This window comes from Ranitomeya variabilis, chromosome 4 (genome assembly GCF_051348905.1).
Source record: "Ranitomeya variabilis isolate aRanVar5 chromosome 4, aRanVar5.hap1, whole genome shotgun sequence".
Classification (NCBI taxonomy): domain Eukaryota; kingdom Metazoa; phylum Chordata; class Amphibia; order Anura; family Dendrobatidae; genus Ranitomeya; species Ranitomeya variabilis.
The window spans coordinates 640,051,219-640,109,485 of record NC_135235.1 but is presented as its reverse complement, the minus strand read 5'-3'; the positions used below and the strand labels follow the sequence as shown (position 1 = coordinate 640,109,485).

The following is a 58,267-nucleotide window of genomic DNA, read 5'->3' as shown; positions in this document are numbered from 1 at the left end:
CATACCCCAGATGTCTACTTTACATCAGCACAATTTTGGAACAATTTTTTTTTTTTTCGTTAGGAAGTTATAAGGGTTAAAATTTGACCAGCGATTTCTCATTTATACAAATCCATTTTTTTCTAGGGACCATATCATATTTGAAGACACTTTGATGGGTCTATATGATAGCAGATACCCAAATCTGCACCCGTTAAGGTGCTCAAAACCACATTTAAGAAGTTTATTAACCCTTCAAGTACTTCACAGTAATTGTTAGAATTTGGGGAAAAACATTTACATTTTTTTCCAAAAAAATGTATTCAGATACAAAATTTCTTATTTTTTCAAGGGTAACAGGAATAAATGGACCCCAAAATTTGCTGTGAAATTTTTTATGATTACACTGATACCCCATATGAGGGAGAAAACCACTGTTTGGGCGCCTGGCAGAGCAAAGCCATTTGACTTTTTGAATGGAAAGTTTGCTGCAACAATTGGCGAACTCCATGTGGCATTTGGAGAGCCCCTGATGTGCCTAAACAGTGAAAATCCCCCACAAGTGACACCATTTTGGAAACTAGACCTGTTGGGGAACTGATCTAGATGTGTGGTGAGCACATTGATCCCTCAGTTGCTTCACAGAAGTTTACAAAGTTGAGCCGTAAAAATTAAAAAATCAAATTGTCCCCACAAACATGTTTTAGCACTAAAAATATTTCATTTTCATAAGAGTAACAGTAGAAATTACACCATGCAGTTTGTTGTGCAATTTCTCCTGAGGACACCGATACCCCATATGTGGGGGAATACTACTTTTGAGGCATAGTGCAAAGCTCAGAAGGGAGGAGATGCCATATTGGAGTTCAGATTTTGTTGGAATGGTTTGAGGGTGCCATGTCACATTGGCAGAGCCCCTGAGGTGCCAGAACAACAGAAGCCCCTATATGTGAACTCATTTTACAAACTATACTCCCCAATGAATTCATCTAGGGGTGCAGTGATCATATTAACCCCACATGTGCCTCACAGAGTTTTATACCACTGAGCGGTGAAGAAAGAATAAATTACGTTTTTACCACTAAAATGTTGTTTAAGTCCAAAGTTTTAAATTTTTCTAAGGGTTAATCGGAAACTTTTTTACAACAGCCTGTGATCTATTTTTCCTGAGTGCACCGTTATCCTACATGTAATCAGGAACTATTTTTCAGGCACAGTGCAAAGCTCAAAAGGCAAGGAGCGCCAAATTTTACTGTTATGGTTTGCAGGTGCCATGACCCACTGGGAGAGCTTATGAGGTGCCATAATGGCAGAACCCCCCATAAGTGACCCCATTTTACAAATGACATCTCTCAATGAATTCATCTAGGGTGTCTCACAGTATTTTGTACCATTAGGCAGTGAAGACAAGATAGCTAAATTTTTAATACCAACATTTTATTTTAGCCCCAGATTTTACATTTCACAAAAGAAGTGGGTAAAAATTACACCAAAATTTGTCTCACAATTACTACTGAACGTGGCAATACCCCATATGTGGTGGACAGTACTACTTAGCCATGCGGAGAGACTCAGGAGGAACTGAGCACTATTTGCCTCCTGAATTTCAGGTTTTCCTAGAACAGTTTGCGGAGTCCATGTACAGAGCCCCTAAATTGCTAGAAGAGCAGAATCCCCATTCAAGTAACCAATTTTGGAAACTATACTCCTTGGGGAATTTATCTACAGGTGTAGTGACGATTTTGACTCCATGGGTATTTTCCAGAAACAAGCAGCAATAAATGTTGCCAAGTGAAAATTCCAAACTGCCATTGTAGTGACCAGTACGATGCAGTCACCACTACATTATACCCAGTCCATGCTCAGGGGCTCTGGAGACACGTACCTGTAAATTAGGCGAGCTCTCATCACTTCAGAAATGGCAAACGTGGATGCAACATGTGGTTTAGGTACACTGTGGGGCTTGGAAGAGAGGGGGGCATTTGGATTTAGGAGCAGATTATTTGCTGTATTTCTTTTGGCGGGTGAGGAGCCATTTCACTTTTCCAGAGCCTTTGTGCTAGCAGTAATTTGGAAGCAAGCTATGTTTCCGTTAACAGATGACTGACCTGAGCCAGGGCTTTTTTTTTTTTTGTGGATTGAGTTGCAGGTTTATTGGAAACATTTTACATAACATTTGGGATCACATTTATCCGGCGTTCTACGTTGAGCACTTATTTTGGGGTTTCCATCTAAATCTACAAGTGTTGTGATTCAGATGAAACCCCTGAGGGATCCATTCACTATAACGAGGCAGCAGATTTACTCTGGATTCTGTCTCGCCTCTGTTCTTTTCAGAAGTGCACAAAACTGTGGCCGACTGCACTTTTATGCAATCCTAAAAGGACGGACACCGCCAGATCACAGGTCAGACAGCATCCACAGTGCCTCCATCTGCCTCATTATTGGGAATCTTCTGCCAGGAGTTCCGTCTGTATCGCGTATTTCAGAGATTTAAATGGAAACCTCAATGTAAGAGCTTAGGATAAATGTATGCCGAGCTTTACTGCGATCTTTGGGAGGCAGAATGAAAAAATCAACAGCAGGTGAAGAATTGTTTTTATTTATTTTTTCACTATTCTTCGTGCGTTATAAGTGATTACGCGGCTTTATTCTTTGGGTCGGTGAGATTACAGCTATACCACATTTATATCGGTTTTATGTTTGGCTGCTGTCACACACTAAAAGACGCTTTTTATTAACCCCTTCGTGCCACCCGCCGTACTAGTACGGCGCTGCCGGCACTGCATTTGTGCCAGCCGCAGTACTAGTACGGCGGGCCGATCACCGCGGTCTCGCGCTGAGCGCCGCGGTGATCGGGTGCGGGTGTCAGCTGTATATGACAGCTGACACCCCGCAGCAATGCCCACGATCGGCGCTGTCGCCGATCGCGGGCATTTAACCCCTCTGATGCCGCTGTCAATAGTGACAGCGGCATAGAGGGGGATCGCACAGGGACGGGGGCTCCCTGCGCTCTCCCACCGGAGCAACGCGATGAGATCGCGCTGCTCCAGTGACCTGGAAGGAGTCCCCGGATCCAAGATGGCCGCGGGACTCCTTCCGGGTCATGAGATGACCCTGCTTGCCGGCGTCTGCTGAGAATTCCTCATAGCAGGCGCCGGCAAGCCTCTGGAACGTGCCTCTCAGATCGGTGATCTGACAGAGTGCTGTGCACACTGTCAGATCACCGATCTGTGATGTCCCCCCCTGGGACAAAGTAAAAAAAAAAAAATTTCCACATGTGTAAAAAAAAAAATAAAAAAAAATTAGATAAAATAAAGAAGAAAAAAAATATTCCCATAAATACATTTCTTTATCTAAATAAAAAAAAAATCACACAATAAAAGTACACATATTTAGTATCGCCGCGTCCGTAACGACCCCACCTATAAAACTATATCACTAGTTAACCCCTTCAGTGAACACCGTAAAAAAAAAAAAAAAAACGAGGCAAAAAACAACGCTTTATTCTCATACCGCCAAACAAAAAGTGGAATAACACGCGATTAAAAAGACGGATATAAATAACCATGGTACCGCTGAAAACGTCATCTTGTCCTGCAAAAAAAAAACCGCCATACAGCATCATCAGCAGAAAAATAAAAAAGTTATAGCTCTCAGAATAAAGCGATGCAAAAACAATTATTTTTTTATATAAAATAGTTTTTATTGTGTAAAAGCGCCAAAACCTAAAAAAAATACATAAATGAGGTATCGAAGAATAAAACTGCTTTATCCTTTTTACCAAACGCAGAACGGTATAAACGCCCCCCCTAAAAGAATTTCAGGAATTGCTGGTTTTTGTTCATTCCGCCTCCCAAAAATCGGAATAAAAAGCGATCAAAAAATGTCATGTCCGCGAAAATGGTACCAATAAAAACGTCAACTCGTCCCGCAAAAAACAAGATCTCACATGACTCTGTGGACCAAAATATGGAAAAATTATAGCTCTCAAAATGTGGTGATGCAAAAACTATTTTTTGCAATAAAAAGCGTCTTTTAGTGTGTGATGGCTGCCAACCATAAAAATCCGCCCAAAAAACGCTATAAAAGTAAATCAAATCCCCCTTCATCACCCCCTTAGTTAGGGAAAAATAATAAAATTTTAAAAAATATATTTATTTCCATTTTCCCGTTAGGCTACTTTCACACTAGCGTCGGTACGGGGCCGTCGCGCTGCGTCGGCCCGATGTACCGACGCATACTGTGCAAGCGCCGCACAACGGGGGCAGCGGATGATGTTTTTCCACGCATCCGCTGCCCCATTGTGAGGTGCGGGGAGGTGGGGGCGGAGTTCCAGCCGCGCATGCGCGGTCGGAAATGGTGGACCGTCGGCACAAAAAAAGTTACATGTAACGTTTTTTGCTGCCGGCGGTCCACCACAACACGACGCAACCGTTGCATGACGCTTGCGACGTGTGTCAATACGTCGCTAATGTTAGTCTATGGGGAAAAAACGCATCCTGCAGATGACTTTGCAGGATGCGTTTTTTCGCCAAAACGACGCATTGCGACGTATGCAAAAAAACGCTAGTGTGAAAGTAGCGCTAGGGTTAGGACTAGGGTTAGGGCTAGGGTTAGGGCTGGGGTTAGGGCTAGGGTTAGAGCTGGGGTTAGGGTTGGGGTTAGGGTTTCAGTTAGAATTGGGGAGTTTTCACTGTTTAGGCACATCAGGGGCTCTCCAAACGCGACATGGCGTCCGATCTCAATTCCAGCCAATTCTGCTTTGAAAAACTAAAACAGTGCTCCTTCCCTTCCGAGTTCTCCTGTGCGCCCAAACAGTGGTTCCCCTCAACATATGGGGTATCAGCGTTCTCAGGACAAGTTGGACAACAACTTTTGGGGTCCAATTTGTCCTGTTACCCTTGGGAAAATAAAAACGTGGGGGCTAAAATATAATTTTCGTGGAAAAAAATATATTTTTTATTTTCGCGGCTCTGCGTTATAAACTGTAGTGAAACACTTGGGGGTTCAAAGTTCTCACAACACATCTAGATAAGTTCCCTGGGGGGTCTAGTTTCCAATATGGGGTCACTTGTGGGGGGTTTCTACTGTTTAGGTACATCAGGGGCTCTGCAAATGCAACATGACACCTGCAGACCAATCCATCTAAGTCTGCAATTCAAACGGCACTCCTTCCCTTCCGAGCTCTGCCGTGCACCCAAACAGTGGTTCCCCCCCATATATGGGGTATCAGCGTACTCAGGACAAATTGGACAACAACTTTTGTTGTCCAATTTTTCCTGTTACCCTTGGGAAAATAAAAACGTGGGGGCTAAAATATAATTTTCGTGGAAAAAAATATTTTTTATTTTCACGGCTCTGCGTGATAAACTGTAGTGAAACACTTGTTGGTTCAAAGTTCTCACAACACATCTAGATAAGTTCCGTGGGGGGTCTAGTTTCCAATATGGGGTCACTTGTGGGGGGTTTCTACTGTTTAGGTACATCAGGGGCTCTGCAAATGCAACATGACACCTGCAGACCAATCCATCTAAGTCTGCATTTCAAACGGCGCTCCTTCCCTTCCGAGCTCTGCCGTACGCCCAAACAGTGGTCCCCCCCAATGTATCGTGTATCAGCGTACTCAGGACAAATTGGACAATAACTTTTGTGGTCCAATTTCTCCTGTTACCCTTGGGGAAAAAAAATTGCGGGCTAAAACATCATTTTGTGGAAAGAAAAAATGATTTTTTAATTTTCACAGCGCTACATTCTAAACTTTAGTGAAACAATTGGGGGTTAAAAGTGCTCACCACACATCTAGATAAGTTCCTTAGGGGGTCTTCTTTCCAAAATGGTGTCACTTGTCGGGGTTTCCACTGTTTAGGCACGTCAGGTGCTCTCCAAACACGACATGGGTTCCGATCTCAATTCCAGCCAATTTTGCATTGAAAAGTCAAATGGCGCTCCTTCCCTTCCGAGCTCTGCCATGCGCCCAAACAGTGGTTTATCCCCATATATGAAGTATCAGCGTACTCAGGACAAATTGCACAACAACTTTTGGGGTCCAATTTATCCTGTTACCCTTGGGAAAATAAAAAATTTGGGGCAAAAAGATCATTTTTTGTGAAAATTAATATGAATTTTTTTTACGGCTCTACATTATAAACTTCTGTGAAGCACTTGGAGGTTCAAAGTGCTCACCACACATCTAGATTAGTTCCTTAGAGGGTCTACTTTCCAAAATGGTGTCACTTGTGGGGGTTTCCACTGTTTAGGCATGTCAGGGGCTCTCCAAACACGACATGGGCTCCGATCTCAATTCCAGCCAATTTTGCATTGAAAAGTCAAATGGCGCTCCTTCCCTTCCAAGCTCTGCCATGTGCCCTATCAATGGTTTACCCCAACATGTGGGGTATCGGCGTACTCAGGACAAATTGTACAACGACTTTTTTGGTCCAATTTCTCCTGTTACCCTTGGTAAAATAAAACAAATTGGATCTGAAGTAAAAATTTTGTGAAAAAAAAGTTAAATGTTCAATTTTTTTTAAACATTCCAAAAATTCCTGTGAAGCACCTGAAGGGTTAATAAACTTTTTGAATGTGGTTTTGAGTACCTTGAGGGGTGCAGTTTTTAGAATGGTGTCACTTTTGGGCATTTTCTGTCATATAGACCCCTCAAAGTCACTTCAAGTGTGAGGTGGTCCGTAAAAAAAAATGGTTTTGCAAATTTTGTTGCAAAAATGAGAAATCGCTGGTCAACTTTTAACCCTTATAACTCCCTAACAAAAAAAAAATTATGTTTCCAAAATTGTGCTGATGTAAAGCAGACATGTGGGAAATGTTGTTTATTAACTATATTATGAGATATACCTCTCTAATTTAAGGGCATACAAACTAAAAGTTTGAAAATTGCTAAATTTTCATAATTTTCGACAATTTTTTGTTTTTTTCACAAATAAATGCAAGTCATATCGAAGAAGTTTTACCACTATCATGAAGTACAATATGTCACGAGAAAACAATCTCAGAATCAGCAGGATCCGTTGAAGCGTTTTAGAGTTATGACCTCATAAAGTGACAGTGGTCAGAATTGTAAAAATTGGCCCTCTCACTTAGGTGAAAACAGGCTTTGGGGTGAAGGGGTTAAAGAAAAAAATAGTTTTTGCATCAGCACATTTTTACATATTTTGGCCCACAGAGTCGGGAGGTTTTTTTGCGGGATGAGTTGACGTTTTTATTGATACCATTTTCGGTCACATGACATTCTTTGATCGCTTCCTATTCCGATTTTTGTGAGGCAGAATGAACAAAAAACAGCTATTCAGGATTTTTTTTTTTTATGATTACAGTGATACCTCATTTATATAGTTTTTTTTTAAGTCTTGCGCTTTTATACAATAAAAACTATTTTATAGAAAAAATAATTATTTTTGCATCACTGTATTCTGAGAGCTATAACTTTTTTATTTTTCTGCTGATGGAGCTGTATGGTGGCTTATTTTTTGCAGGACAAAATGGCGTTTTCAGCAGTACAATGTTTATTTATATCCATCTTTTTGATTGTGTTTTATTCCACTTTTTGTTCGACAGTGTGGTGATAACGCATTATTTTTTGCCTTATTATTTTTTTATGGTTTTCACTAAAGATGTTAATTAGTGTGACTGTTTTATAGGTCGGGTCATTGCAGATGCGGTGATACCAAATATGTGTACTTCTACTGTTTTGGTTTTCTCTAGTCACCTTCCACGACGGCATATGGAGGTTGCCTCTTTGCCCTAATGGGGAACAGGAAATGGAGAGGTTAAAAGGCCCTCCCACCTCCCTCTCACCAGTGTCTTTTCCTGTTCCCCATGGGACAGGAGAGGTTTACTTCATATGCAGTGGTGGCCGGTGACTGCTGCATCTTACAAGCGTCGGCTTGTGTGTAACCGGGCAGCATGGGGTCGTATCTTACCTCCCCTCCTATGCTGCTCCCGTCGCGCCGCGCTGCGGTGTCCTCGGGACCTGTGCCTAGCCTTCCCGCGCCCCCGTGAGGGCAAAGCAGGCTAGTGTTTCTGACCGGAGTCCTCCTGGAGCTCTCCGGTCTCCTTCCCCTCCACACACGCTGCTGGCAACCCGGAAGTGATCGCGCGCGTCACTTCCGGTCCTTTCTGCGCTCCCTGGAGGCACTTCCGCCGGCGGTGTCTCGTGCAGGACGGCGTCCTCCACGCTGGACTATGGAGGGGAAGAGGTGATCGCTGGGGGCAGGTGCATTCCACCGTGTATAAAACCTGCCAGAAAACGTCGCAGGTAAGACTGTTCCTGTCATGGAGAGCGGTACCTGCCCTGCGCTTGCAGAGCCCAGCGCTGCCCCTGCCACAGTAAGTGCCGCAGGGACAGGGGTCCTTAGGTAGTAACTTTGGGGTATCCTTGGTCACTCTCTCTCTCCCCTCTCATTGCAGGGAGAAAGGTCTACCCCCAAAACTACTGTTAAAAAGAAGTGTGCCATCTGTACCATTAAGCTGCCACCTTCATGGGAGAAAAAACTCTGCAGGACCTTTACTGACAAAGTTGTCAGGGCAGAGCAACCTTCTTTACTAGAGGAAATCCGATCCCTGGTCAAGCAAGAGGTGCAATCCTCCCTAGCAGCCTTTACCCCTCCACCCCCTCCGCCACCCCCTCCGCACTCTCCAGCCAAAAAAAGGAAGATCCAGGAAGAGGATTCTGAATCTGAGTCAGACCTCTCTTATGCCTCATCCTCAGGTCGTCAGGAGGAATCTGCATCCTCTATTACATCTGAGGCCAGAAAATATCTCTTTTCTTCTGACTGGATTGAGGACTTAGTAGCCGCAGTACGCAGTACTATGGGGCTGGAGGAGGAACCAGAACCCCAGTCCATACAGGACCAGATGTTTGGTGGCATAACTAAGGGTAAACGGGTGGGGTTTCCAATCCACCAGAATATTTCCGATATGATTGACCAAGAGTGGGAATTACCTGAAAAGCGCCTCAGTACTCCATCCGAGATGAAGCGTAGATTCCCCTTAGAAGGCGAAATGACCAAATGGGATGTCCCTAAAGTGGACTCTCAGGTGGCAAGAGTGGCTAAAAGAACGGCTCTTCCATTTGAGGACTCGTCACAATTAAAGGATCCGATGGACAGGAAGATAGAGAGTCTATTAAAAAAATCATGGGAGACCTCCTCGGTAGCCCTCAAAGCTAATATCGCATCAACATGCGTGGCTAGAGCTCTATTCCGCTGGATAGGTGAACTGGAGTCTCACATATCCCAGGGCACTTCAAGAGCTGAGTTGTTAGACTCCCTTCCTAGTCTCCTTAGAGCCACAGGTTTCCTAGCAGATTCTTCCATGGAAACGATCAGAATTGCTGCAAGGTCGTTAGTACAGACTAACTCGGCCAGAAGGGCGCTGTGGTTAAAAATGTGGTCTGGTGATATCACCTCCAAAGCCAAGTTATGCGCCATACCATTTAAAGGTAACTACGTCTTCGGGCCTTCTCTTGATGACATCTTGGAGAAAGCAACCGATAAAAAGAAAGCCCTCCCAGAACAAAAAACTCCCAAAAAGAAGTTTTTTCGTCCCTTTCAGTCCCAATCCTCTCAGAGAGGGAAAGGCAAGTCCGGGAGGTGGAGTTACCCGAAGGGAGGGGGGAGAAACATCCTCATCCCTCAGCAACAGCAGCAGCAGTCTCAACAGGAGAAACGGTGACTTCGATCCAGTGGGGGGGAGACTTTCAAATTTTTACTCCCAGTGGCAAAACATCACCTCTTGCCCCTGGATCCTCAATATCATCAAAGAGGGTCTCCTAATAGAATTCATTTCCTCCCCCCCACGGGGTCTAAAAGTCACCTCCCTACCCTCCCTGAAAGATCAGTCAAAATTGGCGTCCGGTCTCAGAGCCCTAAAGATGTCAGGTGCGATATCCCAGATACCGGAATCGGAGAGGGATCACGGCCACTACTCTCGCTTATTCCTGGTTCCCAAGCCATCGGGCGAGTCCCGGGTCATTATAAATCTAAAGAATCTCAATCGGCATATAAAGTACCGAAGATTCAAGATGGAATCAGTGAAGAATGCCATCCCCTTGATAGGTCCACACTACTTCATGGCCACTCTCGATCTGAAAGATGCCTACTTTCACATCCCTATTCACCAAAGACATCGCCAATACCTCAAATTCGCTGTACAGAGAGGGCGTCTGATAGAGCACTATCAATTCAACGTCCTCCCATTTGGAATTTCCTCGGCTCCAAGAGTATTTTCCAAAATAATGGGGGAGGTAGTCTCCTTTATCCGGAAGCAAGGCGTCTGTATAGTACCGTACCTAGACGACCTTCTGATAATAGCTCCTTCCAAACAGGCCCTGGAGTCCCATGTATCCAAGACTCTCGAAATCCTGACATCTCTTGGATGGGTGCCGAATCTGGAAAAATCTCACCTACGACCCTCCAAATGCAGGAAATTCCTGGGAGTTCTCCTGGACTCGGCAAAACAAATGTCCTTCCTCCCAGTGGAACACCGTCAAACCCTTTTATCAAAGGTCAAAACGTTCAGGGACACCAGATCCCCTACAGTCAGAGTAGGCATGTCTCTTGTGGGCTCGATGACAGCCTGCATTCAATCGGTACCATGGGCCCAAGCCCATTCCAGAATTCTTCAGGCACATATCTTGCAGAATTGGGACGGTCATCCCAATTCTTTAAACAAGAGGTTGTACACACCAGGTCGTGTCAAGGCCTCCCTGGCTTGGTGGATGTCCCCAAAAAATCTACAAAAAGGGGTCAGCTGGACGCAAGTCCCACTGACCACAGTAACAACGGACGCCAGCCAGAGAGGCTGGGGGGCCATGATAAATCACACCCCTTTCCAAGGTCTCTGGGACCAGTCAACAAGCAAGAAATCTTCCAACTACAGAGAGCTAAAAGCTGTAGAAGAAGCCCTACTAGTAGGAGGTCATCTGATCAAGGGACATCACGTTCGGATATATTCGGACAATGTGACCACGGTGGCCCACATCAGACATCAGGGCAGTTCAAAAAACAATTCCCTGAAGAATATATCTGCCCGGATATGCTCCTGGGCAGAAAGACATCTCTTATCTCTGACAGCGGTTCACCTGAAAGGCTCGTCCAACATTCAGGCAGACTATCTAAGTCGCCAAGACATACATCCGGGGGAATGGTGCCTGAGCAACCGAAGCTTCGAGATGCTGGTGAACAAATGGGGTCTCCCAGAAATCGACCTCTTTGCATCCAGCCGAAATGCGAAAGTCGAAGCATTCTTCTCTCTGAACCCCAGGGACGGCTCCAAAGGAGTGGATGCACTGGTCCAGAAGTGGAATTTCCGACTGGCTTATGCGTTTCCACCAATCCCAATACTGGCGAAAGTCTTACAGAAAGTGCGAGAAGAACAAACGCCTACCATATTGGTAGCTCCACTGTGGCCCAAGAGGAGTTGGTACAACCTGATAGTGGACCTTCAGGTGGATGGGCCGCTCCACTTTCCAATAGAAGAAGACCTTCTTTCTCAAGGACCAATCCATCTCCTAGATGCCCACAAGTGGAATCTGGCGGCATGGCTACTGAAGCCCAAATATTAAGAGCCAGAGGACTATCAGAAGCAGTGGTTTCCACACTTCAAAAATCTAGGAAACCTGTAACCATTGCAATATATAATAAAATCTGGAAGAAATTCTCATCCTTCTGTCTTCCTGAGGTGCCGGATCCCTTCAACCCGAATATTTCAAAAATTCTAGACTTTTTGCAAAAGGGCTTAGAAATAGGCCTCAGGCCTAGCACCTTAAAAGTCCAGGTGTCCGCCCTCAGTTCAATATTTGATCAGGATCTGGCAAATCATCGCTGGATCAAGAGATTCATGATATCAGCTTCCAGAATGAACCCTAAGAAGCAAATAACAGTACCACTGTGGGATCTCAACCTAGTATTACAGGGGCTCACAGGTCCCCCCTTCGAACCATTATCCTCCTGCTCCCAGAAAAACCTAATCTACAAAACAATTTTTCTAGTGGCTATTACATCAGCAAGGAGGGTGGGAGAATTACAAGCTCTCTCAATAAGAGAACCATACCTAACCATTCGAGATGACTCTATAGTACTGCGCCTAGACCCTTCCTTTCTTCCAAAGGTCGTATCGGACTTCCACCGCTCCCAGGAAATTATTCTACCTTCTTTTTGCCAAAATCCTGCAAATTCCAAAGAAGAGAGATTCCATATGCTGGATGTCAGGCGCACTGTATTGTTTTACTTAGAACAAACCAGTTCTTACAGAATTGACCACAACCTATTTATCCATCCATCAGGACAAAATAAGGGAAAAAAGGTAGCCAAAAGTACTATTGCCAACTGGATAAAGAAAGCAATAGCGGAAGCATACCTTGCTCAAGACAAAACTCCTCCAGTGGGAATCAAGGCTCATTCGACTAGATCAACCTCAGTCTCCTGGGCAGAAAGAGCAGGTGCATCAGCGGAGCAAATCTGCAGGGCAGCCACATGGTCTTCATTGCATACTTTCTCCAGGCATTACAGATTGGATGTAATGCCCAACAAGGATTTAGCCTTCGGCCGGAAAGTACTCCAGGCCGTTGTCCCTCCCTAGCGCCAATCAGTTGGTATTCCTCCATATGCCGTCGTGGAAGGTGACTAGAGAAAATAGAATTATTCTTACCGTTAATTCGGTTTCTAGGAACCTTCCACGACGGCGCTAGTTCCCTCCCTATACTCCTGGATTTAAATCTGGGATTCAAGGTAAACCGGTGCTATGGTTTTCAGTTATAAGTCACTGGTGAGAGGGAGGTGGGAGGGCCTTTTAACCTCTCCATTTCCTGTTCCCCATTAGGGCAAAGAGGCAACCTCCATATGCCGTCGTGGAAGGTTCCTAGAAACCGAATTAACGGTAAGAATAATTCTATTTTTTTTCCATTCAAATATTTTAGAGATACAATATCTTTTGGGTTTTTTTATTATTATTTTTGATTTTTTGAAAAAAAAATTTTTACCATTATTTACATTTTTATTACCATTATTTACTTTTTTTTTTTTTTTTTTTTTTACTTTTCACTAACTTTTTTTCCCACTTTGTCCCACTAAGGGACTAAGGGACAATCATTTTTTTGCAGGCTCATCGCTTCTCTAGCATGGAGATAAAGCAGTATCTGCATGCTATAGAAACTGTGCACTGCACTGACAGACAAACTTGTTCATCATGCACTGGGCATGATCAGCAAGTTTGCTAAGTCTGGTGACCTGGATGTCGTGACATCGGGTCACCATGGCTACTATCGGGACTCCATGTCACTCCCTGGGTCTCCGATCCAAAGGCAGAGGGGCTGTTAGCCCTCTGCCAGCTTACGGAATGCTGTGATCATGTCCAATTGCAGCATTTCGGGGTGTTAAAGTGACAAGAGCGGTCACAGACCGCTCCTGACACTTACTGCTAGGTGTCAGCTGTCAGAACCATCTGACATCCGGTGGCGATTGCCTGCACACCCCCCGCCTGCACAGGCAATCGATCGGATGTAATAATCCGTCCCTGGTCATTTAGGCCAAAGGCACAGGAATGGGTAACTTATTTATGATGTCAAGAAGGGGGTCAATGTTTTGGTGTTTTTTTTAGATTTGTCTTTGGTGTTGGATTGTAGATATTAAGTAATAACTATCAGTATGTGACTATAATCGGATTGAGTGCTACACCGGTGGCAGGACGGGGCAATGACTGGATGTAGTGATCATGTGAAGCCAGTAACAGATCCAGAGATTTCTTACATGAGATCTCTATTATGTTACATCTTCTCATCTTCTTCCCATTCAGAACCCTACAATATCGGATCCTTTCAGTGGAGATATTCTATATAAGAGAATTGTCCTGATTGACCCATCAAGGATGGCTAGGGAATGGGACAAGATGGAGGAGAGAATATTACACCTCACCTTAGAGATCCTCTTCCGGCTTACTGGAGAGGTGAGAGATTCTGATGACCTCACATTGCATCATTCTTATGTATGAGGTTTATTAATGTGTCTTTCCATAACCAGGATTACACAGTAGTGAAGAAGACCTCTAGCAAGTGCTGTCAGGCCTCTGTGTTTGGGGGATGGGAAAGACCCCTGAGTCCAATCAAGGGGCCTCCACCTCACCCCCTGATACATGAGGACATCAATGACCAGAAGATCCTAGAACTCACCTACAAGATGATTGAGCTGCTGACTGGAGAGGTGACACTGCTGGGAATGCTGAGACATTGTTTAGTAACGCTATGAAGGGATCTGGGGGATGACGATATAATTGTGTGTGTCAGGTTCCTATAAGGTTTCAGGATGTCACAGTCCATTTCTCCATGGAGGAGTGGGAGTATTTAGAAGGACACAAAGATCTGTACAAGGATGTCATGATGGAGGTTCCCCAGCCCCTCACATCACCAGGTAATAGACAGGACTAAATACACACGGCCTATAATTATCTGTATGTAATGAATAAATTTAGTCCCTGTTTGTGTTTTCTCCAGTTCTATCCAATGAGAGGACAACACCAGAGAGAAGTCCCGGTTTTCTTCTTCCACAGCACTGTAAAAAAGAAAATCTCAATGTTCCTAAAGATGATCAGGTAGATGGAGAGGTGTCATGAGATCTCCCCTATGATGTGTAGAAGGATGTGAAGGTCTTGTTTATACACCAGTATTATACACTGAATGGCAAATTTATTAGATACACCCACCATACTGGAGCCTCTCTGTTTGGAAATTAGACATGTAACCACCTTTGTGCATAAAATCAAGTGATCAATTTTCTGTGCATCAGTTTCATACTAAATTCACATTAGAATAGAAATATCAAGCAATCAGACTTCTAACAAGACAGGATTATCGGTGCTGGCTAAAGACCAATATTTCTAAAACTGCCAACCATATGGGGTTTTTAACTGTTAACAGTATGAAGTTCTGCTCAAAGGTTTACATACCCTGGCAGAATTTTTGCTTTCTTGGCCTTTTTTCAGAGAATATAAATGATAACACCAAAACTTTTTCTCCACTCAAGGTTGGGTGAAGCCATTAATTTTCCAACTACTGTGCTTTCTATTTTTTAATCGTAATGACAACCCAAAACATCCAAATGAGCCTGATCCTAAGTTCACATACCCCATTTCTTAATACTGTGTATTGACACCTCTAACATCAATGACAGCCTGAAGTCTTTTGTGGTAGTTGAGGTTCTTTATTTTCTCAGATGGTAAAGCTGCCCACTCTTCGTGACAAAAAGCCTCCTGTTCCTGTAAATTCCTGGGCTTTCTAGCATGAACTGCGCACTTGAAATCTCCCCAGAGTGGTTCAAAGATATTGAGGTCAGGAGACTGAGATGGTCACTCCAGAACCTTCACTTAGTTCCGCTGTAGCCAATGAAAGGTCGACTTGGCCTTGTGTTTTGGATTGTTGACATGTTGGAATGTCCAAGTACGTCCCATGCGCAGCTTCCAAATTGATGAATGCAAATTTGCCTCCAGTATTTGCTGATAAGGTGCTGCATTCATCTTTTCTTCAACTTTGACCAAGTTTCCTGTGCCTTTGTAGTGCACGCATCCCCAAAATATCAGCAGTCCACCTCCGTGCGTTACAGTAGGAATGGTGTTCCTTTCATCATAGGCCTTGTTGACCTCTCTCCAAATGATACATTTATGGTTGTGGCCAAAAAGTACAATTTTGGTCTCATCATTCCAAATTACCTTGTTGCAGAAGTTTTTAGGCTTGTCTTTGTTCTGTTTTTCGTATTGTAGGCGAGATAATTTGTGGCATTTTAATGCCTTTCTGCTGGTGACTCAACCATTTTTCTTCAAGTGCCTACTTATTGTGCATCTTGAAATAGATACTCTTCTAGTTTTCAGAGAATCCTGTAGTTCAGCTGATGTTATTTGTGGGTTTTTCTTTGCATCCCGAACAGTTGGCAGTTGTGGACAATATTTTTGTTGGTCTACCGGACTTTACAGAGCCCCTGATTTTCCATTTGTTAATCACAGTTTGAATGCTGTTGACTGGCATTATCAATTCCTTGGATATCGTTTTGTATCCCTTTCCTGTTTTATATAGTTCAACTACCTTTTCCCGTATATCCGTTGGTAGCCATTCAAACCCATTTGTGTCAACCTCTGTGCCTGTTATCAGGCCAAAATCACCAGGATATGTGAACTATTGATCAGGGTAATTTGGATGTTTAGGGTTGTCATTATGATTTAAAAAGATAAAACACAATAGTTTGACAATAAATGGCTTCACCCAACCACTAACCATGAGTGGAGAAAAAGTTTTGGTGTTATCATTCATATTCTCTGAAAAAAGGCCAAGAAAGCAAAAATTCTGCCGGGGTATGTAAACTTTTGAGCACCACTGTACTAGTGATCAAATTAAATGTCCAATAAAAGAGGATATCGTGGATGTAAACAACTCATTAGAGTTGAATAAATCTACCAGAATTTTTAAAGACAGATTTGTTCAATTTAGTGGGGAAATTCTATTCACATTGAATAAATTAATAGCAAATTAAATCTGCCAGAAAAGTGCTAAATAGAATACTCCTCTCCCAGACTCGGCTCGTACTTTTATTCTTGTCCTTCAAGTTCTCCGATTGGCTCTTCTATTCCCATCTATCTTTTATTGTTTTTCTTTCCGGCCTTTTCTTCGTTCACTGGGCCCCATGACATGCTGTTGGAAATTATAAATATCATTGCCATGCTTCACACCGCGTGCGGTCACTTTGAACATGACCTACCTGACGGCCTGTGGCCTAGTGAATGACAGACCTGGCCCAGAAAGAAGATAGGGAAAAAAGACAGAAGGTCCAATCAGAGAACCAATGGCGGAAGGATCGCTATGGGGAGGGCTGAGGACAGGTGAGTACATAACTTTTAACCTTTTTCTTGGCCAAAAAGCAAATCAAACAAAAAAATTGAAATCTAGGGAATCCAATTTTTTTTTATATTCAAATTAGATTAATTTATCTATATAACTTGATGATAGAAGTTCAGATTGAATGCAACTTGTAATCTTGTGCACTCATCAGAATGCTGGAGTCCAAGTAATGTGTCCTAAGGATAAAAAGCATCAGCTCAACACGTGAAAAACAAGCCATCACACAGCACTAGCCACTTAAAAATGCAATTTCACTGCACTGGGAGATTTTTATCCCGTTTTCCAGTACTTTGCATGATTAAATGAATGTCTTTCAAAATTATAATTCTTCCTGCAAAAAAACAAGACATCAGAATTCAAAATAAAAAAGTTATGGCTCTGGGAAGAAGACAAGAGTGTAAAAATGGAAAATCACTCATTTGGGAATTGGTTAAATGCTTGATGCAAAAAAGCACAGTTGGGATACAGTATATTACAAGTTGAACAGAAAAACAAAAAGGCAAAAGCAATGAGTGGAAAAGTGCAACAATTAGACCACTGATTAGTGGAAAAACGCTCCCGGGTTGGATGAATCTAAATTTCTGTGGCATCATGATGAAAGGATGGGAAGGTCAGAATTTGACACCAGCAGCATCAATCCAGTTCCCCACACTCAGGATCGTGGAAGTGGAGTAATGGTCCATGGAATGTTTTCTTGGCACAGCCCAAGTTCTCGGATGTCTGTGGATGGATGTTTGGACACTAAGGCTTACCTAAGCATTGTGATGATGCAAATTCAACCTTTTCCTGGAAGAACAAGAATGACCTATGTCACAAGGGTCATATAGTAACGGATTGCTTCCAGGATTATGCCCATGAGTTTTTCTTGCTTCCCCAGCCTTCACAGTACCCATATCATAATCCTGTAGAACATCTCCTGGATGAGGTAGAATGGGTAGTCCTGAGTTTATCGGCACCTCCATCTAATTTGTGACAATTGCAAGAAGTTATTTCGATCTCATTAGGAATTATCACATAGTGGAATCTATGATGTCATAAATTGACGAATTTCTGAAGGTCAGAGGAGGTCCAGCGGGCCACTATATTGGTGTCTCTAATAATGCGGCCATTCAGTGTATTTTTTATACTTGGTGGAGATGACAGGGTAAAGCTGATCATAGACACTGGATGTTTGAATCTTCTCACAATTTTCTGGTTTTGGAGACTGCTGGTTACAATTTTTATCAACCAACATGTTGGATTTAAACAGGAGACATGCAGCTATTTTTTTGGTCGTCATGTTCATTTATGATCTTTCCTTCTGAATCATTTCACATGACTTCTCCATCTGTCTGTGTCTTTTACAATCTTTGTTTCAGGCTAATCATCTGACCCATATTAATGCTACAGAGACCTTTGCGGGGGGTGATGAGTGGTGTAAAGAGGAGATTCCTACAGATAACCGCACAGGTGAGTAGTGACCACTAAATGCAGAGAATTCACAGATTCTAAAGACGAGATGATTTGTTCACACAGAATGTATTCGTGTTTGTTACTGATTCGATGTCACAACAAAAATTATCTTTTTTTTAATTCTTTTTTTAACACATTTTAATGTAAAAGTTTAACCCCTTTCCAACGTTGGGCGTAATAATAAGACTCCTTCCCTTTGATGTGGGCTCCAGCACTGAGCCCACATCTTTCATGGTACATGTCAGCTGTTTCCAACAGCCACGGGTGGAATCGCGACCCACACGCGGCTGTTAAATAGTTAAATACCACTGTCATTCTCTGACAGCAGCATTTAACTTTAGCTTCCGGGAAGCACATCTGAAATCCCGCCCATGAGTGACCCCATCACGTGATCGCGGTTTACTGATGGGTTGGCATGACAACCAGAGTTCTTCAGCAGACCTCTATGCGGTGGTCGGCGCTTATAGCAAGAGAGCATTTCTGCTGCATACAGGCGATTTGATCATCACCTCTATGTAGCAAAGCCGATCGGACAACTGCAGCTTCTAGTCTCCTATGGAGACTATTGAAGAATGCAAAATGTAAAAAAAAAAAAAATGTTCAGGTATTAAAAAAATGTAAAAAATATAAAAGTTCAAATAACCCCACTTCGCCCCATTCAAAATAAAAAAAAATAAAAAAAATCAAACATGCACATATTTGGTATCGCTGCTTTCAGAATCGCCCGATCTATCAATATTAAAATTTTTTTTACCTGATCGCTAAATGGCTTAACGAGAAAAAAGTCTAAACGCCAAAATTGTGTTTTTCGTCGCCGCTATATTGCAATAAAATGCAATAACAAACACGATCAAAAGATTGTATCTACACCAAAATGGTATCAATAAAAACATCAGCTCGGCGTGCAAAACATAAGCCCTCACCCAGCCCCAATTCACAAAAAATGGAGAAGCTACAGGTCTCGGAAAATGGTGCCATTTTTAAAAAAAATTTTTTTAGCAAAGTTTGGATTTTTTTTTTCACTACTTAAATAAAAAAGAACCTATACATGTTTGATGTCTAGGAACCCGTAATGACCTGCAGAATCATAATGGCAGGTCAGTTTTAGCATTTAGTGAACATTGTAAAAAAAAAAAAAACAACTGTGGAATTGTACTTTTTTTGCAATTTTATTGCACTTTGAATTTTTTCCGTCTTCCAGTACACGATATGTTTAAACCAATGGTGTCGTTCAAAAGTATAACTTGTCCCGCAAAAAACAAGACTTTGAGATAACTTCAAGACTCATAGGGAAAAAGATTTATATTTAGCTGCTTATGATGAAATAAATGCAAATCCAAATGCATCTTGAAATGTGCAGCTTGTAGCCCAGAGGTCAATATTACACCCGATGTTATAGAAAGGACTTTTACAGATGCATTGTTACCAATTATGATTATTGTCATTGTCAACGGTGAATAACTGAGACAATTTGACTTTTTTTTTTTTTAATTTTCTTATTTTTTAAATTTTTATTTTTTTTAGTCTCTAATATGTCATTTGCATATAGCTGAATTTTGTCGCCTTCTCCAGCACAATCAAATTTAGGAATGTTTTATCCCACCTGAATTTAATAGCAAGAGATTCGATAAATTAGTGAATAATACGGTATAAGGGGACTAACTTATGCCATTAATAAGGGCTACATGGTCAGGCATTTAACCACTGATGTCCATCCTGACCGGGGGGACTGGTACAAAAGTTTAACCCATCTAAAAGAGTACTTTCCTATACCAAAACTGACCATTACTTTTCATAGGCATCTTCACTCCACCTTGTCGAACGCCTTGTTGTGTCTAATGACTAAATACCCGTATATACTCTCTACAGGCTAATATGGGCCCTTCTTCAGTGCAAAAACCTGTTCTGGTCACTGTGAATAATTGTACTAATCACTTTCTTTTAGTCCTTCTGGAAGAACCGTTGCCAATAATTTCATGTCTGCATATAAGAATGTAATAGGTTGGTATGACTTCCTTCTAGCGGGTCTTTCCCTTTTTTTAAATTTAGAGAACTAACTCCCTTCTGTCGTAGATTTTGGCAAATGACCATTTACAAAGGCTGCATTAAATACTTCCATCTATGCTTCCTGAATTTCCAACTCATATCTTCCGTAGACTTTAGATGTAATTCCATCCAAGCCCATGGTGTAATTATGTAACAGAGATTTTATTGCTCCTCTAAATTCCTCAACCAAAATTGAAGCTTCCGTAAAGGATTTTTGAGATCTGGATGGCTTAAGACGTGGGATCTCCTCCAAATATTCAGCAATTTCCCCTCTCTGATTTATCTACAGTAGAGGCATAGATATTTTCAAAAGATAGCAAATTCTTAATTAATTCTCCATCTTCTAAAATACCTCCTTCCCTTCACTTTTATTACCTCTATGGGTTAATGTTCCTGCTCTATTTTAATAACAATAGCAAACATCTTCCCCACTCTTCCCAATTCACAGTGGGAAAATGTTCTGCTGGTCCCCTCTTGTTACTTATGTATTATTTTATTATGCATTGCTTATATAGTGCCATCTTATTCCGCAGCACTTTTACATACATGATCGCTGTCCCCAATGGGGCTCACAATCTAAATTCCCTATCAGTATGTCTTTGGAATGTGGGAGGAAACCGGAGAACCCGGAGCAAACCCCTGCAAACATATTGTTCCTGAAGGGAAAGGAAACTGACCCAACCCTTATTTTATCGAAATATTGATTTAGGCTATATTTACATGTTACGTTATTGCAGCCTTTTTTTATGCAAATCAAAAGCCGTTTTTAAAGTACCAGCAAAATCTATGAGACTTCATAAATCCCATGCACATGCCTGTTTTTTTATCCTGACTGATTTGGAGAACTGCAGCATTTTTTTTAAAATCTGCAAGATGTCAATTGTTTCAGCATTTTTGCAGAACGTTTCATCCATAGCTAAATATGATCACCACATGTTATGGCAACCCATCGGCATCCAACATTGGGCGGATAGAATAGTGAGTCTCTGGGACACATGCTGTAAATGCAGCTGTCACAGCTTGACAGCGGCATTGAGCAGGTTAACGAGCTCCACTCGCCGCTGTTGGAAGTACATGATGGCTGAATGACACGACCATTATTTGCGGGCAAAGATGCAGGCTCAATTCATGAGCCCACATGAAAAACAAGGGGCTGATTTGGTAAGGAGTTATGCATCAAGGAATAAAATTGTATTTATTCGTGTTGGGAGCGGAGTTACCATTCAGGGGTTTGCACCTCTTTTGTACATTTTGAGATGACAGTTGTTTGTTACATGTATTCTGATCTGAAGAAGGAGCTGTATGCTTCGGAAATTTGATGATAAAATCCCTTATGTACACTGAATCTGTTGTAGCTATTCAATTACGGTATCTCATTTTGACCCTGATAATTACTAAAGATCGAGTTATGTCATACATAGTAGTCTGGCAGGTGGACGTGTTAGCAGGGGATGAAGCACAATAATAGAAAAAGGAACCATCTCACCGTATTTTAGAGTCCAGTGTGCACGGAACAATGCTCTGATAAGCACAAGAATCATAAAAAAACATCAGGGGTTAGAGCTTTTGGTGAAATGGTAAAATATTCTTACTTTCTTTGAACATTGAACGCTTCATAGTAGCAAAGCGAGGGACAGGAAAATATGTGGCTTGGCGACACGTTTTGAACGCGGTCCAGCGTGCTGCTTCAAGGCCTGAGCAGGTGTTAATATTCAAATAAAATAAGAATATTTCACCAGAAGCTGGAACCCCTGTTGTTTTTCTATTGTTTTTTTAAAATTTTTATTAAACACAATGCAGGTCAGGAGCAAGTCGGGGTAAGGATCAGTCATACGAGGTCTAATGTGACAAAACCTTGTCCCTGTCAGTTGAAAATTTTATTGAACTAGCATTTTTACACAGAAATGTTATAAAATAAAGAGTAAATATAATTTCAGTAACATTATTTAAATCTAATAAAATGCATTTTGCTCTTTGCAGATGACTTTCCCAGGAGCTCAGAGGGACTTCTGATATTTTCTGATTTTGCTGCAGATGATTATGGTGTCACACCAGATACATATGCAGAAAATGCCATTATCCCAGATATATCTACAGCCCTGCACAGCAAAAGTTTATCCTCTGATTCTTTTCAACAGATGCTATCTTCACCACAAATTGTTAAAGAAAGCAAAAATAACAGAAAGGATGATGGACATCAAAGAGGTCACAAAAGAAAGAAGTCATACACATGTTTAGAATGTCTGAAATGTTTTACAAGAAAATCCACTCTTATTACACATGAAAGAACTCACACAGGAGAGAAGCCATTTTCATGTTCAGAATGTGGGAAATGTTTTACAGAGAAATCAAAACTTGTTCAACATCAAAGGATTCACACCGGGGAAAAGCCATTTTCATGTTCTTTTTGTGGGAAATGTTTTACTAGGAAATCAACTCTTATAACACATGAGCGAAGTCACACGGGGGAGAAGCCATTTCCATGTTCAGAATGTGGGAAATGTTTTACAGCAAAAGACAAACTTCTTAAACATCAGAGAATTCACGCATGGGAGAAGTCATTTTCATGTTCAGAATGTGCTAAAAGTTTTCACAGAAATCCGACCTTGTTATAGTTTCATAGTTTTAGGCTATGTTCCCACAAAGAGTATTTGGGGCTTTTTGGACATTGCATATTTTTGCTGCACAAAAAAAAGTGTCTTATAGTTCCAGTAAAGTGTATGGGACTGACTTACAGTGCTTTTTTGAAGTTGGCAAAATGTCAATTTCTTTTGTAGTAAATATTATTATTAATTATTGTAGCGCCATTTATTCCATGGTGCTCAACATGTGAAAAGGGGTATACATAATAAAAAAGTACAATAATCTTAAACAATAGAGGTCACGACTGGCACAGGAGGAGAGAGGACCCTGCCCGCGAGGGCTCACAATCTACAAGGGATGGGTGTGGATACAGTAGGTGAGGATAGAGCTCGTCATGTAGCAATTTGATGGTTACTGCAGGTAAATATACATTAAATTGCAAATTTTCCTATTAAATTTCCGCAAGTAAAAAAAAATGCCCTTGTGTTTTTAGTGCGTTTCTACAACAGAAATGTTACTCGCACATGACTTTATCAATAATGTTTTATCAAAGCTAACGGGAAGTATCCAGTTTTTTTTAAAGTACCATATCAAAAGGGGGCAAAAACCACAGATGAAAAATGTGCTAAAAATGCATGTGATAAAATGCAATGAATCTAATTTATCTAATAGATGTAGAAAATCCGGTACATCAAAAACTCACCAAATACTCATTGTGGGAACTTAGAGTTTATGTTTAACTCAATGGACTTGTGGCTTCTTTCAACATTAAGTCTAACATGTTGATCCTGAGGAAGGCAAAAACCTCAGGAGGCAGACACGAAAAAAATCCTTCCCAACGCCATATGACAATTAGACTAGTTCCCTGGAACAACATCCCATCACAGAAACTAGTGCCCATAATAACCTGTAATACGGTATAAGAAAAGCATCCAGGTCCTCCTTGTACTTTTGTAGTGAAACAACCATTGTAACATCATGTGGCAGAGAGATCCATAGTCTCACTGTTCTTACAGTAATGAGTCGCCGTCTGTGATGACGATAAACCTTCTTTCCTCTTCCCCTTGTCCTCATTACAAGACTAGGTGTAAAGTCATCATTAGAAATAACTCTGTACTGTCCCTTCATATATTTGTACATTATAATAAGATCACCCCTAACTTTTAATTTTTCTAAAATTAATAACCCAAAGTTTGATAACCTGTCTTAGTATTGCAGCTCACAAATTCACTTAATACAGTGCCTTGCGAAAGTATTCGGCTCCCTGGAACTTTTCAACCTTTTCCCACATATCATGCTTCAAACATAAAGATACCAAATGTAAATTTTTTGTGAAGATTCAACAACAAGTGGAACACAATTGTGAAGTTGAACAAAATTTATTGGTTATTTTAAATTTTTGTGGAAATTCAAAAACTGAAAAGTGGGGCGAGCAATATTATTCGGCCCCTTTAACGTACTTTGTTGTGCCACCTTTCGCTGTGATTAAAGCTGCAAGTCGCTTGGGGTATGTTTCTATCAGTTTTGTACATCGAGAGACTGAAATTCTTGCCCATTCTTCCTTGGCAAACAGCTCGAGCTCAGTGAGGTTTGATGGAGATCATTTGTGAACAGCAGTTTTCAGCTCTTTCCACAGATTCTCGATTGGATTGAGGTCTGGACTTTGACTTGACCATTCTAACACCTGGATACGTTTATTTGTGAACCATTCCATTGTAAATTTTGCTTTATGTATGGAATCATTGTCTTGGAAGAAAAATCTCCGTCTTTTGCAGACTCCAACAGGTTTTCTTCAAGAATGGTCCTGTATTTGACTCCATCCATCTTCCCATCACTTTTACCCATCTTCCCTGTCCCTGCTGAAGAAAAGCAGGCCCAAACCATGATGCTGCCACCACCATGTTTAACAGTGGGGATGGTGTGTTCAGGGTGATAAGCTGTGTTGCCTTTACGCCAAACATATCGTTTGGCATTGTTGCCAAAAAGTTTGATTTTGGTTTCATCTGACCAGAGCACCTTCTTCCACATGTGTGGAGTGTCTCCCAGGTGGCTTGTTGCAAACTTTAAACGACACTTTTTATGGATATCTTTGAGAAATGGCTTTCTTCTTGCCACACTTCCATAAAGGCCAGATTTGTGCAGTGTACGACTGATTGTTGTCCTATGGATAGACTGTCCCAACTCAGCTGTAGATCTCTGCAGTTCATCAAGAGTCATCATGGGCCTCTTGGCTGCATCTCTGATCAGTCTTCTCCTTTTGAGATGAAAGTTTAGGGGGACGGCCCGGGTCTTGGTAGATTTGCAGTGGTATGATACTCCTTCCATTTCAATATGATCGCTTGCACAGTGCTCCTTGGGATGTTTAAAGTCTTGGAAATCATTTTGTATCCAAATCCGGCTTTAAACTTCTCCACAACAGTATCACAGACCTGACTCTTGTGTTCCTTGGTCTTCATGATGCTCTCTGTGCTTCAAACAGAACCCGGAGACTATCACAGAGCAGGTGCATTTATACGGAGACATGATTACACTCAGGTTGATTATATTTATCATCATTAGGCATTTAGGACAACATTGGATCATTCAGAGATCCACAATGAACTTCTGGAGTGCGTTTGCTGCACTGAAAGTAAAGGGGCCGAATAATATTGCATGCCCCACTTTTCAGTTTTTGAATTTCCACAAAAATTTAAAATAACAAATACATTTCGTTCAACTTCACAATTGTGTTCAACTTGTTGTTGATTCTTTACCAAAAATTTATCTTTGGTATCTTTATGCTTGAAGCATGATATGTGGGAAATGGTTGAAAAGTTTCAGGGAGCCGAATACTGTCACAAGGCACTGTAACTTTAGACGCTCTTTTCTGTACCCTCTGTAGTTTAGCTATGTCCTTCTTTTACACTGAAGCCCAAAATTGTGCAAACATTCGAAATGTATCCGCACTAGTGATTGTATAGGGGCAAATAGTCTCATGAGGATCTCTGTCTCTCTTACTGCATCCCATTATTTTATTTGTCCTTGCAGCGGCTGCCTGGCACTGGTCACTAAAGTTTGGTGTACCGTCCATCAATACACAAAAGTCTTTTTCTGTGACTGTATTATCATTTAAAACTTAATTATCCATTTCATTTCCACTGGCCAAGTCCAGGACCTTCCATTTATCTGGACTAAACTTCAAATGTAATTTCTAAGCCTAAACCTCCGGATTATATAAATCGCTCGGCAACACAGAATTACAGCCAAATTGGTTCAAAGAAGCAGTTAAACACAACTCATTTGAGAGGCTGTAAATGACACTTACATTTTCTAATTGGCTCTAGTTTTCAAGATACAGGGGTAGTAATTTATGAATGCCTTTGATTTAACTTTAGGGGAAGACTGCAGCTTCATTATTGCATCAACTGTTTGACATCATCAGCAGTGTATTGAGCCATCAGTACTGCATCATTTCAGAGCGACAAGGAGAACCCTGCCATGTCAACCCCTATGGATGCAATCCTAATTTAGAAAGGTCCTTAATAAAAAAAAAAAATAAAAAAAATACATATATATATTCTAGAGCCCAATTCTGACCACTGGGATTGAGTAACGGTTTGGATTTTCCTGTCTAAATACTCTAAATAGAGTAGAAGGTGTTTTGTAGATTGGACTTTCCTGCTCTACCATTTCACCCAAATTATTGTGGGGAGAACGAACATCATTATTTTTAAGTTTTTTACTGTTTATGTAGTTGAAGAATATTTTTTTATTTTTACTATCTTTGGCAATGAGCCTCCCTGTTTTTAGTATTTTCTACCGTAATTTTTTTTTGTTTTTTATACAATTTTTTTAATATAATTATTTAATGCCTAGTCACAACTTTCTTGCTTTAATTCTCTAAATGCTTTCTTTTTTTCATCTTTTATTGTGCAACTTACAGCTCTATTTAGCCCTTTTGACTTTCTTCTATTTCTAGCATGTCTATTTCCATAGGGTATATATTGTGTACATGTCCTATTCAGGATGTTTATAAAAGTGTCCCTTTACTTTGTTTGCAGGATCTTGTCCCAGTTTATGGCACTAAGATCATCTCCTAGCGGCTAGCAATTCTTGAAGTTTAGTGCCCTTGTAGTCCCTCCCCTCTACATCTTATTAAAGATATAAATGAAAACATTATTTTGTGAACAATATTACTTAACCCCTTTGCGACATGCACTCTACTAGTACTGCTGTGCGGGAGGTGCGTTCGGACAAATCATAGTACTAGTACTGCGCTGCTATTTCCTCCAGTCATCGCGCTGCATCACGTGGGGACCGGGTTAAGATGGCGGCTGTCCCTGACATCATCATATGCCAGATGGACCCCTGTAAATGCAGCAGAGATGATATTTTGGGGAATTATGCTGCATATGGGCATAATCCGAAAACCAAAGCTTCGGCAATACTGGAGTACTGATATTCTCTACAGTACACTGGTATTCCGCATGGCCATGACAAGGACATGATTTGACGCAATCCAAAATTTTTTTGCATTATAGTGATAATGTGCCGTGTTCTCCCCGAGACGATCCAAACTTTGATCGTCTATATAAAATTCGGCCAATGGTTGAACACTTCAGCAGAAAATTTGCTGAGGCGTACACACCCTCATCGCCGTAGATGAATCTCAGGTTCATTTCAAAAGGAAGCTAAAATTCAGACAATACCTCCCCATTAAGAGATCGAGGTACGGAATAAAACTGTACAAACTGTGCGAGAGTACCTCAGGATACAGCCACAGATTAATGGTCTACGAGGGGGAGGACACCCAGATTAACTCCCCTGAATGCCCCCCCCTCATCCTGGGGGTGAGAGGGAAAATTGTGTAGGAATTGCTGAACCCACTGCTGGATAAGGGTTACTATCTCTATATTAACTTTTCCACCAGCAGCTCGCTCTTCAATACCCTCTCAGCCAGAGGTACAGTTGAATGTGGCACCAGGCAAAAAAAACAGCGAGGCCTCTGTGACACCCCAGGAGTTCGTGTACCACAGTGGTATTGCCTTCCTCTTTTTAAGAATCTCTTTGGCAGGTAAGCTGGACATGCAACACTTTCTGACTCCAGGCCAGAAGGAGAACTCTGAACCCGGTTTCAGGGGAGCTTCCCTAGATAAACATATATTCTGGCTTGGAGGAGGAGTTAGTGAGTCTGCTGAGACAGTGAAAGAGGAAGGAGCACAGAAGTAAGGAGCTGGAAGAGAGCTGTGACTGGGCTCCTTTCTAAGCTGAAGTGCAAGAACCGGGCACCGGGAGCCCGAGGCTGTGTGGGACTGTATGCCCCACAGCAGAAACCGGAGGGCAGGATATTGAAAGTAATTTGCCCATATCTACACCCTGAGGTACAGCGACATACAGAGCCCGGAATCACCATGGATAGAGACTCCAATAAAATGTCTCTCATCGCCTACCATGCAGGAACTGTCTCAGGACAAAGAGTGAGAGAGGACCTTGGAAGAAGCCATAGGCAGCAAGGGACTATTCTACAGCACATAGCGGAAGGCTCCCAATCTGACCTGACAAGGGGAGTTCACCACATCTTCAGGCTGCCTGGACTCCACCGCCACCTGTTGCTGGTACTCTAGACTGTGGCTGTAAATCATCCGTAAACCAGGTAAAGAGACTGCAACCTTGTGTCCTCTGCTTATTTCTGGCACCACACCATCCTTGCCAAATGCACCAGGAGCCCTGGGGACCCAGCTTCACCTGTGGAAAGCCATACCATCCTTGCTGCAGTGCCACCACTCCCCAGAGGACCCCTTTAAGCGTCGGTCATCCATGACTGAATACCACAGATGGCGTCACAAATATTCTTATTTCAATAACCCCTTTAAAGATATTTCCCTTAATTTGGACTCCCAGGGCCATAGACCGAGTCGCTGCCACCGTGACGACCGGACCCGGTATCGAGTACCCCTAGGCTCTGCGGGCGCTCCACCTCCCTCGGCCACTAATTGGGCAAATTCTGAGAAAAGGTGAAAGCAGAGCCCAAAGCAGTGACAACATGCTGGTGGTCAAGTATAAGGACAAAAGGGATGTCCTTATCTTGACCACCATACACCGTGAAAACAGCTGCCTTGTCACTGATCATGGGACCACAACACAAGTTCCAAAGCCAGATTGTGTCTTGGATTACAATCGGTACATGGGGGGTGTGGATCTTTCAGATCAAGTCCTTAAACCATACGGTGCCATGCGAAAAGCCAAAGTATACTGTAGTATAAAAAAACTGTCCGAGCACATTTAAAAGATGGCAATGAACAATGCTTTTGTGCTGTTCCGATCTGCAGGCAATACGGGGTCCTTCCTTCAGTTTCAGGAGGTAGTCATCAAGGCCCTAATGTTTGGCACTCAGGAAGGTGAGGGCCCCAGTACTTCTGAAATGGATAGTGCCCATATTGTTTCAGGTCAACATTTCTCAGGACAGGTTCCAGCGAGAGGACGATCACAAAAAAGGTGCAGTGTGCTCCGAGAGGGGAATCTGAAAGGACGCAACTTACCATTGTGAAGCCAACATTGAAAAACCTGGCCTTTGCATTAAGGATTGCTTCAAAGTGTACCACATGTCCAGAAATGAATAAAATTAGTTTATACCCTGGTGACACAACACACTTTTATAATCTGATTTACCCCACACACCTTACACATAACACCACATTATAAATTCACCAGTAAAAACAAAAGCATAATAATTACTATAAAACTATGCCTCTAGATAAAATCCTTCAGGGGTGTAGTTTGCAAAATGGGGTCACTTGTGGAGGATATCCACTGTATAGGCACATCAGGGGCTCTGCAAACGCAACATGATGCCCGCAGACCATTCCATCAAAGTCTGCAATCCAAAACATCAATCCTTCCATTCCGAGCCCTGCCGTGCACCCAAAGAGTGGTTCTCTTCCACATATAGGGTATACCCATACCTAGGAGAAATTACAACACACCTTTTTCAGTCTATTTTCTCCTATTACCCATGTGAAAAAAAAATCAGGGCTAAAAGATGATTTTTGTGGAAAAAATGTGTTTGTTTTTTGTTCATGACTCAATGCTTTAATGTTCTGTGAGGCACTTCAAAGTTCACGGTGCTCGCCACATATCTAACTAAATTCCTTGGGAGGTCTAGTTTCCAAAATGGGGTCGCTTATGGGAGATTTCCACTGTTTAGGCACATCAGGGGCTCCGCAAACGCAACATGATGCCCGCAGATCATTCCATCAAAGTCTGCAATCCAAAACGTCACTCCATCCATTCAGAGCCCTGCCGTGTATCCAAACTAGACATAAAGTTGTAGCATGCATAGTACATACGGGGAAAATCATGATATATTGCACCTTAGTATATACATGCAACTAGTATATTACCCCATATATGTATGCTACGGACTAAATAGGGACAACTGCAATAAACAGATATCCTAATCACCACAAAACGCAGCTATATCCCATAAAATATCACTTTTATTAACATCCACTAAAATCAATACAAATACATAGGCACAAAGGACAGAGGTAGGGATGGTGGAGCACTGATCAGCAGTACACTGTACAAACAAAGGGGCCTAGGGTACCACTCATAGCTAACACACACTGTATTGAATTACACTCGGATAACAGCCCATATGAATAAATAGATTGCCATAATTAATAATAGTAAAGCAGGCCCGATATCCAACACCTCAATAGGTGTAAACAAAGATGTCATACCTGACGTGTGCAGCAAATGGGGGACCCAGGGCCCACCCAGACGTGCGTTTCGGAGCGACAACGCAGCTCCTTCCTCAGGGGGTATCCAAACTGTGGTTTTCCCCAACATATGGGGTATCGACGTACTCAGGAGAACTTGCTCAACAACTTTAGCTGACCATTTTCTCCTTTAACCCTTGTGAAAGTAAAAAAATTGTTGCTAAAATATCATTTTTGGGGAAAATATATGATTTTGTTTTTTTATTTTCACTTCTCTACGTTCTAAACTTCTGTAAAGCACCTAGGGGTTCAAAGTGCTCACCACACAGCTAGATACATTTTTTGAAGTGTCTAGTTTCCAAAATCACTTGTGGGGTTTTAGAAAATGTTTAGGCACATCAGGTGCTCTTCAGATGCGACATGGCGTCCGCTCTCAATTCCAGCCAATTTTGCGTTCAAAATGTCAAAATGTACTCCTTCACTTCTGAGCCCTGCCGTGCGCCCAAACAGTAGTTTTCCCCCACATATGGGGTATCGGCATACTCAGGCGAAATTGCTCAACAACTTTAGCTGACCATTTTCTCCTTTTACCCTTGTGAAAATAAAATTGTTGCTAAAATATGATTTTTGTGACTAAAAAGTTACATGTTAATTTTTTCGTTCTACGTTGCTTCAGCTCCTGTGAAGCACCTAAAGAGTTAATAAACTTCTTGAATGTGGTTTTGAGCAACATGAGGGGTGCAGTTTTTAGAATGGCGTCACATTTTGATATTTTCTTTCATATAGACCCCTCAAAGTGACTTAAAATATGATGTGATCCCTAAAAAAATGGTATTGTAAAATTTGTTGAAAAAATGAAAATTCGCTGGTCAAATTTTAACCCTTTATAACTTCCTAACAAAAGAAAATTTTAGTTCCAAAATTGTTCTGATGTAAAGTAGACATGTGGGAAATGTTATTTATTAACTATTGCGTGAGTCGACTCTCTTATTTAAGGGCATAAAAATTTATAAAAAGTTTGAAAATTACAAACCTTCAGTTTTTTTCACAAATAAACGCAAGTCATATCGAAGAAATTTTACCGCTATCATAAAGTACAATATGTCACGAGAAAGCAATCTTAGAATCCGTGGCATCCATTGAAGCGATCCAGAGTTATCTCATAAAGTGAGAGTGGTCAGAATTGTAAAAATTGACCTGTCATGAAGGTGAAAACAGGCTCCGTGGTTAAAGGGGTTTTCACGGAAAAAGGTCATTTTAAACCAGTGTTTCCCAAACTCCAGTCCTCATGGACCCCACGGGTCATGTTTTCAGGATTTCCATAGTGTTGCACAGGTGAGACAAATCCTGATGCCTTGATGATACTTCCACTACTTGAGCAATACAAAGGAAATCCTGAAAACATGACCCATGGGGTCAATAAGGACTGTAGTTTGGGAAACACTGTTTTAAACAATAGATTTTGGAATGAGCCTTTAATCCTTATTAAATCCATACCTAAGGGAGTAAATATTAAATATAAATGAGGCCGTAAAGGGAGTTACACAGAACCATATCTATAAAACAGAGACTGGTATGTTGAAGAGGCACAGGAGAAAACTCTTTGATTAGGAGCTCTCTCCCTCCAAATGTCTGAGGCCCAACTCATTGACCATACCATAAGAGTATCCTCCCCTGCTGGGAAATTAAAGAAGTTGGACAACTCCTTGTCATACCCACTGTTGGCCTTGGAAAAATAAAAAAGCTTATACTCCCTATGTCGGCGCCATTACAACGGTGTCGGCACTCGTGGTCCTGAGGCCCTTGTACAGTTGTTATGACACATGAATCAGGTGCCCAATCAGCACAGGCATCACTGTCCTCACGTTCATACGAATTGAACACCAAGAGAAAGTCAGAGATCAGATGCTGCCCGGACTTCCGCTTCATGTTCAATTTGACAGAAAGCTGGGAAAGTGACACCAGCGCTGATTGGGTGCCGGAGTCACGTGTCACCACAAATGCACAGGAGACTCAGGATTTTGCAGGTTTTCCCACCTACAAAGAATGGAGAGGTATGCGTCATCTGTGAGAGACAGAATCTTAAAAAAAAATCCAGTAAATCACATTGTATGACTTTTACATATTTGATTTGGATTTTATTGCATGGAATAATTATTTTATACAATACAAAACACAGCTTAATATTTGAGATTGAAACCTATGTTTGCATTTAGAAAGGTCAGATGTTTCCTATAGTTCTTGGCTATGCTTGCACATACTGCCGCAGGGATTTTAGCTCACGCCTTCAAACAGATCTTCTCTAGATCTTTCATGTTTCAGGGCTGTCGCGTGGCAACATTGAGTTTTAGCTCCTTCCAAAGATTTTCTCTTGGGTTAAGGTCCGGAGACTGGGTAGGCCACCCCAGGACCTTGAAATGCTTCTTACGGAGCCAGTTGCCCTGGCTGTATGTTTCAGGTCATTGTCATGCTGGAAGACCCAGCCTTGACCCATCTTCAATGCTCTTAATAAGGGAAGGAGGTTGTTGGCCAAAATTATCCTTACTGTCCGGACCCTTCTTGGAGTTTGGGATCAATGTTGGGCAACTATCTATACTGGAACTAATTTCCTTTCCCTTAAGAAGTTGTATCCCAGACTGTATATGGACATGAGAAATTCCCTTTTATCATCATAATGGACCTTCATTGCCAGAAGAGCGACTTTTATCACTTTTATTGTTCGTATGCATTTACGATTTCCTATGTATGTCTTTATGGAGCACTGCTGTAATATGCATTATGTATTTATTGTGCACTTTATTTATATATGGCATGTTTTTCATATTTTGTTGTTTTGTCACACATTTTTATCACATATATGTCACACTTGGGGTATATTTTTTGCACTTACAACTTGCTGATTATTGATTGTGTTTTTTTTAATATTTATGCATTTATCACTTTATTGTGGGAATCTCCTAGTTTGCCCATGTCCTGAGATTAGAAAGGGACTATGTACTAGACTTTGCCCTTCAATTTGCCCATTTCCAAAATGGCGGCCTCGCAGGCGCGCATGCCCACTGTGATAGTATCCACAGGGTGTCACCTCCGGCGGCGGAAGCAGCTAGGCTTGGTCTTTGACGTCATGAAGGATATCCTACTGACCCGCCTCGCTGCTGTTGATGCCCGACGTGTCGCCATTTCCGGGAACTATGTGCAGTGCGCATGCGCCGTTTAGCGCTACTTTGTGATCGGCACTTAGTCCGGACGGTATATAAATCTTGTTAGGACACACCGTGTTACAGCCCCCCGAGGAAGCCCACGTGAAACGCGCGTCGGGGCTGCACTGGACCGCACATCACGCAGGCTCATTCATGGGTAAGCTGTCCTTCCACTTGATTACTTTTTACATCCTTGTTTGGTGTTCCATTTGACTATTTCACCTATGCAATGTGGCAGGGCAGTATATGATACTTCCGTTGTTTGGGACATATGTGCAATTATTAAGATCAGAGCGTGACAATTGATTTTACACTGACATACTTGATATTGGCTGCTGAATTTTATTCGCACCATATATTCTATGTTGTTACTCTGGTGGAACAGTTTCTCCCTGATCCTGCTTACGTTTTGTGATGTGGTCTGGTCCTCACACCTGAGCCTTTGTATCTGTTTGACTTGTATTGTATATATTGTCTTGTCATTTCTTTTATGCCTAATTATTTAAATAAACTTTTTTTTTTTTTTTAAATATATTTTCTAGACTATAACTCCGTTGCTTTTGTAGGATATATGGTATTGAGAGTGTCTATATGCACCTTATCCTGACTTTTTTCCGATTGGCATTGCCAGCTTACATGGATATTTACGATGTTTCAGTGGTTTCTGCTTCTAAGTTTCTATTTTGGTCTCATCTGACCACATGACCTTCTCCCATGCCTTCTCAAGATCATGCAAATGGTCACTGGTGGAGTTCAAACTGGCCTGGACATCTGCTGGTGAGAGCAGAGGGACCTTGCGTGCACTGCAGGATTTTAATCCATGACAGTGTAGTGTGTTAATAACGGTAAAGTTTGAGACTGTGGTCCCAACTCTCTTCAGGTCATTGCCAGGTCCTCCTGTGTAGTTCTGGACTGGTTCTTGACCTTTTTCAAAACCAACCTTACGCCACAAAACAAGATCTTGCATGGAGCCCCAGACCAAGGAAGATTGACAGTCATCTTGTGTTTCTTCCATTCTCTAATAATTGTGCCAACAGCTGTTGCCTTCTCACAATCACCAAGGTTGCCTTCTACCGGCCTTGTTCAGGTCTACAATTTTGTTCCCGGTGTCCTTAGACAGCTCTTTGGACTTAGCCATGGTGGAGAGGTTGGAGTGTGATTGAGTGTGTGGACAGGTGTCTTTTATACAGGTAACGAGTTCAAATAGGCGCAATTAATACAGGGAATGAGTGCAGAGTAGGAAGGCTTCTTAAAGAAAAACTAACAGGTCTGTGAGAGCCAGAATTCTTGGTGGTTGGTAGGTGATCAGATACTTATTTCATGCAATAAAATGCAATTTAATTATGTAAAAATCATACAATGTGATTTTCTGTTTATTTTTAGATTCTATCTCTCACAATTGAAGAGTACCTACAATAAAAATTACAGACCTTTCCATGCTTTGCAAACTTGCAAAATCAGCAGTATAACAAATACTTATTCTCATCACTGTATGTAACAGGCTAAGGGAATTCTTGGTCAAGTAGGTGTAGGGGACGGGGACCTGGCGAGCCGTACGGACGGGTGGAACCATTGTTGCCGGGAGTCGGGGTTCCGGGGGACGGATTTGAAGGGCGGATGAGAAGCCAGGCGGAGGTGACAGGAGACGGAGTGACGCAGGGAGAGGGGTTGATAAAAGGAAAAGCGCGCGAAAGCAGGGGCACAGAAGCGCGGGAGATCTCTGAGGGGAGGAAACTGCAGCGGAGTTGTCGTGTGTGTGCAGGCCGCAGTGAAACTTGCTGGAAACAGGGGGAGAACGTGCAGCAGACGCTGCGGACAATTACCAGAGCCCCCAGAAAGCGGCGCAACCGTCGTCAGCGACCCCCAAAGCATAGGGGTAACGCTGATCATCTCAGGGACAGTATTACCGCACTTCCCGGGAGTATCTTGCCAGAAAGTGCTCCGGTTCCTCCTGGGTTTGTCTCAGCTGTCACTGATACGGATTACTCTGCTAATTCTCCTCGAAAAGACTCCTCTTTGGACTTGGAAACTGTTACCCCGGATCAACGTCTGCCTGCAGGGAGTGACACAGCACCGCAACAGACATTCTGGTCTCGAATTTGCACCTGGGCTCGTCGACAGAGGACACCTCCTTCCCCCGCCATCAGGACTACGTCACTGACGGAACTCCACCATCAGGACTACGTCGCTGACGGAACTTCACCATCAGGACTGCATCGTTGAAACAGCGCTGATAAGTGAACTTTGTTGACTTTTTCTTGTTAGGGGGCCACTAGTGAAGCGTTGTCGCGTTCCGCGGGTATAGTTCAGGGCGCCTATATAGTAGATAGGAGAAATTGTGATCTTGTATTTAAGTTCCCTGCGTGGAAAACTGTTGTTATCTTTGTTGGGTGGGAAGTTAAAGGAAAGTTAACAAAAACGTTACTTGCTTTCTGGCTCCTTTTTGTCCCTGCATCCTTCTTTACCTGCGGTCTCTTCATTTGGCGTAGTCGGCAGGATGCAGGATCCAAAGAGGGAGCCCGAAGATACGGAGGATGGGGCTGGGCCGAGAGCGTCTCTCTCATTGGGGGCCATGTTAAATAATCTGCCCAAATTTAATGGGAGCAACATGTTGTTGTGGAGCTGGACTGAAAGGATGCGGGGGCTGCTGAGAATGCATCCTATGACCCCGGCCCTGGAAGCAGAGGTGGCCATTATGGCCTTAGACGGAGAGGCCCGGGATTCAGTGATGTTGAGACCCCCCACAGAGCGGAATACTTTTACCCGGGTGTTAAATGTGTTAGAGGGGACGCACGGGGACCCCACCGACGTGGGAGAGCTGCGGGCCCGGTTGTTTAGACGGCGACAAAAAGAGGGCGAGACTGTCACTCAGTACATGAATGCTCTGCAAGAGCTAAACATTGCAATCGTGCGGAAAGATGGTATGGGGATGGGACATGTGGACGTGACCCTGCGCGACCAGCTGGTGACGGGACTGAGAGATGAGTTGACCAAACAGGCTCTACGTGAGCGAGTGCGGGTCGACCCGCGCCTGACTTTCTCCGACATAGGCAATGAGGCCCGCACCCGGGAGCAAGAGAGGGGGGTGACGGTCCCGACAGGAGAGACTAAGGTTATCCAGACAGCCGCCGCAGGAGAGGGTGAGCCGTCGTGGGTTCAAGAGATGCGGCAGGAGCTAAAACAAATCAGAGACGAACTGGCTGAAGTTAAAAAGAATGCGCGAAGCCCAAGGGAGTTACCCCGGGGACAAGGGTCTAGGAGTCCAGCTCGTGGCGCTCGTCCAGGATATTATCCGGCCCCCGGTGTTTGCTATGGTTGCGGGAAGGCCGGACATTTCGCACGGGAGTGCCCCCGTGGAGGGAGGGCCTCGTCCCGTCAGGCGTTAAACTAGAGGACTCCGAGCTAAGGGGACGACGCTCGGAGTCAGAGTCCCCGCGGATGGGTGGTGAAAGTCCCGGAAATTTGGTTGCCAGCTGCCCCCTGGTTTGGGCAGAGTTTGAAGGGCGGGCTGTACGTTGTCTGGTGGACACTGGGTCCCAAGTCACGACTATGCCCGAGGCATATTTTAGAAAACACTTTCCTTTGACAGTCAGACCCCAATGGGGTCCCGTAATTCGGTTACAGGCCGCCAATCAGCTGCCCATCCCAGTGGAAGGGGTCACCTGGATGCAAATATCTTTATGTGGGAAGGACCTGGGCCGCCGGGGGGTTGTGTTAACACGGGGAGATCCCAGCCCTCAACATACTGTGACCTTGGGGATGAACGTATTGAAAGATTTTGGCAGTTTTCTGTTAGGGGAGACTACGCAAGAGACACTCAATCAGTGGGGGACCAGTACACCTCAGGGCTCCGTGTTCAGACAGTTAGTGAGGGAAGTCCGGGTACAAGAGACCTGTCAGGAGGGAGACATACTAGGGAGAGTAATTACTTCCCCGACAACAAAGGTGACGTTCCCCCCAGGACAGACTGTTATATCCCTGCCCATACGAGCTCGCATCCCTCTAGAAGGAGTACAAGTACAGATTGAGCCCACCTTTACATCCCCTTTGCCCACAGGACTGCTGGTGGCCCGAACTCTGGCTACTGTTAAAAATGGGGCCGTACCAGTGCGATGTGTGAATGTGGACGAACACGATGTCGTGCTACGGGTCCGAAGTGAGATGGCCAAAGTGTTACGACCTTTAGAAGTGATGCCCCCTCCAGATACTTTGCAGTTAAAGGTGGATTCCCCTGATCCCTGGATGGTCAGTGTCCGGTCTACGCAGGATCCTGAGCCGATAGCGTTTCGGAAGGGTCAAACTATTCTGGAGCACATGCGGACAGAATTATCGGGCCTGGATCCATCACAGATCTCACAAGTGCAGCGACTCCTTGGACATTATGCTAAAGTGTTCGCACAACATGAAGATGATTTTGGCTGTACCACGGCCATCGAACATGGAATTCCGACCGGGGATACAGTGCCCATCAGGGAGCGGTACAGACAGATTCCCCCGCAGATGTACCAGGAAGTAAAGACGTTGTTAGGCCAGATGCTACAAAAGGGAGTGATCCGCGAGAGTCAGAGCCCGTGGGCTGCCCCGATCGTGCTTGTGCGGAAAAAGGACGGCACGCTCCGGTTCTGTGTGGACTACCGTAAGCTAAATGCATGCACCGTCCGAGACTCTTATCCACTTCCCCGTATTGAGGAGTCTCTCTCCGTGCTGGGTCGGGCCAAATATTTTTCCACCTTAGACCTAGCCAGCGGATACTGGCAGGTCCCGATGACAGAAGCAGATCGTCCTAAGACAGCGTTTATCCTTCCCATGGGACTATTCGAGTTCAATCGGATGCTGTTTGGGCTGGCCAACGCTCCAGGCACCTTCCAACGATTAATGGAGCGGTGTCTGGGGGATTTGAACTTCGAGGCCACTCTCATTTATCTGGATGACATCATCATCTATGCCCCAACATTCGAGGAACATCTGTGCCGACTGGAGCAGGTACTAGACCGGTTACTGAAATACGGGCTTAAGGTGAAACCCCAGAAGTGTCACTTGTTCCGGGAACAGATCGAGTACCTGGGGCATGTGGTGTCCGCCGAAGGAGTCCGGCCATCACAGGAGAAGATTGCTGCAATCCAGGAGTGGCCCACACTGGAGACCTCCAAGGATGTACGGGCGTTCTTGGGCCTCGCTGGGTACTACCGGCGCTTCGTGAAGAACTTTGCTCGCCGTTCTCACAATCTACAAGTCCTGCTGAAAGGAAGCTCCCCCAAGGAACGGGGAAAGAAGATACAATGGCAGGAGCCACAAGAAGCAGCGTTCCGGGACTTGAAGACAGCTCTCATGGAGCCGCCGGTGTTGGCTTATGCGGACTTTTCTCAACCGTTCATCCTACACACCAACGGCAGCTCTCAGGGATTGGGGGCTGTGTTGTCTCAGGTTCAGGATGGGCGGGAGAGAGTGATCGCCTATGCGAGTCGGTCTCTTCATGACTCTGAGTTGAACCCGGACAATTACAGTTCTTTCAAGGTGGAGCTGCTGGCCGTGGTGTGGGCTATGACGGAGCGGTTCGCTGAGTACCTGGCAGGTTCTGAGGTGCTGATACGCACGGATAACAACCCATTGGCACATCTGGAAAATGCGAAATTGGGTGCCCTGGAACAGCGCTGGGTAGCCCAGATGGCCAAGTACAGATACCGTATCCTCTACAAGCGAGGAGCGGAGAATGTTCATGCTGACGCATTATCCCGTCTGCGAAAGAACACCCCAAGAACTAACCGAGATGAGGAGCTGGAGGGAGAAGAAATCCCCTACGCCATCGGGGGCGCTGCTCGGACGGCTGTGAGTCGGGAGCAGACTGGGAACGGAACGGCTACAGGACTGTTGGTTCAGAGTCGGGACGAATGGATACGGCTGCAACAGGAAGACCAGGAACTAGCTCCCTTACGACAGTGGATAACGAATGGTCTATTGCCCGTGAGAACTCCTGGACAAACTCTCCCGTCAGACTTGAACCTTCTTCTGCGGCAATGGGAGCGCCTAACTCTTCAGGACGGGCTCTTATGCCACTTAACCATGGCTCAGGCAGATTCCGAGCCGACGTGGCAGATGGTCTTACCAGGGCCCGTGGTGGCCGCAGTTGCTAAAGAAGCTCATGAGTCCGGGGCACACTTCGGGGTGAAGAGGACGTTTAAGTGGCTGCAAACTCGGTTCTATCATCCTCGGCTGCTTGCGGAAGTACAAACTGCCTGTAGACAATGTCGACAATGTGAGTTAACCAAGTCACCGGAGGAAAGGGCGCCTGTGCGGAGCATCACGACGTCTGCCCCTTTTGAAGTATTAATGATAGACTACATTACCATTGGAGCAGCGCATCAAGGCTACGAATACTGCCTCGTTATGGTAGATCATTTTTCAAAATTCGCGGTAGTCACCCCTACCCGTGATCAGACAGCGGAGTCGGCGGCGAGCGCTATCTGTAAGAACTTTATTCAAGTTTACGGCTGTCCGAGGCGAATACATTCGGATCAAGGCGCCTGTTTCTTGAGCAAAGTCATGAATGAGCTGCATCGTCTCTACGGCATTGATAAGTCACGCACCACACCGTATCACCCCCAGGGAAATGGGGCTTGTGAGCGGTTTAACCGGACTCTGCTTCAAATGTTGCGTGCGCTAGAACAGGATCAAAAGACCCGCTGGCCGGAGTATGTGTCTGACCTAGTGTGGATCTACAACAATAGAGTTCATCAAGTCACAGGACGCACCCCGTATGAAGTGGTCTTTGGACGCCCAGGGAAAGGCGTGACAGATCTGGAACTGTCTTCAGAGGAAGAGGGCCCCCGAGCAGGGATGGCTTCGTGGGTGCGTGATCATCGACATCGGCTGCGGACCTTACACGGGATGGTGCACACTCGAATTCGGGAAGTGGAGCATCGGAGCACCCCTACAGCAGAACCCCCAGAGTTCCGGCCAGGTGATCGAGTACTAGTTCGAGAGTGAAGACCACAAAACAAGTTAGACCACCGTTGGGAAAAAACACCCTATCGGGTACTTCGCCGTTTAGACCCGCATGGACCTGTATATGAAGTGCGATCTGAAGTCCCCGGAAGTACAGGTATTCGCATACTCCATCGCAACATGCTCCGTTTGTGTCGCTCTGTTGACTCGGACACCCCAGAATCCGCAATCAGGGAAGAGCCACCTACGACCGAGTCCCCCAACAACCATTGGTGGGATGAAGAGGATGATGAAGAAGAAGAACGGCGTCAAAATACTCCCCCTATCTCGACTACTACACTACCCCTAATCAGACGCCCCTCCGTTGACTGCATTCCCCCGACACCCCCTACACAAGGACCCCAGCTACGATGTTCTGAACGTTCTACTGCAGGTAGACCCCCAACTCGCTACAGTCCTGACTTACACGCTAGACAGACTCAAGTGTGGAACAATCCGTCGGGTGGGCGACCTGTCAGTTCGAAGGCCTCGCCCAGGGACTGGCGAGCATACAGGGTGGGGGAATGTAGGGGACGGGGACCTGGCGAGCCGTACGGACGGGTGGAACCATTGTTGCCGGGAGTCGGGGTTCCGGGGGACGGATTTGAAGGGCGGATGAGAAGCCAGGCGGAGGTGACAGGAGACGGAGTGACGCAGGGAGAGGGGTTGATAAAAGGAAAAGCGCGCGAAAGCAGGGGCACAGAAGCGCGGGAGATCTCTGAGGGGAGGAAACTGCAGCGGAGTTGTCGTGTGTGTGCAGGCCGCAGTGAAACTTGCTGGAAACAGGGGGAGAACGTGCAGCAGACGCTGCGGACAATTACCAGAGCCCCCAGAAAGCGGCGCAACCGTCGTCAGCGACCCCCAAAGCATAGGGGTAACGCTGATCATCTCAGGGACAGTATTACCGCGCTTCCCGGGAGTATCTTGCCAGAAAGTGCTCCGGTTCCTCCTGGGTTTGTCTCAGCTGTCACTGATACGGATTACTCTGCTAATTCTCCTCGAAAAGACTCCTCTTTGGACTTGGAAACTGTTACCCCGGATCAACGTCCGCCTGCAGGGGGTGACACAGCACCGCAACAGACATTCTGGTCTCGAATTTGCACCTGGGCTCGTCGACAGAGGACACCTCCTTCCCCCGCCATCAGGACTACGTCACTGACGGAACTCCACCATCAGGACTACGTCGCTGACGGAACTTCACCATCAGGACTGCATCGTTGAAACAGCGCTGATAAGTGAACTTTGTTGACTTTTTCTTGTTAGGGGGCCACTAGTGAAGCGTTGTCGCGTTCCGCAGGTATAGTTCAGGGCGCCTATATAGTAGATAGGAGAAATTGTGATCTTGTATTTAAGTTCCCTGCGTGGAAAACTGTTGTTATCTTTGTTGGGTGGGAAGTTAAAGGAAAGTTAACAAAAACGTTACTTGCTTTCTGGCTCCTTTTTGTCCCTGCATCCTTCTTTACCTGCGGTCTCTTCATAGGTTTCCCACTGCCCTATGATATTAGTGTTAATCTTTCTAATACGCTCAAAAATTGCTCGTCTTTTGGCTCCATCTTTAAAGATCCGGATATTCCGTGCCATGAAATTTATTGTTAGACCCATGCTCTTGCGCCTGAGATAACTTTCAGTATTACAACAAATGTCGCATTTCAGACTTATTTTTCTAAAACAAAACAGAATATTAACATATGCGTAGCCCAAGAAAATCCAGTACTGTAACCCTACCCCAAAACCTTCTCCCACCCTAACTGACACAACCCTTCCTTTAATTGTCAAGGATGGGGCTCAAACACAAATAGAACGATCAACTTGTGTTTGAGCCCCATCGTAACAGGGAATCCCCACGTGTTGAGGCTGTCTAAGGCCGGCGTCACACTAGAGAGGAATACAGACAAGTGAGAGGCGCAAAAACAACGCATTGCACACGGACCAATGTTTCTCTATGGGGCAGCTCCAATCAGTCGTATATTTCTCTGCCGTATTTTATGGGTTGAGAAAATCGCATGCTGCGTTTGTCAGCGTATTGCGCAAAAAATCCACCAATGAAAGTCTATGGGGGCGAGAAAAATACGGATTACACATGGACCATGCGTGTGACTTGCGAGAAATACGCACCGGTGTTCTATAGAAAAGCCGGTAATTCAGTGCGGTGTACAGTAAAATCACACTGACAGGTTTTATTAGAATAGGTAAAATAAATGTCTACACATAGAATAGGGGTATATATATATACATACATACATATATACTGTGTATATATATATATATATATATATGTATATATATATATATATATATCTATATATATAATTGTCTAAGGGTTTTTTCGTCTGTCTGTCTGTCCTGGAAATCCTGCGTCTCTGATTGGTCGAGGCCGCCAGGCCTCGACCAATCAGAGACGGACACAGCATGGCGACGATGATGTCATAATGGAAATCCCGCATCTCTGATTGGTCGAGGCCGCCTGGGCCTCGACCAATCAGCGACGGGCACAGCATCGACGAAGATGTCATAATGGTTGCCATGGCGACGATGATGTCATAAAGGTTGCCTTGACCAATCAGCGACGGGCACAGTCTGCCGGGAATTCTGGAATCATCATTGTCCATATACTACGGGGACATGCATATTCTAGAATACCCGATGCGTTAGAATCGGGCCACAATCTAGTATATATATATATATACAGTGCCTACAAGTAGTATTCAACCCCCTGCAGATTTAGCAGGTTTACACATTTGGAATTAACTTGGCATTGTGACATTTGGACTGTAGATCAGCCTGGAAGTGTGAAATGCACTGCAGCAAAAAAGAATGTTATTTCTTTGTTTATTTTTTTTTTAAATTGTGAAAAGTTTTTTCAGAGGGTCATTTATTATTCAACCCCTCAACCCACCAGAATTCTGTTTGGTTCCCCTAAAGTATTACGAAGTAGGTCAGGCACAAAGAACAATGAGCTTCACATGTTTGGATTAATTATCTCTTTTTCCAGCCTTTTCTGACTATTTAAGACCCTCCCCAAACTTGTGAACAGCACTCATACATGGTCAACATGGGAAAGACAAAGGAGCATTCCAAGGCCATCAGAGACAAGATCGTGGAGGGTCACAAGGTTGGCAAGGGGTACAAAACCCTTTCCAAGGAGTTGGGCCTACCTGTCTCGACTGTTGGGAGCATCATCCGGAAGTGGAAGGCTTATGGAACTACTGTTAGCCTTCCACGGCCTGGACAGCCTTTGAAAGTTTCCTCCCGTGCCGAGGCCAGGCTTGTCCAAAGAGTCAAGGCTAACCCAAGGACAACAAGGAAGGAGCTCCGGGAAGATCTCATGGCAGTGGGGACATTGGTTTCAGTCAATACCATAAGTAACGTACTCCACCGCAATGGTCTCCGTTCCAGACGAGCCCGTAAGGTACCCTTACTTTCAAAGCGTCATGTCAAGGCTCGTCTACAGTTTGCTCATGATCACTTGGAGGACTCTGAGACTGACTGGTTCAAGGTTCTCTGGTCTGATGAGACCAAGATCGAGATCTTTGGTGCCAACCACACACGTGACGTTTGGAGACTGGATGGCACTGCATACGACCCCAAGAATACCATCCCTACAGTCAAGCATGGTGGTGGCAGCATCATGCTGTGGGGCTGTTTCTCGGCCAGGGGGCCTGGCCATCTGGTCTGCATCCATGGGAAGATGGATAGCACGGCCTACCTGGAGATTTTGGCCAAGAACCTCCGCTCCTCCATCAAGGATCTTAAGATGGGTCGTCATTTCATCTTCCAACAAGACCCAAAGCACACAGCCAAGAAAACCAAGGCCTGGTTCAAGAGGCAAAAAATCAAGGTGTTGCAGTGGCCTAGTCAGTCTCCTGACCTTAACCCAATTGAAAACTTGTGGAAGGAGCTCAAGATTAAAGTCCACATGAGACACCCAAAGAACCTAGATAACTTGGAGAAGATCTGCATGGAGGAGTGGGCCAAGATAACTCCAGAGACCTGTGCCGGCCTGATCAGGTCTTATAAAAGACGATTATTAGCTGTAATTGCAAACAAAGGTTATTCCACAAAATATTAAACCTAGGGGTTGAAGAATAATTGACCCACAATTTTATGTTTAAAATTTATAAAAATTTAACTGAGCAACAAAAGTTTTTGGTTTGTAAGATTTATGCATCTGTTAATAAATCCTGCTCTTGTTTGAAGTTGGAAGGCTCTAACTTATTTGCATCTTATTAAACCTGCTAAATCTGCAGGGGGTTGAATACTACTTTTAGGCACTGTATATATATATATATATATATGTCATTGACACACACACATATATCTATATATATAATTGTCTAAGGTCCAGTTCCGTCTGTTTGTCTGTAATGGAAATTCCGCGTTGCTGATTGATCGTGGCTGGCTGGGCGCGACCAATTAGCGACAGGCACGGTCCGGCCGTGAATTGGCCCCTCCCTACTCCCCTCCAGTCAGTGCCACATAGCAATTTAGCAGTCCGTTCAACAGACTGCGTTACACCGCGGCATAACGCAGTCCATTAATGCTGCTATTAACCCTGTAAGTGTGACGAACTTTTTACTATTGATGCTGCCTATGCAGCATCAATAGTAAAAACATATAATGTTAAAAATAATAATAAAAAAATCATTATATTCTCATCTTCCGGCGTCTGCGGCAGCCTTTCCTGCTCCTCGCTCCCAAGAATGCATTGCGGCAATGACCCCAGATGATGTAGCGGTCATGGCTGTGTTATATACTACATGGGCTGTTATATAATGCGTGGCCTGTTGCTATATACTACGTGGGCTGTTATATACTGCGTGGGCTGTTATATACGACTGCATGGGCTGTGTTATATACTACGTCGCTGTGCTATATACTACATAGGCTGTGCTATATACTACGTGGTTGTGCAATATACTACGTGGCTGTGCTATATACTACGTGGCTGTGTTAAAACTACATACATATTCCAGAATACCCGATGCGATAGAATCGGGCCACCATCTAGTATTTATAAAGTAATATTTAATACAGAGCTAGATAGCTTAAAAGCCGGTAATTCAATTGCCGGCTTTTGCTATCTCCTTATCAAACCCGACAGGATATGAGACATGGTTTACATACAGTAAACCATTTCATAGCCCTTAATTTTTTACATATTCCTCACTAATTATGTTAGTAGAGGGTGTGTGCAAAATTTGGGGGCTCTAGCTCTTAATATAAAGGGTTAAATCAAGGAAAAAACTGGCTTGGGCTCCCGAGCAATTTTCTCTGCCCGAGTGGGAAACCCAGTGACTGAGGGCAGATATTAATAGCCTAGAGAGAGACCATGGATATTGGCCCCCCCTGGCTAAAAACATCTGCCCCCATCGACTTACAGATGTGCCTATTCTGGCACTTAGCCTCTCTCTTCCCACTCCCGAGTAGCGGTGGGATATGGGGTAACAAGGGGTTAATGTTACCTTCCTAATGTAAGGTGAAATTAAGCCTGGTTAATAATGGAGAGATGTCAACAAGACACCTATTATTAATCCAATAGTAGTAAAGGGTTAATAGTACACACACATGAAGAATAAAGTATTTTAATGAAGTAAAAACACACATGGGGTTGTAAAATCTTTATTGTACGCTTAATCCACCTGAAGACCCTCGTTCTGTAAAAGAAAAAAAAAGAAAAAAGAAACAATATCTCATACCTCTCCAGAGCTCAGTCAGGTCCCACGCTGTAAATCCATCTGAAGGGGTTAAATAATTTTACAACAAGGAGCCTGCTAATGCAACTGTTGCTCCTGCTTGTAAAAACTGGGGAATAAATGGAAAGCAGGGGAACGTAGCTACCTAGACTTGCCGTGATGCGCCCCCTGCTGGCATAAACTCATATGAACTCGAGCGTGAAAAAATATTCAGAAAAATTCCCACGCTCGAGTTCATATGAGTTTCTGCCCGCAGGGGGCGCAGCACCGCAAGTCTAGGTAGCTACGTTCCCTGCATTCCATTCCCTATAGACTTTCATTGGCAGATTTTTTACGCAATACGCTGACAAACGCAGCATGCTGCGATTTTCTCAGCCCGTAATATACGGCCGAGAAATATACGGCAGATAGGAGCTGCCCCTTAGAGAATTATTGGTCCGTGTGCAATGCTTAGTTTTTGCGCCTCTCATATGTCCGTAAAACTCTTTAGTGTGACGCCGGCCTAAGTGAGAGGTACACGCGGCTTCGCTCCGCACACATCGTACACACATGCCTCCGCTCCGTACACCTCATACACACACGGCTCCGCTCCGCACACCTCGTACACACGTGACTCTACTCCGTACACCTCGTACAAGTGCGGCTCCACTCCGTACACCTCGTACATGCATGGCTCCACACCGTACACATTGTACACACATGCCTCCGCTCCGTACACCTGATACACACGGCTTTGCTCCATACACCTCATAAACACACGGCTCCGCTCCGTACACCTCGTACACACAAGGCTCCGCTCCGTACACCTCGTACATGCATGGCTCCACTCCGCACAAATTGTAGACACACTACTCCGCTCCGTACACCTCGTACACACACGACTCTGCTACATCCACCCTGTAAACCCCTCTTGACCCCACACATAAACTTCACCTCATCCAGCACCATGACAACCAGCACAGCAGAGTCCTGCATACACTGAGGCCCCTGATCATGTGACCCCTGACTCCTCCCTTCCTGTGACCTCATCCCAGGTCCTGTGCGCACAGAGCAGCCATATATGTGGTGTGTGGCTCTGCAGGTGGAGGTAGGTGCTGGAGATTCCCCATTACTGGGCGCAGGGGACATTAACCCCCTCAGTGCTGAGCCTGAGATAAATCTCTGTATGTGACTATAATGGACTGTGTGTTACACCGGGGGCAGGACGGGGCCATGACTGGATGTAGTGATCATGTGACGCCGGTAACAGCTCCGGAGGTTTCTTACATGGGATCTTTATGATGTTACATCGTCATCTTCTCCCCATTCAGGTCTCGGATATATCGGATACTCTCAGTGGAGATCTTCTATATAAGAGAATTCTCCTGAGTGACCCTACAAGGATGGATAGGGACAGGGACAAGATGGCGGAGAGGATATTACACCTCACCCTAGAGATCCTCTTCCGGCTTACTGGAGAGGTGAGAGATTCTGATGACGTCACATTACATCATTCTTATCTATGGGAATAACAGATGGACAGAACTGGAGAGGTGAGGACTCTGGAAATGTCTGTAGTGAGGTTTATTAATGTGTCTCTCCATAACCAGGATTACACAGTAGTGAAGAAGACCTCTAGAGAGCGCTGTCAGGCCCCTGTGTCTGAGGGATGGGGAAGACCCCTGAGCCCAATCACGAGGCCTCCTCCTCACCCCCTGATACATGAGGACATCAATGACCAGAAGATCCTAGAACTCACCTACAAGATGATTGAGCTGCTGACTGGAGAGGTGACACTGCTGGGAATGCTGGGACATTATACAGTAACGCTATGGAGGGATCGGGGGGATGACGGTATCATTGTATGTGTCAGGTTCCTATACGGTGTCAGGATGTCACTGTCTATTTCTCCATGGAGGAGTGGGAGTATTTCGAAGGACACAAAGATCAGTACAAGGACGTCATGATGGAGGTTCCCCAGCCCCTCACATCACCAGGTAACAGACAGGACTAAATACACACAGCCTGTAATTATCTGTATGTAAAGAATGAATTCAGTCCCTGTATGTGTTTCCTCCAGTTCTATCCAGTGAGAGGACAACACCAGAGAGATGTCCCCGTCCTCTTCTTCCACAGGACTGTACACAAGAAGATCCCAATGTTCCTCAGGATCATCAGGTAGATGGAGAGAAGGTGTCATGAGATCTCCCCTATGATGTGTAGAAGGCTGTGAAGGTCTTGTGTTCAGTCTTACCTTACCAACCAGTATTATACACCAAACAACCAATTTATTAGAGACTGACCCTTTCCTGATTTAAACTTTCAAGAAACAGATCTCTGTGAAGTCAGCATAAAATGAAGTGATGCGTTTTCAGTGGTAATTTTTCTTGCTTCCTTGGCCTTCACAGTCTCCAGTCTTAATTCTATAGAAAATCTCCGAGAGCAGGTTGAATAGGTTATTACTAGCATGTTAGTACCTCCATCTAATTTGTGGCAACTGCAAGAAGCTATCCTGCAGAATTTAAATGTATAGGTGAGCGCAAGTGCAACTTGAAAGGTATTATGCGTATTGGCTGCAAACAGGGCAACACCACAACCTTGTCAAAAATTAAACATATAGATACTTATACAGTTTGCGCCTATACATACCATTTGTACCAACAAAAAAGGAACATTTATTAAATGTATATTAAAAGATTAAATAATCTAAAATCTAAAGTCCAATTAGTTCACATAAATTTCTTGATCCAACTGTTCATGCAAATCTATTCCTAGTTTTATGCAATTGCACGCTAAACTGCAGATGGCAGGCAATGCTGTATTTACCTCTTTAAAGGCGATGTTGGAGTCCACAGCATGGGTTTTTTTTCTAGAGTCCCCCTTTGTAAAGATGATGGTAGTAGTAGTAGTAGTAGCAGCAGCTCAGGAAATAAATATCTTCAGGAGCGCTGTCCCGGCCGGTGACAAACGCTCCCTTAGCCTCCTTCCCGGCGGTGCACGTGCTTGGGGAGCTCATGATCAAGGTCTACGATGTAGCGTTCAGCCGACAGGACCCTGTGTGACGTCAGTTGTCATGTGACCAGCAGGGGTATGAGGCTCTGTTAGGACCAATTCCTACGCGTTTCAGAGATCGTGGTCTCCTTCGACAGTGATGATCCATAAGTTGCATTCAGTAGGTATTCTTTTCTAAGCAAAGGCCTGTTTGGATGAAACGCGTTGACACTCAAAGGTTGCTCTTCTGTTTTGAACTGTAATAAAATAAATTTTGTTTGCATCCAAAAGGAGTGTGCAATTGATATGTATTCTATATAGTCTATGAGGGACCTCACCAAACCCCTCAATTGGCACCTCCGTCAGTGAAATACCTCAGTGTGCACGGCAATATCTATTTTTCATCATCGAGGTTACCACGGGCCACTGAGGCTGCATTCCCAGCGGGGCTGAACTGCGGTGACCTCAGCACCGTGAGAAAAAGTCAATGAGTTAAGTACAGTTCAGCTCAGTGAGTTTACCACAGAAAAGTTCTGTTTATCCCCAGACATGGATTACAGCATGGGACAGAACCATCCCCCAGCTGTCTGCTTTAGCAAGGCTGGTTATCAAAAATGGGGGAGACCCCATGCCATTATTTTTTAATTATTTATTTAAATAATTTAATAAAAACAGCACAGGGACCCCTTTATTCTTGGTAACCAGCCCTGCTGACAGCTAAGAGTTGCAGCCCGTAGCTCTCAGCTTTGCCAGGCTGGTTATCAAAAATACAGGGGAACCCACGCCTAGTTTTTTTATATATTTATTTACAGCGAAGGCGGAGGCTGATAAATACTTCCATCAGCTGCCGCCTGCTTTCGTTGTTATCAGTTGAATTCAACTCTCAACATTCTGCAGAATGATGCAAGTTGTCTTCAGCACCTGGTGCCGGGGAACAGCGCGAACAGTACCGTTGTTTCCCAGGCGCCGATACCTGTGGTACTGATGCAGCACATAGGCGGCTCACGCTTGCCACAAATATTACACATTCGGACACTGATATCTCAGGTACTGTTTTTTCCAGTACCGGAAATATCAGGACTTGTGAAAGAGCCCTAAAGCTGATCATAGACATTAGATGTTGTGTGGATATTCTCACAATTTTCTGGTTATGGAGACTGCTGGTTAGGGTTAGGAGCCAACAAGTTGGATTTATACAGGAGATCGGCAGCTATGTATTAACTATGGCTGTCAGTTTTATTCGACATTTTCATTTATGATTTTTTTTTTCTTTTCTTCAAATCATTTCATGTCACTTCTCTATCTGTCTGTGACGTTTGCAATATATCTGTCAGGGTGAAGATCTGCCCCATATTAACACTACAGAGACATATGTGAGGGGTGATGAGCGGTGTAAAGAGGAGATTCCTACAGATAACCGCACAGGTGAGTAGTGACCACTAAATGCAGAGAAATCACAGGTTCTACTCAGTCACTGACTGGTGCAATTATGTGGTGATTTTTTAGGTATATTATATATATAGTTTTTATGTGGAATTTCTCTGCCCAAAAATTGATACATAAATAGAAAAAATGTATATCGCCAAATTGAAATGGCTCTTTTTTCCACACAAAAAAAAATAAATCAGGGCTTGATTGTAGACCATCACGTTCCTTGTATACTGCAATACTGTGGCACTGCAGTGTACCAAACAAGTGACAGCAAGATTTTTTTGTTCACCTTTTAAATAATAAAATAAACTACATTTTTTTTTTTTAAGTTTGAAGTCATAGTCCTTCTGACCTGGAGATTCCCTGCTCATTTTTTTAAGCAATGAACACCGTAATAGCAAACCCAGAAAATTAGTGGGCAAATGCATATTTTTTTCACTATTTAACTCATTCAGATTTATTTTTATTATTTTAGTACTTGGTAAAGTGAATGGTGTCATTTACTGTACCTTGAAAAATTATTTGTACCGTGAACTTCTCCACATTTTTTTCATATTACAGCCACCAAGCTTAAATGTATTTTTATTGGAATTTTATGTGATATTCCAAATACTAAATAACAAGTATCTGTGAAGTAAAAACGAAATAATATATGGTTGTCTCAATATTTAAAAAATATAAATCTGAAAATGTTGACATGTATTTGTATTAATCACCCCTGTAGTCTGATACCCTTAAATAAAAATTTTGAGTGGGTCAATTGTCTCCAAAAGTCACATAATTAGTAAATCATAGAATGATAGCGTTGGAAGGGACCTCCTGGGTCATCTGGCCCAACCCCCCACTCAAAGCAGGATTCACTAAATCATCCCAGACAGATGTCTGTCCAACCTCTGTTTGAAAACTTCCATGGAAGGAGAACTCACCACCTCTCGTGGCAGCCTGTTCCACTCATTGATCACTCTGTCAAAAAGTTTTTTCTATTATCTAATCTGTGTCTCCTCCCATTCAGTTTCATCCCATTGCTTCTAGTCTTTCCTTGTGCAAATGAGAATAAAGATGATCCTTCTACAATGTGACCGCCCTTGAGATATTTGTAGACCACGATTAAGTCTCCTCTCAGTCTTCTTTTTTTCAAGCTAAACATTCCCAAATCCTGCAACTGTTCCTCATAGGACATGGTTTGCAGACCGCTCACCATTCTGGTTGCTCTTCTCTGAACTTGCTCCAGTTTGTTGATGTCTTTTTTAAAATGTGGCGCCCAAAACTGGACACAGTACTCCAGGTGAGGTCTGACCAAAGAGGAGTAGAGGGCAATAATGACTTTGCGTGATCTAGACTGTATGCTTCTGTTAATACATCCCCGAATTGCATTTACCTTTTTTGCTGCTGCATCACACTGTTGACTTATGTTCAGTTTATGATCTAGTATACCCAAGTCTTTTTCACATGTGCTGTTGCTTACTGCCCAGATGTAGTACTTAGCATTTTTCCTTGTTAAAAAAGAATTCTGTTAGTTGCCCACTGCTCCAGTTTATTAAATCTTTTTGAATCCTCTCTCTTCTCTAGTATTAGCTATCCCTCCTAGCTTTGTGTCATCAGCAAATTTAATTAGTGTACCCTCAATTTCTTCATCTAAATCATTGATAAAGATCTTGAACAATACAGGGCCCAGGACAGAACCCTGTGGTACCCCACTTGAGACATTCTTCCAACTGGATGTGCAGCCATCTACACACAGGTGGAATGGAGTCCACCTGCGTATAATTTCTTCTCACTATAACTACAGCTGTTCTGTGAAGGCTAGGCCTCAGAGGTTTGTGTGAGAACATTAGGCTTCAAACATCATCATCATGAAAACCTTTTGTACACACCAAATAGGTCAGAGATAACATTGTGGAGAAGATTAAAGCAGGTTTAGGTTCTAAAAATAAAAGAAAGGCCAAGCTCTGAACCTCTCACGGAGCACTGTTCAATACATCATCCAAAAATGGAAGAGCTGCAAACCTATCATAACATGGTCGTCTGCTTTAACTGACATCTCAAACAAGGAGAGCACTAATTTGAGAAGCAGCCAAGAGGCTCATTGTCACTCTGGAGGAGATGCAGAGATCCACAGCTCAGGGGGTAGAATTTGTCCATAGGACAACTATTAGTCGTATACTCCAGAAATCTGGCCTTTATGGAAGAGTGTCAAGAAGAAATACATTTTTTAAATCAAGAAGTCCTGTTTGCAGTTTAAAAAAAGACATGTAGGCTATATAGCTAGCATGTGAAAGAAGGTGCTCTTGTCCGATGAGACCAAAGGAGAACTTTTTAGGCTAAATGCAAAACGCTGTGAGCGGCAGAAAATTAACACTGCACATCACCATGAAAATACCTTTCCCACCATTAGCATGGTGATAGCAATCTTTTAGACCCTACTTTGACTTGTATAGGTTCCATCACAGTCTTAATCAGTTGACAATTGGATGTTAGTTCAAGTTGTATAGGAATATTGTAAAGAGTGTAAGTATTATAATCATTAATATAATTTCAAGCTTGCATAAAAGAAAAATAATAAAGTCTCTGTTTTTCTTGGCAGATGACTTTACAAGAAGATCAGAAGATAATCTAATATTTTCAGAACTTAAATCAGATGATCATGGTATCACACCAAATGCACTCACAGCTCATCACAGCAAAGATCTGTTGTCTCATCCTTTTCAAAAGCTGCTATCTTTTCACTCATCACAGACTATTCATCAAAACAGAAATATCAGACAGGATGATGACCATCAAAGAGCTCACGCAAAAATAAAGGCTTATTCATGTTCAGACTGTGGGAAATGTTACTCTTTGAAATCTTATCTTACTAAACACCAGAGAATTCATTCAGGGAAGAAACCATTTTCATGTCCAGAATGTCGAAAATGTTTTACAGAAAAGGAAACGCTTGTTAAACACTTGAGGATTCACACAGGGGAGAAGCCATTTTCCTGTTCAGAATGTGGGAAATGTTTTACACAGAAAGAACATCTTAGCAGACATGACAGAATTCATACTGGGGAGAGGCCATTTTCATGCTCCGAATGTGGAAAATGTTTTATTGAAAAAGCAAATCTTATTACACACCAGAGAAATCACAGAGGGGAGAAGCCATTTTCTTGCTCAGAATGTGGAAAATGTTTTACAGAGAAATCAAGTCTTGCTAAACATCTTAAAAAACACTTAGGAGATATGCCATTTTCATGCTCACAATGTCAAAAATGTTTTACAGAGAAATCAAAACTTGTTAGACATCAGAAAATTCACACAGGGCAGAAGCCATTTCCATGCTCAGAATGTGGAAAATGTTTTACAGAGAAGTCAAGTCTTGTTAAACATCAAAAAAGACACACAGGGGAGAAGCAGTTTTCATGTTCAGTCTGTAATAAATCTTTTAATGAGAAATCACATTTTATCTCGCATCAGAGAAATCACACAGGGGAGAAGCCTTTTTCATGTTCCAAATGTGGGAAATGTTTTAAAGAGAAATCAAGTCTTGTTATACATCAGAGAATTCACACAGGGGAGAAGCCCTTTTCTTGTGCAGATTGTGGGAAACGTTTTATAGATAAATCAGGTTTTTGTAGACACCAGAGAACTCATACAGGGGAGAAGCCATATTCATGTTCACAATGTGAGAAATGTTTTACAAGGAAATACCATCTTGTTAGACATTATAGTAGTCACACAAGAGAGATGCCTAGTTGATGCTTAGATTGTGGCAAATGTTTCACCAATAAATCAAATTTTCATAAACATCGAATGCATAAAGGACAGAAGCCATATTGACGTTCATATTGTGGGAAATGTTTTACACTGAAATACCATCTTGTCATATATTATAGAAGTCACACAAGAGAGAAGCTGTTTTTTATGTTTAGATTATGGGAAATTACTTCATCATCTAAATGTAATTTTTATTAAAAAAAATTGACAAATTTGTAAAAGTAAAAACACTACACTTATAGTCTGCAAGAGAAATATTAAACAATTTAGACCACTAACTTATTATTAGGAAATATATGCAATTATCAGTAGACATGTTATCGAAAAGCAAAAAGATTACAAATAGCACTGACATCTTAATTATTTGTATTATAATTGTAATATATGTAAAACTGCATCTTATTGTGTTTGTTGGTTTCTTAATCTTTCACCAGGTATGACATTGGTCATGGTGAGACACTGTTATATGTGATAATTACAGTTGCTGAGTTTACAATCCAATGCCTAAATTATCTTACTAATAGGGTATCCAAGTAATTAGATGACACCAGCTGATAATTGGATGGGTACTTCAGTAATTGACATGAACCGCATTGTCTACCCACTCCTGATATCAGATCAGGTTGGGGATGGTGAGGTCTGAAAACACCTTTTAATCTTGTTATGAGTCATTATTAAACATTTACTTTTAAAACCTATCATTGTGTTTGGATCTGTATTCTTTTATTCTTTGATTTGTCCATATACATTAGATGGCTGGTGGACGAACCATCGTTTGGCCGACAGCTATCTCAGTCGATTTGTCCATAAACAGGAGCCTTCACTTGGCTGAGCGCTTCTGTGTTCTCTATAAGAGAGTCGTTGACTGACGTCGTCTGATGGCTTATTTTAGGGAGAACAATGTGATCGACATCTCTCCCGACGATCAGCTGGACGGTGCCCTCCTACGAACTAGACATTCAGCCGAACATATTAAAAGCTGATTCAGCCAACTTTATTCTAATGTGCATGGGGGGCCCTTAATTGTTTAGATATCTCCTTTGAACCTATGAACTTGAGGGCTCCATCAAGTTCATCCAATGAAACTAGAGGATGAGGATGAAGGGAAGGGGTGTAGATAAAACTATGATGTATTAATCAAGCTACTCTAAACACACAATTTTTCCCTCTGAACATTTGTGTTCTTACCCATGAAACTGAATTTCTGCTTGATTTCTCCCCTGTTATTTGGGTATCATATTATAGGTTTAAGTATCATATCCTTTCCTCCATTGCAGTTATTGTTTGGGTAATACTCTGCATATAGCAAGCACTTTATTAGGCCCATTACAGTGTCCCAGTACATCTGTTCATCGGGACCATCGGTATTATAGATTAATGCTTGCACTTTAGTAGGACTGATATAAGTGCTACAACAGCTATTTATTGAGACCTTTGGAATCATAAATTAACCAATACTTTATTTGTTTTACGATACCTACCATTGGGGCTTGAGATATATACTACAGTTGTGTGAAAAAGTGTTTTCCCCTTCCTGGTTTCATATTCTATTGCATCTTTGTCATACTTATTAAATGCTTCAGATCACCAAACAAATGTTCTTCAGAAATACAACAGTGGCCTTAGATTTGTGTGTTTTGATGTTGGAAAAGTGCCTGTCTACCCAGGGGCACAGAGTGATGGCACCATCTTCTTTTTCACTATAGAGCAGTACATCTGTGAACTCATGATACCATCAATGATATGAAGCTCGCTGACAGCAGCACCACATAAGGACACTGCCACCATCAAGTTTCACTGTAGGCACCAGGTATTAAGAAAAATTAATTCAGAAAAATACCTGGCGCCTATGTAACAAAGGTGACCGGGGGGGGGGAGGTTAGTTGTGGCCGAATTAAGTAAAAGTACAATTCACAGACAGAGTTCACTGAGCAAAGGGTCAGTGAGCACCCCCGGCCCCTTGTACATACAATAGACAGAACTGACACAGCTTCTTCCAACGGGTTACCTTACTTTCCTTTGGGTCACAGCAATCCAGGCAGTAAAGGTCCACGAACACAGCTTTAGTCCAACAGGGAATAACTTTATTAAACGATGATGAAGAGGAAAGAAAAAGACAACTTCACCACTGGCTTCCTGCCTTCTCCATGTCGCTTGCTACGGCTGTACCCAGAACGGCCGCAGTAGCCGAAGTTTGCAGAAGTCCACTCGCTGGGATTTAGGAGCTTAAAACCCCTTCAGCGGGGGGGGGGGGGGGGGGGCATTCCAAAGTCTTGGAGACCCATGTTGCAGTCCTTAAATCTTTTTTAGTCCTTTTGAACCTGTGGCAACCCAAAAATTTATTTGAACCTCCACCATATTTGACTGTAACTACTGTTTTATTTTATTTGTAGGTCTTATTCCATTTACATTAAACAGTAGAATGATGTGTTTTACAAAGAAAACTTTATCTTGGTCTCATCTGTCCACAAGACGCCTGCTGGCCCTCTAAAAATAGTGGGGGCCGCCTGCTGTCCCTCCAAGCTTCAAACTTTACAGTATTAAGACGAAAAAGAAAAATTTCCCACCTCGGATGGATAAATTATATTGCAGTAGCAATTGTGAGATAGCGCTCCCTGAGTGCATTGGGGGACACTCGCTTGGCAACGGGATTAAACCACTCAGGCATGGTTCCTCACAAAAACAGTCTATGCGGTTTATTAAACATCATAAACCGCACCACGATCAGTTCATTATTTACATCAACGGAACATCATAAGCACTGACAGTCTGTTCCAATGGCAAATACTTCTCTGCCCATACCCCCTTTATCTGGAGTTACCTTACAGGAGCTCCTGCCCCACACACTGACTCCTGTCAGTCCTGATTCCCAGGGAAGTGTTGTGAATTTGGATTCTGGGCTCCCCCGGTGGCTACTGGTGGAATTGAACTTGTGACATCATCTTCCCTGTTCACCTGTTCTGATTAGATCTGGGTGTCGCTATATAACCTGGCTTCTCTGTTAGATGCTTGCCGGTCAACAATGTTATCAGAAGCCTCTCTGTGCTTGTTCCTGCTCCCAGACATCTACTAGATAAGTTGGACATTCGTCCATGTTTTGTTTTTGTATTTTGGTTCCAGTTCACAGCTGCAGTTTCGTTACTGTGTCTGGAAAGCTCTTGTTGATCAGGAATTGCCACTCTGGTATTATGAGTTAATGCCAGAGTCCTAAAGTAATTTCTGGATGTGTTTTGTTAGGGTTTTCTACTGACCATGAAAGTATGCTTTCTGTCTTCTGCTATCTAGAAAGCGGACCTCAAATTTGCTTAAACTATTTTCCTGCTGCGTTTGTTGTTTCATCTCATATCACCGCCAATATATGTGGGGGGCCTCTGTCTCCTTTTTGGGCATTTCTCTAGAGGTGAGTCAGGTCTTATATTTCCCTCTGCTAGCATTATTTAGTTCTCCGGCCGGCGCTGGGCATATAGGGATAAAAAGTAGGACATGCTACCTGGCTACTTCTAGATGATGCGGTAGGTTTAGTTCATGGTCAGTATAGTTACATCTTCCAAGAGCTTGTTCCTATTGAGGCTTATGCTAGTT

At 43.3% G+C, this 58,267-nt stretch overlaps 1 protein-coding gene across 1 annotated transcript; it reads left to right on the top strand.

Moving 5' to 3' along the window:
* Positions 1-13,765: 13,765 nt before the first annotated feature.
* LOC143768159 (uncharacterized) lies at positions 13,766-55,468 on the top strand. The gene is made up of 12 exons (XM_077256848.1): positions 13,766-13,941; positions 14,016-14,195; positions 14,279-14,402; positions 14,486-14,583; positions 18,235-18,325; positions 22,355-22,988; positions 25,839-25,893; positions 48,127-48,300; positions 48,384-48,507; positions 48,591-48,688; positions 50,836-50,926; positions 53,517-55,468. The coding sequence occupies exons 1-12, from the start codon at positions 13,864-13,866 to the stop codon at positions 54,665-54,667; spliced, it is 2,898 nt and encodes a 965-aa protein (XP_077112963.1). The 5' UTR covers positions 13,766-13,863; the 3' UTR covers positions 54,668-55,468.
* Positions 55,469-58,267: the final 2,799 nt, after the last annotated feature.

Bases quoted from the DNA above. Each gene is read 5' to 3' on its own strand.
- LOC143768159 (XM_077256848.1), top strand. From the start codon at position 13,864: ATGGCTAGGGAATGGGACAAGATGGAGGAGAGAATATTACACCTCACC. The intron at 14,403-14,485 runs GTAATAGACAGG...TGTTTTCTCCAG, and splicing joins CCAGCCCCTCACATCACCAG to TTCTATCCAATGAGAGGACA. The intron at 50,927-53,516 runs GTGAGTAGTGAC...TTTTCTTGGCAG, and splicing joins TCCTACAGATAACCGCACAG to ATGACTTTACAAGAAGATCA.